This window comes from Mus musculus, chromosome 1 (genome assembly GCF_000001635.26).
Source record: "Mus musculus strain C57BL/6J chromosome 1, GRCm38.p6 C57BL/6J".
Lineage (NCBI taxonomy): Eukaryota > Metazoa > Chordata > Mammalia > Rodentia > Muridae > Mus > Mus musculus.
The window spans coordinates 57,326,233-57,387,180 of record NC_000067.6 but is presented as its reverse complement, the minus strand read 5'-3'; the positions used below and the strand labels follow the sequence as shown (position 1 = coordinate 57,387,180).

At 40.6% G+C, this 60,948-nt stretch overlaps 1 protein-coding gene and 1 long non-coding RNA gene across 4 annotated transcripts, besides 3 other annotated features; one reads left to right on the top strand and one right to left on the bottom strand.

Annotated features, from left to right (window-relative positions):
• Window positions 1-1,752: 1,752 nt before the first annotated feature.
• 1700066M21Rik (RIKEN cDNA 1700066M21 gene) lies at window positions 1,753-9,585 on the bottom strand. 3 transcript variants are annotated; one of them, XR_373264.4, is made up of 3 exons: window positions 9,235-9,585; window positions 7,369-7,474; window positions 1,753-4,438 (listed from the first exon to the last, which is right to left on the bottom strand). XR_373264.4 is itself a non-coding variant. In NM_028546.1 (2 exons), exons 1-2 carry the CDS (start codon window positions 9,508-9,510, stop codon window positions 3,617-3,619), a joined length of 1,098 nt encoding a protein of 365 aa, NP_082822.1. In that variant the 5' UTR covers window positions 9,511-9,561; the 3' UTR covers window positions 1,758-3,616. The 3 variants fall into 3 exon arrangements, 2 of the variants coding, with proteins under 2 accessions (NP_082822.1, XP_030099043.1); NM_028546.1 differs by lacking the exon at window positions 7,369-7,474 and having other exon boundaries at window positions 1,758-4,438; window positions 9,235-9,561; XM_030243183.1 differs by lacking the exon at window positions 1,753-4,438 and having other exon boundaries at window positions 7,146-7,474.
• A 51-nt stretch (window positions 9,586-9,636) lies between these two features.
• Window positions 9,637-27,959, top strand: 4930558J18Rik (RIKEN cDNA 4930558J18 gene). Its single transcript, NR_037999.1, has 4 exons — window positions 9,637-9,776; window positions 11,662-11,933; window positions 24,418-24,615; window positions 26,518-27,959. It is a non-coding gene; the product is annotated as an RIKEN cDNA 4930558J18 gene (long non-coding RNA).
• Window positions 56,451-57,263: an enhancer, noted in NCBI's record as "AS021 construct". NCBI's record gives its function as "enhancer in dorsal telencephalon and cerbral cortex" and the evidence as "EXISTENCE:transgenic organism evidence [ECO:0001131][PMID:18334644, PMID:22174821]".
• Window positions 56,523-56,847: a conserved region, noted in NCBI's record as "conserved region; AS021 Deu-domain and 3' tail". NCBI's record gives the evidence for it as "COORDINATES:sequence alignment evidence [ECO:0000200][PMID:22174821]".
• Window positions 56,617-56,789: a mobile genetic element.

Here is a 60,948-nt window from a genome sequence, read left to right as displayed (position 1 = left end):
CAATTCAGAGTCACATAGAGGGCTGGGAACACAGTGGTAGAGCACTTAACTAGCATGGATAACTGGGTTCAGACCCCAGTACCAAAAGCAAGGGTCATGTAGAGAAGTTAAAATCTGAACCAAATCTTGAAAATATAACTGATACAACACTACAAAATCCACTTCAGGAAAATGTGTGGTGCTAGTTACTCTTAATTCTTCTCAAACTTGTTAACTCCTCTTGTAGTGGATTGAAGCACTGCAGTGAATTTGACAAGTTTAAGACAATCCTCCTGGTCACATTTTCTTACAAAACTTATAATCTTTGTTTAAGACCAAATGAATAAAATACACATTAATGTAACTCCCTGAACTTGATTTTTTAATGAATAACTTTTAGGAATGATCTAATCACCCTGGGTTGCACAGATGGTTCTGGTTAAGCAAGGACATAATTAGGCTCTGCTACAGAAATGGAGATTACAGTGGTAGTGACCATATTAGTCATTATAGCCCATTCTTCCAGCTGATTCAGGGCTTAACAGTTTTCTCCCAGCAAAACAATGTGCCATTTACTATATACAGACATGGATGCAAATCAAAGTAATAGTCAATGGGAAGATGGCAAAATATGATAAAAATATGAAGCTAAGGAGTCAGGCAGTTATGACAGCATAGAATTTATCCAATAACATAAAAACTATGCTGCCATTTATACACTGTATACTCTATGCTTACATAGAATGAGCTCTGCTAGGTACATAGCCCAGTGACAGCAACTGCCCGAGAGGAGGCTGAGTAGTCAGAGGGGAGACAGATCTGTAGCTTTGTACATTGTGTTCAAAACATTAGCTTCCCACGACCCTATTTGCCTCAGCATATGAATACATTATTTACTCATAATTTCAGAATTATGAAATACCAAGAGACAGTCAACAAAGCTAATTTTTCATTCTTTTGTAGCAGCTATATGAACATTTGCAAAAAATCTAATAACAAGGCATATCTCATGCCTATAAAAAGTTAAATCTGTGGAGTTATGGGGTAGGAGAGGCAGTTCAGGTAGGTGAAAGGCAGGTTATGACAGAATTTGGGACTGTCAATGTGACTCCTTCCTCCAGTGCTGGGAAACAGATGGGTCAGGAGGAACTCACAGGCTGGCACTTTGGTGTTAACCTTGCTTGAAAGGTACAAATCAGTGGGTGTCTTAAACCTAGCAGGAGCCACTAAAATGACTTCTGAGTACCAGGTGATGGCTCAGAATGGTTAGGCCCACACAGTTAGCATGGGAATCACAGATGAGAGCACGGACTCCTTACTCCTTAATTTGTGTTTCTCCGAAGGCCTCTGAATGAGCTACAAGATCGTTTCAGACATTCCTTCTTAAGCTCTAGGCTGCTGTATTTCCCCACTAAAATGCTGGGACTTGATGTTAAATCCTTGTGGCTTAAATTCACCTTATACTTATAGGTGCTTGGACACTGTATAAATGAAATGAGAGTATCACACTATATTCCAAAGGTCTTTTATGGACATAAAGGCGTATAGACAGCTAAGATGATCAACAAAAGGGAGAACTTTTTAAGGATTTCCTCTAGGAACCCAACAGAAGAAGTGGGTATAATGCAGTCGGTTATGGAATAATTAAGATGTGTACTCAGTGGAAAGGAAGGTTGTTCACTGAAAAAGGAAAGTAAAGAGACACCCAAAATGGCAAGGTGAAGCATTTCCTTTCAAATAGATGATCTGAGTGAACAGATAAACACATCCAAATAACATTTCTGTGGATTATTATCTTTAATATAATTATACATTCATGCTGTAGTGGTAACAATGCTCACATTTGTAGGACCACTTCTCTCAGTGACTCTTTACAAAGGCACGATCAAGTAGAATGCATGTTTACCATAAAAAATTTAGCATATACAATTTTAAACAGATGAAAGAAAGGACCACTCTGAAGTACTAAACAGAAATACCTGTGTGAGGGTCAACTCGATCATTTCCACTCCTTAGCATCTGTGGTACTTAACACTGTCTGCAGAGGTGATGATGGTTTAGTGTCCATCTGATCAACATCCACTTTAACATGTAACAATTGAACAGTCAGAGGGAGAGGTGAAGAACTCAATGAGTTCTTAAAGGAAAACCCTTCTCTGTCTACTTCAGTTAATCCTGTGAAAACTAAAGCCTTGCCCTTCTGTATGACCATTCAGTAGTGCAGTTTTACATTAAATGACACATTTGAGGATTATTAAACAAATTAAAGATAGCCATCCAATCACAGTGCTTAACGTTAAGGAAGTACATAGTAAGTTAGAAACCAGGTAAGTTGTTTTTACAATGGGAAGTGTTGATCTCAAATAAATGAATCTCAAAAGAATGGATATTCAAAGAAAGTGGGACAATATAAAACTACTTGGGAAAATGTACAGATACTCAACTGTAAGTTGATAGAATCATGCTCATTTTAAAACAACACGTGTGAAGGAATCCTTTACCATGAGTGAGTATTTGGAATATACTTATAGGTTGATTAAGATGTAACTTTGGAAGAAACCAGACTTAACACTTTCATATTGTTTGATAAATAGACTAGCTTGTTGGGCCTGGGAGGTGCCATTCTTTAGTACAGTTCCTTGCCCAAAGCAGCAGGGTTTAGTTCCCTGTTAGTTATTTCATGACCTGCACAGCATTATTTATAAATAAAAAAGTGCCTGACCACTATTTAAAACTACACAGCTATGTTCCAATGTTGTTTGAAATTCGTTAGATCTAGGTTTCTCAAAATGCATTTTGCTAGTAAAGAAAAATGTGCCCAAATTATGTAGCAGTGTTAAGCAAATTCAGTTTCTGGGCCAAAATTTAAATTATTTGTGTCTCCAAACCTTCCTTTGTAACCTTTCTTATCTCATCAATTTAATTTTACATTTGGCCAAAGAAAGCTATTTTCTCTTGGCAGACAAAACCATGCTTCTGAAGAAATGCTGATTTAGGTCTGTGAAATCTGTCTCGTTTTGAGAGCACACTAACAAATAATTAAAAACTGACAATTAAGAATTAACTTACAGTGCTCAGTGTAATGTTTTAAAAACCAACTATACTATTCTATAATCTTGAATACAGGGGGATAAATATATTTTGACTTTAAAAAACAAAACAAAACACTTGGTGGACCACTGAGAATGAGTCTAGGGGTTCAGCAACCCCGGGAGTCTGGATGCAGGGTGTAGTTGTCCCCAGAGTGTGTTGGACAGAGAGAAGTGCAGTGTCTCTAGTCAACAGCTGAATGCCATTATCACCAAAGTTAGATTAAAATAGGTCTCAGCAAAGTCAATTATTTCCAACACCAATTTTGTTACCTTTTAAAAAACTAACATGGTTGCCTTCATTTTAATGGTCATAGAATTAGCACAAACAACCCTTTTAGATTTCAAGCTAATTCTAACCTGATCAGAATTTGAAACTGATCACACTTAACAAGCAAAACAATCCTACTGTATTTGACACTCATATTTTTGGAATGTGCATCTTCTTAGCCCACAAACTGATGAAGCATCATTAATCTTGCATCTCATCATCTGCATTTATAACATTCAAAATTTTATTCTCCCATTAAGCAAGCACATTAATAGTCTCAGAATACTTCGTGAACCCTGAAATGATTCTCTATGGAAGGAGTTTCCTTCGCAAAATGAATTTGGCTGGTCACTTGCATACCCAAATCCCTGAGTATCTGAACAAATTTCTTGTGCTCCTTTCCAATCCAGGATCTCATTGGATCATGTACTTGGTAAGGTGTTACATGAGTGTGAACAGTAATTCCTGTTTGAGCAAATTCTTCCAAGACTTCTGGATATGTGACCCACGTATTGCTTCCTCCAGAATGCCCACCATCTAGCCAGTACATTGTTCTTATGCTTTTGATGAATGCATCTATGTTCTTGTCTTTCTTGGCTTCCTTCAACTCAAACAGCAACTGATTCAAAACAACACAGCCTTTACTGAATCCAATCAAAGTAAACGATGCACCATCCAATGACAGTGGAGGAAAACTCATGGAAGGCTCATCAACATGCTCACAGGTCCTCTCGTTTTCCTTTTGGCCACCATTACTAGTAGAAGGATTAGACTCACAGTTAGATGCTTTACAATCCTTATTCCAAACACTCCTGTTCTTGAACAGCATACCGTTCTGAGTCAGGTTAAAAGCATTAACTAATAACATATACAAGTGCTTAAAGGCTCCAAAGTCCGGAGTATGTTCTGGTGCACCAAACATGTTGCTTTTCACAAAATTGTCATAGCAGCTGAATTTGTGCAAATGCATTCGGGAACACTTTATTACCCAAATATAACTATTGGGAAAACGGCGGGCTAAAATGGTAGCAATGTTTTCTAGACTCCAATTTTCCCATTGATAATTCTCAGGATGACGAGTCATAATCTCATGGTAATTCTGAAAAGAAAGATGAAATAAGCATTAAACGTGTATTTACCTATAAAAATAACTTCTCATTACTGAGGAAGTTTTGATGACCTACAGTTAGTGTATTAGAAATAAAACCTAAAAACCTGCTATCACTTTTTGGTTATCAGATTTTGAATGAACACTTTACTCTCAACCTAAACTTCTTTAGAGTAATAAATATACTAAGTATTAAGAATTTCTGAATAAGTGGGCTGGCGACATGCCTCAGTAGGTAAGAGCACTGACTGCTCTTCTGAAGATCCTGAGTTCAAATCCCAGCAAGCAACCACCCATAATGAGATCTGACGCCCTCTTCTGGGGTGTCTGAAGACAGCTACAGTGTACTTATAAATAATAATAAATAAATCTTTAGGCTGGAGCGAGCAGGGATTGAGGGAGCGGGATTGACCGGAGCAAGCAGAGGTCCTAAAATTCAATTCCCAACAACCACATGAAAGCTCACAACCATCTGTACAGCTACAGTGTACTCACATACTGTTTAGATGCATCCAATATAAAGTAATGATATATTTTTGTTTTGGTTGGGCTATTTAATATAATTTCCTTTTATATTTTTATTAATGGCAATGCTTGTTCTTGTTTGAGACAGGGTCTTATATGGTCCAGGCTGTAGTTTGCCTGTCTCAGCTCCCCGAGTACTAGGAGGCTGGAGGTAGGGAGGTAAGAAGAGACTTTTTTCACTTTTAACCTTTTGTAGTTTGAATATTAAGTGAAATGTACATTTTCCTATTGAAAAAAAAACAGACTACAAAAAATAAATCTACAAAGATATAAGGTCTTAAGGTCACCAATATTAGAAATAATTAAAATTTAGTTGGCTATCAGTTCAGTGTTTACTACACACACACACACACACACACACACACACACACACGTAACTATGTATATAAGAAAATATTCTTTTCTTCTCTATTAAGAAACCATAGCTTAGGTATAATTTTCCCTTAAAAATAGGCTAAAAGGCATGACTCTGTATCAATACAAATTTGCATAAGTGTTTAGACATCAGTAAGATGCAGTACTGACAGTAACAGTAGAGCCGACACTAGAAATGTACATGATGCACTGTTTTCCACGCCACTGTTTAGCTAATGATAATGGTTAATTTAAAAATAAATCCAGGTAGGTTAAGATTATGCAATGCTCTTGATTTTATTTGCCTATTTGATATTAGGTTAAACATTTTTCTGTCTGCTGGCAATGTTCATTTTTTACTTCTGTTAACTATGTTTGTGTCCTCTTATAATTTTCTCACTATAATGTTCAATTCCTTAACAGTTCTGTTTCATTAGTAGTTTGTCATATATGCCTATTAGCAACTTGCTATGTGTGTTTTCAATATATCCCAGGAAGATATTATGTTGACTTTTTATGGATTTTGCCATTACTTTCTGCACATCCAGGTTTATCATACAAAAACTGTCATAATATTTTATCAGGGAAGGAATAATTCTATTATTCCTTTTTGTTACTGTTTTTAAACATTTCCTGTGTGTGCCAGCATGAGTGAAGGACAGAGAACCTGCAGGAGTTGTTCTGTCCTTCTACCACGTGGGTCTTGGGAACTGAACTCAGGGTGGCCAGTGTGACAGCAAGCACTGTTACCCACTAAGCTATCTTGCTAGTTTTTAAAAAATGTGTTTCTTTGAAGCAAGGTCTCATGTAGCCTAGGCTAGCTTTGAACTCATTATGGAGCTGAGAAGAGCACTGAACTGCTTTTAAACCTGCCTTCTACTTCATTCATTTTTGCAAGCTAAGTGTGGAAGTGCCTCTAGTACTTAGAAGCTAAGTGTGGAAGTGCCTCTAGTACTTAGAAGCTAAGTGTGGAAGTGCCTCTAGTACTTAGAAGCTAAGTGTGGAAGTGCCTCTAGTACTTAGAAGCTAAGTGTGGAAGTGCCTCTAGTACTTAGGAGCTAAGTGTGGAAGTGCCTCTAGTACTTAGAAGCTAAGTGTGGAAGTGCCTCTAGTACTTAGGAGCTAAGTGTGGAAGTGCCTCTAGTACTTAGGAGGCTGAATCAAGAGGATCCAGAATTCAAGAGCAGCCTGGGCTATACATAGTGAACAACCTATGAATGAATGAATGAATAGATAAGCACGCAAATAAGCTTATAATTGACAGCCCCAAAGTCCTGAAGCTACACAATTACTTCATTATTTAATGGATGCAAGCGAAACAGATTTTATGACTCAGTTTAGGATGTACATCATAGGTATTATAAATCTAAATATCACTCCCTCCATCAGCCCCAGGTTATTTGATCTAAAGGAAAGAAAATGCGACTACTGAGGAACTCAAATATGAAAACTGGGGTCCTTACTGTTATATCAAAGATCAGACCCAAGAACCATGGATAAATACTTCCACTCCCTGAAATGGGGATCAGATGCCTCCCTAGTCAAACTGATTCTTCACCCCAGACTATTAACTATGACTACCCTACTGAAAGGAGTTTCTTCTTCCTGGGGATAGAATGCACTTACGATGCTTATGGGAGGTAAGGAGTGGAGGCTATGTCTCTACTCATGTCCAGTGAGGCAGGCAACAAGAGACTCTCTTGCAGAGACCAAGGAATGCTTATCCCAGTTAGATGCTCACGGATGCAGAAATTTAGGAGTCCATCCCACACTGTACTGAACTGGAGTCCAAAGAATCTTTTCAGAAAACTTCCTGTTTGCAAGGGTTCAGAAACATTTATAATAAGGATGTGACGTAGAATGGACTGCAAAGAATGAGGAGAGCTACACTGGGTAAGAGCCACACTTCTCTCCAGAATGCACCATGGGAAGGAACATCTTTACAGAGCATAAATTACACAGCCCAACTAAGCTGCAAGGAAGGATCCAGCTAAAGGGAACTGCCTAAGACAGTGTAAGGAGACCCAGAGACATAAACACACCTCGACAGTTACCCTGCAGGAAAGCAAGCTGTGATGGCACCTGGACTCCTAGCACTTGAGAGAACTCCGGCTCTTACTGCTGAGGGTCAGGAAGCCATGGGATGGTCTGGAAGAGGGTGGAATAATGAGACCTTGGCTGTCAACCACAGTTCCATCACTGTACATACAGAGAGGTGGAGACACTGCATGCTGCTGGATTAGACCGGAGATATGAGAGATCTACAGATGACTTTGGATTTCTAAGTCGAATCGTTAAATAGGTATTTTCATTAACCTGGATAAGGAAGGCTGCTTCAATAGATTTTCAGTTTTAGAAGGCTACTAAATATCCAAAGGAAGTAAAGGCATGCAATTGGTGAGTTCATAAACACCCGCTAATGTCTAGACTAAATAAATGCCAGGCTCGTGAGCATGGAGGCAGTATGTAAAGTCACGAGATGGAAAGAGATCACTGAAAGAGTAGAGTAAAAAAATCCCAAGAGTGGAGCATGAGGCTACTTGAAGGTGAGAAGGGGCTGGAACCTAACTAGAGTTATTCCCAAATTTCAGCTTGATTGAGGCCCTCTGACTTTTATATCTGAGGCACTTCAATGGAGAGATTTAACATCTGCATAGACTTCATAGCTAAGAAGTACAGAGTGGAATGGGAAACCTGGGTGACTTGGCATTGAAGCTTTGGGATGCACGGCCTTCCATTTCTTTTCCAGAAGACCTCATGCTCTATAAAACCCCACACTCTGAACATTACCATTCTGTCATTGTCCCAAAGGCTGATGATGGGAAATGAAAGATGATCCTCAAACTATATCTAGAACACTTTAGGCCCTACTTAAGCCAGGTGGATGTTCTGTCTGGAACACTTTTACAGCAGAAAGTACTCAGCCACCATCACCACCACCACCACCACCACCACCACTGGAAGGCATGAAGTAGTTGGTCACAAGTCGCAGGAAGCAGAAGCAACACACTTGTTTTCAATCTGGGAATAAAGGCACCAAAATGAGATTTTCTTGAACCTAAATTTGGGTTTTTGCTAGTTTCCATTAGCAGTCAACTAGTCAAGTCAACTGATTTGAGAGAAAACAGCAAGAGAAAATAGATTTTTTGGTGTATCATTTTAAAGCACCAATTTCAAAACAATAACAGTTTTCTAGTATGAGGAAACCATCTAGCTATATTCTAACTTGAATATCTACCCTAGTGCTAACAACGCTCTGGGATAATTGATTTTCAATGTAAATGCCAACTGTATCTGCGCTGTCCAACGGGGTACAAGCAAGTCACCTGTGGTGACTCAACACTTGGCAATACAACTAGTGAGACAGAGAACGCTGCCTTTTCATTTTAACTTGTTCAGATACTCTCACGCGGCTAATGTATCCACTGCACGATGCAGTTTTACATTAAAACCCAGCTTCCAGGACAGCTTCAGCAAAGACGTATGTCTGCAGCTATAAAAACCAGTAACAGGAAGCACACAGATGAGTTGAATTCAAATGGGCCTCTCAGTATCATTAGCATTCTTGACGATTGCATCCCTTCCACTGCTGTGTTTTAGGGTTACTGGAAAGGTCACTTTAGCAACGGATGTATTTTATTTGGTCAGTCAGCGTTTTCTAAACAGTCCAGTGCCCAGCACACACACAGTCCTCTGAGAGCAGGCTGGAGCTGTGCGTGGCTGTCCCACTCCCTGTCGCGCCTCTCCTTCCACCCAGTGGCACCTGGACTGACAGCCGCTCTCTGGAGACCGTGGCCCTCCAAGGCCCCTTCCCCGGATGGGGCTCTGGCAGGAACGGGGGCGCGCCCCGCACCCCCATCGTATGAGAACCCGTGTGGGCGTGTCGGGGAGGCCTGGCCCCGCGTTACCTGCACGTCCCCAGGGAAGTAGAGGACGTGGTGCCGCTGCTCCGGGGAATCTCCTTCCCGGGATGTCAGCAGGAGCAGTTCGTTGCTGCGCTGCGGGTCGGAGCCCGGCACCGTGGAGCGCTGCAGACGGTGGCTGTCCTCCGGGGAGCCCCGCTCACCGCCGCCCGGGTTCATGGCTCGGGTCTGCAGGCGGGACGCGGAGTCTCCGGAAGCGAGCAGCGGCCGCAGCAGCAGCAGCACCAGCGCGGGGGACCGCAGACGCCGCGACCCCAGCATGGGCTCGAGCCGCCAGGGCCGCTCACCCGGCAGCGAGGGCGGGGCCTCGGCTGCCCAACGGCTTCGGTCGCCGTGACGTCAGCACGCCGCGTGCGTCCGGAGGGAGGGGGAGCGGAGGGCGCGGCTGGAGGAAGGACGTTTGTGGTTGGCGGACTCAGCCCCGGCCGGGAAGTTCGAACGGACGTGGAAGAGCCCGCAGGTTGGGCCCATGCACAGCAGCAGCTGCTCAGGGTCAGAGTTTCCTCGGGTTCTGTATAAAAGCTTTGGTAGGTTCATCCTCACGGTGAAGATGTGTCTTTGTTAATTTAGTCCAAGGTAAAGAAGAATGGTTCTGAAAGTCTTGTACTTGCTCAGAATGAAAAGAATCCCCTATGTCCCGAAGTTACCTAGTTAGGGAATTTCTGGCTCCACACCAAGTCTAGCACATTCCTAGTTGGTAGAGAGAGAGAGCTGGACACTTACCTTAGGGAAGATAGAGAAAAGGCCTACTTGTTCACACATTTACTGTAGGGGTGTTTACAGCTTATCGAATTTCCGATTTAGGGTTTTGAAACCACGTTGAAAAGTATAGGAAAGTCGTGGAAATAGCAACTTCTTACTTAAAGTTGTGTAGAAATAGGACTGGGCCAAATTTATGCTAAAGGTGGGAAAAGTGAATCTTGTTTTAACATTGTGTGTGCACATCGGACACGCACATGCATCTGTTTGCTGCTGTGGGCTTGAAGTGACTTTGGGTGTAAAGGAGATTCCTGGAAAGAAGTTGAAACTTGAAGTTTCTGCAGGAGTGATTAGCTGATTAGAACTTAAATGACTGGGGAGAAATTATGTTGTAAGTTCAAACCCTGATTAAAAATTATCTTGAGCTGTCTTTCGCTCTTTTAATTAATAGCCTTTCCTAGCTAACCTGTGTACCTAAACAGCCAGCATACTAGTGAGTATCAGATGAAACCTTTGAAATGTATTAGCTTAGCTTCCACCAGCCCAGAAGCTAAGACTTATATTAGAGGCCTATAGCAGAAATTTTCTGTCTGTTATCTTATTTTCAAAGTCTTAAATTATATAATATTTTCTATTTTGATACTGTAAAACTTGAGCTAACTGATATGTGGCTCATCTTTAAGGTGAGAGCAGTTTTTTTGTATCACAGTACATTCCTCACACTCCATCTTTTAAAATTTTTTATTGATTAGTTTATTGTTTGACAGCATCTTGCTGAACCTGAAGCTCATGGATTAGGCTAGACTGGGCTAGCCAAGAAGCCCCCAATGGTTTGCCTGTTTCTAACTTCCCAGCTACTGGGTTCTCTGTTTTGTGGATGCTGGGGATCCAATTCAGCCCCCATGCTTTGGGGAAAGAGGCAGGCACCTTACCAACTAGGTCATATCCCAAGCCTTATTCTAATTTTAAATTTCTTGTATTTGTTAACAAAGTATAATTGCTCTGTACATTTTCTTAGTGTCTTTATAGAGGTATGCTTTACCAATTACTTTGACAAAAACTGTTAGATTCTATCTGACATAATAAATGTAACTGAGGTGTTTTGATTGAAAATGGCCCCCACAGACCCATATTTGAATACTTAGTTCCCAGTTCATAGAACTGGTTGAGAAGGGCTCTGATGTATGGAGTTCTTGGAGGAAGTGTTTTTCTGGGGATGGTTTTGGGGATTTGAAAGCCCACACCATTCTAAGTTTGCCCACTACTCCTCCATCCTTGTAGGTCAAGATCTAAGCTCTTGGCTACTACATTAGCACCATGTCCTACACTAGCACCATGTCTGCCTGCTGCCATGCTCCCCACCATGAGGGTCATGGACTCTATCTAACCCTCTGGAACTATGAGCCCACAGTTAAATACTTTCTTTTATAAGTTGCTTCGGTTATGGTGTTTTATCACAGCAATAGAAAAGTAAGATACAAACCAAGAATAAATTATTTAATTCCTACCACAAAGTAGATTGATTGCTTTATTAAAATAGCTAGTTTAGAAGCAGAGGTCAGGATAGAATCACACCAAGGAAGCTGATCTTCACTTTTGTTTTGCAAATCATGTTTTCCCAGGGTCTAGGACTGTTAAGCTGTAGTCTACAAGTCCAAATGTGGGTGTATATTGCTAATGTAGCTTTTGATTCTTGTGGTTTTGTTTTTTCAGGTTGACTGATTAGTGAAATAATCATATGCTGAAGAGAACAGGAAGTACTTGTGTTTAGAAAAAAAAGTAATTGCAGCAAATGCTAAATATCTCAAAGTAGGCTTAGTATCTCTAAGATAATTGAGGCCTTTGAGAAATACAAAAGAAGAACCGAAGAGCAAAGAAACAAGCTGAAGTAAGGAGAGCGCCCCACTCCCCAGTCCAAGATTTCTGCTGCCCTACAGGAGACATGTTCTTGGGAAAGCAGCATCTCTCTCAATTCGTCGTTAAAGGTATGGGTGTTGTTTATATGCTATGTCATAGACTCTGTAGCTACTTCTTATATGTTTCCTTGTTATTACCATAATATTTTCTCTCATCTTCATCTTCTCCCACAAAATCAACCCTGATGATTCTGATCTTTCTACAATCATCCGTACAAGTGGACTCTACTTTCTTGCCTTTTAGTCTTTCTCAGAACCAGACTTCCAACTCAATAAGAGGTGTTACAAGAACAAAGTTACTATACCCAGTTGAGTAAAATGTCCTCTTTTCTAGTTCTTTGTGATCTTCAGTTGGCATTTTATTGTTGGTAGTGTGCAAACCTCTACAGCCCATATCTGGCTTCTTCTCAGTTCTCAGAATGTTTCCTGATGAGTCCTCGGAGCACCATGCTCCTCAATATAATGGAAAAAAGTTGAAACTTTAAGGACTCCCAGAAAGACTAAGTTCATCATAAAGGACAACAGAAAGAGAATGAAGCCATTTTATCGTAATCAGTAGTAAAACTGGCCTATCTCATGTAACAGGAAGTGAAAGCCTGAAAAACTAAGGGATTTGTCACAACTGAAGAAGTAGCTCACTCTTCATTATGAGGCAGCTGTAAGATGAAGGCAATGCTCTGCCCGAATTTCAAGTCTTTATCTGGATAAATCAGATACACAGATGTTTATTGCTTGCTAACCTATAACTGTTGATATGTAATTTGACCAAGCCAGCCCAGTCAGTCAACAGGTTCTCCAGAGCAGGAGTGAGGATTAAAAAGAAAAGAGACAATTGGACAACATTGTATCGTGACCCCAGCCAGTTCTGAGGCTGAGGTGGGTTTATTTTTTCCCAAACTGCTTTTATACCATTTTAATTACATGCAAGTAATAAGGTTAGTTCTAGATTGAGGAACAGCAAGCTAATAAACACAAATAGTCAAGGAACAAGCAAGGCAATAAAGTCCTGTGGTCACTCCTACAATCACTGTTTCTAAGGGCTTAACAGGATGACCAAGATATCTGAGCCTACATCCCTGTCCTAGCCCAAAGTCAGATTCCTGCCTGAAGCCTACTTCTTTGTTCCAACCTGAAATCAGATTCTTGACTGAACTTCCTTCCCAGTCATTGGCCTAACGTAAGATTCCTGCCTGAAGCCCATTCCATTGTCCTTGGCCAATGTCAGATTTCTATCAAGCGGCTCTAAAAGCTCTCCACAGCAATTAAATTAATTTTGTATCAAATGTTTGCACAAGTCAGATTTGGTTCATAGGCTACAAATATTTAACTTTTCTGGTTGAAGATTACAAATGGATATGTAAGACCAGGAGATGAAGAGAAAGAGATAAGATCTTTAAATGTGGCTTCCTCTAAGAGACAGAGAAGGAAAAACTATGGGATTTAATTGAATCCCAGTTGATGTTCTACCAAATACTTAATTTTTTTAAATTAATCTTTGTTTTGAATGATGATTGTGGGGGTGGCTGTGGTAGTTATAGTGGTTGTGGTGGTGGTGGCGGTGGTGGCAGTGGTGTGTGTATAAGAAGCCTCTGTACTGAAACTAGACCTTGAGAAAAACAGACAATAAATGAGATATGTCACTCTAGCATATAAATTTGCCCCAAACATTCTAAATGGAGTGAAGATAGAGAATAAATCCATTTAGGGATTTGAAAGCATATTTTGGTAAGTTTCATTAGCTAAAATGACAAATTTTACACTTTGCTTTCCTGTTGAACACACATTTTATTAAAATATAAATCATGTGTGTAGCGATAAACATGCACTCACCCACCAAAGAGCTATCTGGATTCATGAATGAAAGACATACACACACACACACACACACACACACACACACACACACACACACTAATTAATTTTAAATATGCCTTGATTAGCTCAAAGGCTGGACAGTTCTAATTCTCCTTGCTGCTAACAAACACTCCCCTTCATTACTTCTGAGTTAATATCTTTTAAAATCTATCTTTCATCTCTGCTACCCTAAACACAATTAGGGAAGTAGCCCATGTGGCCACTTTGCCTGATTGTCATGTGATGGCGGGTAGGAGGTAGGTCTGTTCTTTCTTCTTCCTTGCCATGGTGATCTCTCCTTCCTCTCTTCCTGTCCCTAGCCTGTGCAAATCCAAAAGTCCTGCCTCAGTCTGCCTGCACAGCCATTGGCCGTTGGCTCTTTATTGATTAATCAAAAACCAAATGGGGACAAGGACCTTCAGCGGGATTAATCAAAAACCAAATGGGGACAAGGACCTTCAGCGTTCGGACATCCTGATTTTGGGGGTCAGATTATTTCAAAGCATTAGAACCAATTCCCAATACATGTGTATCAATGTTAAACAGATTATCACTCACTGAAACATCCTGCATAATGGTTAACTAATAGTATTTGCATACATTATCTTTACTTGCTGTTAAAGGACAAGAAAAATATAATCAATTAAAAACTTAAGTTGTCAACAAAATACTATCATCAGGAAAAAAATCCAACAATGTGTAAAGAAGAGTTCTGGATCATAATCAAGTGGGATTTAATAGCTAGGTTGTGATGGTGCACACTCTTGCGCGCGCCCGACTCGCCAGCAAGAATGACGCTGCAACAGGATCCTTCTGCACACGTTTATTAGGAGAGCTTGATTGCAGAGGCAAAGAGACCCCAAGCCCAGAACTGGTGCTGCTTATATAGGCCTAGGAGAGGCGTGTCTCACACCCGGATTGGTTATGAATGGGTTATGCTTAACACCTCATTTGCATGTCTCACATCTGATTGGTTAACTTCTCTCTCATCTGATTGGTTAACTTCTCTCTCATCCGATTGGTTAACTTGTCTCTCATCTGATTGGTTAATTTTGATTAATTCTCAAAACCTCATCTTGGCAAAATAACTTTACTGCCTATGTATGCGTGGTGGCCAGCGGAAGCCAGTGCCACCCTGCAACAGCACATGTGGCTTCCTACAGCACAACTATAATCCCAGTGCCCAGGATACTGAGGAAGGAAGACTATGATGAATATAAGGACAACCAAGCTGGATAGTAAGACCCTATCTCAAGAGGACAGCAAGAAAGAGATTGCTTCCTGGATTCCAGAGATATATTTCAGGACTCTAAGATGGTTTGACATCTGAAAATCAATATTCTATACCATATGAATATCATAAAACTAAAAATACCATAGACATCTTAATAGACACACAAAAATATTGGCAAAAACTAGCATACTTTCAAGATGAAAACCATTCTGAAAACTAGTAATAGAAGAGAATTTCCTGAAACTAATAAAAGTCATTAGGAAAAACTTACAACTAATGTAATACTTCATGGTTGAAAGATTGAGTATTTTAACCCTAAGATCAGAACAAGATAAAAATGCCTGCTCTTGCAGCTTCTAATCAGTATCATGCTAGAAGTTTTAGCCAGAGCAATTACAAAAGGAAAAAGGCATCTAGATTGGAGAGGAAAACATAAATCTATGCAGATGGCTTGATACTGTATATGGAAAAATCTTCAGGAGCCTACTGAAAGTGATAAATGAGTTGAGCAATGTTAAAAAATCAATATGTAACAATCAAGTGTTTTTCAGTTCACTGGTAATGGAAAATCCAAAAATAAAGTAATAAAAATTTTATTTACTCTAGTAAAAACACATTTATGAGTACATTTAATGAAAGAAATATAGAACATGCATACTAAAAGCTGCAAAGCTATTTAAAAATTAAAGAAAGCATAGAAATTCAGTGTCAGTGAATCAGATGTTATGTTATTCAAGCTGGTACTTGTTTTCAAAATTGATCTGTTTATTCAGAGCAATCCACATTAAAATATCACCACACTTGTTTTGCTGGTCCTGAGATGCACATTAATCCATCTTGCTAAAAATAATAAAAGTTGGAAGACTCACAATTTTCCATTTCAAAACTGCAGTCCTGTGTTGATCGAAGAGGTGTCTACAGTCATAGTGGCAGAAACACATAACAGCAAAATGTGATTCAAATTCTAGAAACCAACTTTACAGTAGTAGTCGATTGATTTTCAATATAGGTGGCAAGATAATTCAGTGTGAAGGAAAAGTTTTTAATGAATGGTGTTGGGACACCTGAATAGACACATGCAAAATACAGAAGTCCTCTCCATTCTGTACTACATTCAAAATGATGAATATAAAAATTAGATTTGAATGTATTAGTTAAAACAAAAAATCTTGAGAAAATCAGGAATAATCATCATCAATGATAATCATATCCATTAATAAGCCAATGTTTTGTAAACAATAATAAATAAAAAAGAATCAAAAGAAAAAATAGACAAACTTAATTTTAGCTAAATGCAACAGCTTTTTATTTCATATACTACTAGTCAAAAATGAAAAAGACAATCCCCAAAATAAAATAAAATATGGGGAAATTGCAAACCTGGTAAGAAATATATCAAAATGCATTAATAAAAAAATCCCTGGTACTTAATAATGAAGACAAGGCAGGTTTCAAAACAAAGGATCTACACAGACATTTCACAGAAGACAGTCAATGGACAAGAATCATGTTAGCATGTACTCAACATTAGACACTAGGGAAATGCAAATCAAAACCACTGAAGCTTCACTTCCCATTTAGAGTAGGGATGCAGTTAAACACTATGTCGCAAGTGTTGACAATGATACATGAGAGCTGTGAAGCTCATGCGCTACTAGGTGACTCTCACACGGCTGATAAGAGTGATAGAACTGCTTCTGATGCCATTTGATAGGTTTTCAAAATATTGAAGAGATTTTCCATATATAGAAACGACAGGATATCTGACAAAAGAAAACTGAAGAAAGGCTTAATCTGGCTCCCGGTTTTAAGAGAGATACAGTTCTTCTCAGTGAATTAGGCATGGCAGCAGGAGTGTGACCCGGCTGATTACATTGTGTCATCAGTCAAGAAAAAAGTGCATAGAAGAGGTCCAGGATGTAAATTCTCCAGGCCCTCCTGGAATGGCCCAGTTCTTTCACCAAGATTCCACCTTCTGAAGGTTCCACAAGCTTTCAAAACAGCACCACCAGTTGGGATCCCAGTGTTCACACATGGGAGCCAATGCGGATATTTCACATTTAAACCAGAGCATTCTAGCACTGGTCCCTAGTGGTGTACAGTCATCTGATAATATAAGTGCATTCATTATGACTTCAGAAGTCTACAAAGTCTAAAAACCTCAACTCTGTTCAAAAGTCCAAAGTCCCTCTCTAGACTCAGGCAATCTCCATGAGCCCTATTTTAAAAGTCACATATCCCCAATGTGCATTGGCACAGCATCACACTCACTGGAAAAGGGAGCAATAGAGGCATAGCAAAGAAATGCCAGATCAAGGCAAGACTGACATGAAACAGAGCAAATGCCACACTCTGCAGTTCCATTTCTGACATCTGGGGCTTATGGCAGAATCATCTGGGCCCCAGGGGGCCACATGAAGTCCTGCAGCCACCCAGAGCATAAGTAAGCTCTCTTAGTCTACCTCCATACCACGGGAGCAGCGCTCCTCGACAGACGTTCATGTTCTTGGCATTGCAGAGATCCTGGGTCTACGTAGCCGTAACTTATGCTTCTCTTTCCTGGTTTTATGCAATGGGTTTTCAGGGTCTTCTTGCAGGGAATCCATGCCTGTCACACATTGCATGACTTCATTGTCTTTCTGGAACTTTTGTGCAGGCCCCTCTCACCTTCTTACTCTTGGATCTTTCATATCTGCAAAACATGATCAATCGTGCTGTAGGTACAGGTGCACACATGCTATATTTACAGTGTAGAGGTCGGAGGACAGCTTCTAGGAGTTTTTCTAAACACAACGGGTTGAGCTCATGTTGCCAGCCTTGTGCAACAAGTGCTTTTACGAATGGAGCCATCTTTACATCCTTAGGCCATTCCTTCTGAGTTGACCTTCACTGAAGTTCTAGGGACACAGGGAAAATGTGACACCAACAACTTCTAGCCCACTCCCTAATCCACTTGTTGTGCAGATTTTGCCCTTTTAAAAATTTGGGTTATCTCTTCTCTTGTTTCAGTGTGAGTGCTTTTACTTCTTTTTGGATACCAGTCCTGTACTGGAAAGTAAGTACCTTGCAGAGACTTCCTCTCAGTCGCCACTGCTTTAACTATCTTTTGTGAAGCAAACTAAACTGCCAGTTGCTTTTTTCTCTCTTCCATGCTCCATCTTTGGATATTGTACTAAAAAGATATCACTAAGCCAAAGGTTTTGTAGCGTTTTTTCCCCCCAATTATCCTCCAGCAATTTTATAATTTTGCATTTCCGACTTAAGCCTATGATAAATTCTGAGTTAATATGTGTAAAATTTTTATGTCCAGTGTCTACATTTATTCATGTAAATACACAGATGCATGTATGGGAAAAAATGGGTTTGTTCCCTTGTAGTTCAGTTTCTTTATCAAAGATCAGTTACTACGTTGGTAGGGACCTTTATTTCTGTTTTATTCCACTGACCTAGTCAGTAGCCTTTTAACAATTCAGTTATGCTAGTTTGATCTGGATTTTATTCCTTGCAGCTGAAATAAATCACTCGTTTATTTGAACACTAAAAATCTCGTTATATAAATGTAATAAATGAGGAAATGTAGACTTAGCAAGGTTAACTGACACGATCACGATTGCCTCACTAATAACTAACAGGGCCAGTATTTGGCCCGCAGTCTGCTGCATGTCTACACGTCACTGACTGGGAAAGGTGAAAAATCACCTCCTCCCCCTACCTGGACTGGCACTGTTATTGGAATAGTCTTCTCCTAATTACTGCCTTTTACAAAGCTGGAGTTCCTTCTAAATGAAATATCCTCTTAGCCAGCATTTACATCTAGCTTGCGTCAGCTTTTTCCAGTATTCTATTACATGCTCAGTAGGATGACTCTCTAGTCTTACATTACACTCATTGTATACAAGCAATATAGGAGCCTAAACTCCTCCTTCAATTTGGGGGCATCTCTAAGTATTAAAATCCCACTTGTTATTCTTCTTGATTGCTATGCTTTTAATTTTTTTCAGTTGTGTGCCCCCCATTATATCCTAAAACTGGAATTAAGCATTCTTTCCTTAAAACAACAAAAAGTCCTGAAATTCTTCTTTAGGTCGTATCCTGTACCTTCTGTTTTGGTTGTAGGTATTTGATTTACCTAGGCTCTCTCAATGGATATACCACGGAACCTGGCTTTTATCTTAAAAATGTTGATCACATAAATTTACACCAAAAATTTTGATAAGTGTTGGAGTTTCAAAGATAAAAGTCGTAGCCTCTGCCTTAATAATAGCTTACAAACAGGTCAGATGAGACAATTCCTTCCTATAGTTCCTCTTGTACTATAAAACAGAATGCCCAGCAGGGCATACTTAATGCTGTTTGAGTGTTGGAAAGGGAAATGAGTATGGGCTAGCCAGCTCAATTAGCAGTGTGTGCACTACAAAGAAGGCCTAAGCTAATGTTATGGGTTAAACTTGCAAACTTTACATTACTTTGGTGTTGTGGTTTGAAAACATTTAGGGATGCAACTGGAGAGGTGGGATGGAGCTGTGTCTTTAAGAAAGCTTTGCTAGTAGAGGAGTTGCAGATCTTAGGCAAGTCAATGTCGTAATGTCCATAATAATTTCATAATTGCTAGAAATCCTGATGAGGCTACGTTAATCCTGACATTCACCAGAAAAACCAGCTCCACCATTTTGGACCATTTTTGAAGCAAGATTTATTCAATGTTAAATACTGACCAGGGGATGGACTTTGGCCAGGAACATTCCCCGAAGGTTTCCACCTGAGAATGGATTCCATTCCAGCTATATGTTGTAGGAACGTATAAGGACAAATCTATAGGCCACCATGAGGCTTTGTTATTTACCAAGAACTACAATTACCAGCATTCCAAAAAGTTACCTGGTTCCTGGCTAGGTGGACTTTACAGGTCAATTTTGGGAATTACAGCTGAATTATTAATGTAGCAGTGGCTGGCTGGACAAGTGGAATAGCCTCAACCATATTTAGTGTTGTTCAGTTAGTAGCAACAACTATTCTCACTGGCCAGGTGTAGAGAGACCTTTAAGCAGTAAAGTGACCAAGCTTGTTGCCTCACTGTACTTTAGCATCCCAGTGATTCTCTGGGTTTCCCTCTTTCTGTGCATTCAGTCAAAAGAGTTTACACTGTAGATGTTAAGCAAGTAAATTTCTTAATGTCTTGCTTAAATGACCCACAGAAAAGGAGACCAGCTAGCAATGTGTAAATGTTGTCTAGGTAAATGCTATTAGGGTTTGAATAGGCCAGAAAGGAAAAGAAGCATATTTGAAAGATGTTTAGGAAATAAATTGTCTACAACACTGTGTCTTATTCATTGTGAAAAAATGAATCATGAGTGATAAACAGGTTTCCAGTCATCAAAGCCAAATCTTTTAGTAAAGAAACCAATAGGGGAACTATCTAGATTACCAGTCAGTTATTTCTCTTTAGAATTTTGAATAAAATTGTTAGACACAAAAGAAACATAGTGTTTTTGTGAAGGGGTGTTTGTGACATCAATGCTCCATGGTTAGTGGGGGAAGATTTTAGTGTGCATAAGAGGAAGACAGTATCCAGAGAGGAAAGAAAATGAGTCTGGACATGGCCAGGGCTAGGTAAGCTAGATAGTAGGAGAGAGCAGTGGAGATAGAGAAAGATACTAGAGCATCCATGAGAACAAAAGGATAGGAAGAGACAGAGAAGGGAGGGAGGATAGCAGGATAAAGGGAGTAGGGTGGGAAAATCATGCAGATTATAAGGAAGGTGAATATCTTGGGGGAGGAAAGGGACAGGATGCTAGGGTGGACTCTGAAAGTCAGTGTGGGCTTTGATTTGCTGATAGGTGCCACAGGTAGCCATACGTCCCTCTGTCAGAGGTGAGGGGAAAGTCTCCTTTTGGCAGATGGGAACCAGTTTCACAAGCTTCTGTGAGCTTTGATCTAACTATCAGAAAGCCTTAGTCTAGCCAGAGCTCATTTCTAGATATGTGGACTTCCTATGACCTCTAACACGTGCAACGGCTCCTTCCTCCTCCTATTAACCAGGAGGCTCAGAGCCTGTCAGACTTGGCCACATGCACTTGTCCCATCTACTCAGCTTTTTCCTTAGCCACATGTTTTTCAAAACCTGTTTTTAATGATGGTTATTAAACTCTTTAACACCTCCATCCCAGCCCACTACCCACAAGAAGTAGTGAGAAAGAAAGGATATGGGAGAAGTGGGCCTGTTTAGAAACGGGAACAAATCCAATCTGCATTGTCAGGAAATCAATTTACTTCATAGATCAGCATCAGCAGCTCGATTCACTTGCAAACACTTCCCAGATACACAAGCAGTCCAGTTCAGTAGAGTCAGGATAGTAAACACAAATCAGCAGTGGTGGCATGATCTAGCAGCAACAGCCAGGCTTCCGTCGAATAGGCACAAGTCAGCAGGAGGGACCAGGGCTAACAGGAATGTCAGGAAAAGTTCTTGGCTGTGCCTCTGTTATCAAAGCAAACATCAGTGAAGATGTGAGACCAACAAGTGTTGCACAGCTAGCTCTACACACAAGCCTAGACAAGCCTCTCACAGTCCAATGAGTCCTTTTTATACTCCCTCCAAACATCACGTCAACAGGTCTTACCTCAAAACATGTCTTGCCTTAGCATGTGAATCTGACTTAGGAAAAGTCAGTATGAGTCTGTCTCAGTTGACATCACTCTTTCGATAGGCCTGAGTCCTTGAAAGTGACAAGAAGCCACAGCACACCATCAGAAATTTTTTAGTTCATTTCTATGGAGTCCTGATAAATGGAGCTCAACTACACAATGTAAGGTGGACCAATACTTGCTTCATTAGTGAAGAATCCTTCATCAAGTGTCCTTTCACATGCTTGCTTTAGCAGAACATTTTTTTTACGTGTGTCTGCTTCATCAAACTGTTCCTTCACGTATTTGCCTCAGCAAACACCATCCAACACAACTGACTTTCCACCAAACCCTTAAAGTTTCCACTTCACTTTAGGTTCTTTTTTAAAATTTTTAATTTTTTTTTCACTTTTGGAATTGAAAACAAACCCAGACACCACACCTTATACCCTTTATGTACTTCAAAGTCCAGTTCTATTATCACATTTGGTATTTGCCTGCTCCCTTGTAAAGTCATTTAATTTGTTCTATAGTCTTCCACATGCAAAGTGTAAGAGCACTCTATCTATCCCCTTACAATCATATGCCATATTAAAACACAGTGCAGTGAACAGGGGTTGAGTTGACTGGATCACAGGGTGTATGGCAAAGCATCTCTTGGAATATGTCCACCCTGTTGTTTCTGGGTGAAACTGACATGTATTGGTGATGGAAAGAAAGAGATTACTCTTCCCAATTCTCCAGTCTTTTGATATTTCCACACTGCTCCTCTGTGTTCAGACTTGGAGCTAGACTGGAATTTGCACCATTGCCTATCCTGACTTTCAGACTTCCAGGCACAGACTAGGACTGTAGGCTCTTAATCTCACACATGGCCAGATATAGATCTTGAGATTTCTTGGCTTGCTTGATTGTGCAAGCCAATTCCTTATAATATAATCTCCCTTTCTCTCCTCTCCATATTCATGTATATGTGTATCTCTCTAGATACTTTCACACACACACACACACACACACACACACACACACCCTATTAGTTTTTAAAATCCTAATACAAATGACTATTGTTTCTGTTTAGTAAATTAGTTTAGTAAATATGAATATAATATGCTGTTGTTCTGGGAAATGTTCATGAACCCCAAAAAGACCACCAAGGAGCCAATTCCAATGCAATCACATTAGGGTCTCTTTATTCAAGCTTGAGCTTGGGCCACACCACCATCTCTGACACAGGAGAATGGGAAGGAATTCTAAGCCTAGTTTCAGACAAGTATTTACAGAGACAAGTAGGGGGTATAGCCTGGTATATATCTGATGGGGGTGGGGTGGGGGGAGAAGAGAGGAGACATTATGATCTTCAACATAATTGGTTGGTGCTGGGAGCCAACCCATAAACTTAACTTCTGTTTTCCTCCTGACTGGTGATTGGTAGGAAGTGAAGTGTCAGGGCCAGGCTTGTAACCTGGAGGTGCAAATTTGTTGGGGAATAACTTAGAAGCTGGTGCTGGATGCACAGTTGTTAGGGGTAACCTGGAAACTAGTGCTAGGTACTGGACTGCTAGTTACCTTGAGTTCAACCTCAGGTCAGGTTTTCTAAGATGGAATCTGAACCCAAGATCTGGTCTCTCAATGCCATGTTGTTTTCAGATAGCTTCTTATGTAAATGCAATATATCATTGATGTTACACTAACTATACTTTGTATACTTTTCTTACCCACTCAGAAGTTTATATTTGAATAAAAAAAAATCCTAAGAGCTGTTGCATGTAGCTTTGCTACCTGGTCTGAGCTCTGGGAATAGGCCGCACTACCAGTCTCCACTCAGCTTCCCTTGAATCCATGAATAAAAGACACACACACACACAATTGTTCATTTTCAACTTGCCTTTTGACACAGTTGCTGGGCGCTACCTATCCCCACCTGAAAAAGTGTAACCCCATCAATTTTCTCAGCTCTGCACCTCTCCACCCAGCCTAAACTTTAGTTGCTCAGCTAAATTTAGTCCTGCTAAACATCCCCTAGCGCCCGCCTGTAGGAGTGGTCACAGTCTGCCACTCTTCTTGAGATTCCCACATGGCTGCTTGGCTTTTCTCTCTTTGAAGCATGGAGAAAGCTCTTTTCTCTGGGTCCCTCTCTTGCCCCCAGGGACCCAGAAGTCCCTCCTATCCCTTCTGCCCAGCAATTGGCCTACAGCTTCTTTACTGACAGATCAAGAACCAATTGAAGAACAGAACCTTAGCGTCAGAACCACCCCTGCACCTCACCTTTTCTGTCCAATAAAAAAATATAGTAAAACCCTCTTCTCCCAGACATAAATTGAACAAAACCATAACAATTATGTAAATTACATAGTATGATATACAAATGTCATCCTGTCCATCATTTTTGTCAATTAGATAAAGTACTCTACCATCATTCCTAACTTAAAGAATTATGATTCTACCCCTGGATTACGTTTAGATTTTAGCCTGTAACACCATCTGAAAACCATGTCTTCCACTCTATAACCTCTCTCTCAATTTTAAATAACTGGAGTTTGATTATGAGACTAAAGGTAGTCCTCAACCCTGTCAGAAATGTGAGAATGACTTAAACATTACCTGGATTTATAGGAAGCACCAAACATAGCTTCTCAAATGTAAACAAACTGTAGAGATGGCTGACTATCTGGACAGCCCCCTAATTCCTCAAATCATTGGAGCATCAGTCTTCAGCTTTCTGGCCCAGGTTCATCTGACAAACCTTTGCAAAGCAGGATTATGAATGGCTGTTTACCTTGCCTTGGCAGAGCTAACAGTCGACTATTCTACATAATGTGTCCGTTTATGTTTTGTCTGCAGATGAAATAGGCAATTTCTGCCCAGTGACTTCCTTGCTACGATAAACAACCTCGCCTGGAGGTGAAGATGCTCAGTTTCTTCTTTGAACCAAGAAGGCGGTGCTGTCAGGAGCAGACATGTCTCATTGTCAAATGATGAAATAACATTAAATGTAACATTTTGTGGATTTCTGATGCTTTTGAAGACTCTATATATGAGGTAATCTGAACTGTTAAACCTTGACTACTCTTAGTATTTCTAATTGGAATATATTGAAAACACACTTTTATAATTAAATAAGAATCTAACATAACCATGAGTTTGCTATCTGGCCCTTAACTTGTATAGCTTAATCATCTAAAAATAGTTTGTAATAGCAGTTATTAGGAGGACTGGGTCTAAGCTTTGTATTCTTAAATGAGTTGCATAGGTACAATGCCTATCTAAGAGTGACAATATTAATCTCAAATTTTGTATCAATATAAGAAATTCATACCAATGAAAACCTTAAATCTGTATCAAAATAAATTATGTACCAATGTAAGGGAATTATAATTTCAACTTTGCATCAATTATAAAGATTTCTACCAATTAAGATTATGGCTACACAATGCTTTGTTCAAGGATAAAATTCAGTAATCCCACCTATTTCCTCGCTGTTCAAAATTATGACCATTCCTAAATTGTCCCTTAAAATGACAGCTTTTCTATAATTTGTAAAATACCCATTACCAGACACCCCACCCAGGGAATTCGGCTGATGATTCTCCATGGCTTCTTCCTGCTGAATAGCGGGGATGAAAATTTCTTTGAAGGGGTAGAAAGGGGTAGAAAAATCAGAAAATTTAGACTTAAGAAACCTAGCTTTAACATCTGTTATCCAGTCTCTGTATGCTTACAAGGCTCAGGGCTTGACTGAAGTTCTGACTGGATTTGTCTGAAAGTTTTGATGAGGCAAGGCAACCTGGAATCAGTGTCAATCACTAAAGCTGTTTTGGGCAGCAGCCAGAAGCAGGGGGCCAAGCCATCAGTTCAACATCTTTTAGGATGAATCTCAAAAAAGCTGTACATTCTGTAATATATGAATCTTACAACCAAAATTTCAATACCATTAAGATATTTGTATAGATTGTGCAAAATGCACAGATCAATTAAGGCTGAAATTTTGGTCCTTGTTAGAGCAGGTGGAAGACAACTGTCTTTTTTATGCGTTAATCTTATTAATAACCAGTTATAAGAAGTTCATTCATGCCATGTGAAAGATGGCACCATGAATCTTTACCTGTCCTGTTTGATTTTCTTGAACTTTTATGGTTTTTCAGGGGTTCTCCCCCTGTCATATCTGATCCATATCACTCTGGAAGAGGTCCAGAGCCTACTCTCCTTTCCTGTCAACACAAATGCAGAGCCTTTCTCCCAAAATAGCAAATCCTTGGCCCAGTAACCAGAAATCATTAAACGTTTAGCTTGACCTCTCTCCCAGAGGAATTTTAATATGACCACCAAACTCAAAATCACACTCATTTTGATAATTGAAACAATTCAAAGCAAATAAGACAATCTAAAGAAATATTATCTGTGAAGACAGTGCTTCTACTGTCCCCTGCCCCAACCTTCATGAGATTAAGGCCTAAAGTATTTAATATCTCTGTCTACTTACCATATGAGCCTATTTCCAGGCTTTCTATTTATATAATCCTCAGGGCCTAAATTTCTACTGTCTGAGGTAGGCTAGGCACCCTAGTCCCTACCTTCTATCTAATTTTTTAAGATCAAATGCCTCAGTATTTTAATCTCTGTCTGCTTTCTGTCTAAACCCATTCTTAGTCTTCTAATATGTAATGCCTCTGCTCCCCTCCTCCCCTCCTCCCCCTTTTCTTCCAGTGAATAAGACACAAGTTTTTGTGTTTTCTAGGCAAGTTACCTACATCCCTAGCCTACAAACTTGCAAAAAAAATATTGAAGACTTTTTACATGCATTGGTACACCAACAAATGGGGAAGAGTCAAGAAGAAGGGCTATTTTACTGCTCACCTTGATTAGTATTGATATTTCTCCACAAGATTCTAAAGAGTGGATCTATTTAGTTTACTTTATAACTACTTTTACATTTTCTTGCAGATAATACACTTCTTGTTTCATCTCCCAAAGCTGATGTATCCACACCACTCTCCAGTGCACTGTTTGGCATCCCTCTGCCTCTGCATGAGTTACAGATGGGAAAACAGAAATTAGAGTTACCTGCAAAACTAACAAGACAGTGAATGGAAATGGCCTGAATATGAATCTTCATTCTTCGTTTTACCAGCAAAATGGCCAGGGACTAAATAACCTTTCTGAGCCTCAGTTTCCCCATAATGAAAGTCATCATAGTATCTGTTTTGTGTCTAACAAAACCCATAATTTAAAGCAGTAATGTTTAACATGTACTCTTAAGCAAAAGTAATTCTTTGCTGTCATGAACATCTTAACATTTTCTAGGATCCAGTGTTTTAAAAATGTGTTTTTCTTTGTTTAGGGAATTCTAACTATACATAGCACGATGGATAATTTTCAACTTGATAGAACCTAGCATGGTGGGGATGGGAGGAGGCTTCTGGGCGAGAATTGTGTTGACTTTATTGAGGTGGGAAGCCCTTCTTACTGTGGGTAGTTCCTTCCCTGGCATGGCTTCTGGATTGTGTAAGTGGAGAAAGTGAGCTGGGCACAGGCAAACTTGGCTCCATCTTCCCTGACTGTGGAGCAGTTGCTTCAGTCAAGCTTCTGCTGACTTGCCTTCCCACCTTAGTGGACTGCACTTGGAGCTGAGAGCAAAACTAAATGCTTTCATCTGTGAGGCGCTTTTGTCCGTGTGTATTATCATAGTGGCGAGAAGAAAAAGACACAGTACGAGCTGCTTCCTCAAGGAGAGTCCTAAAACTGTTTCCAGATCTTTGGCGTTGGCTTTACCTGCAGGCAGTGATTTGAATGTTATTAGCTTAAGGGAGGGAGACTGCTAAACTCCAGTTTGTGTTAAAGGCCCCTGATAGGGTGGATTCCTAATGCAGCAGTGGCTGGCCGGACAAGGGGAGTAACCTCCACCGTGTTTAGTACTGGCAGATGAGTCATGAGAGCTGTCTTAGGGTTCCATTGCTGGGGAGAGACACCATGACCAAGGCAGTGCCTATAAAGGCAAACATTTGATTGGGGCTGGCTTACAGTTTCAGAGGGTGAGCCTATTATCATTATATTGATAAGCAGGGCAGCATGCAGGCATACATGGTGCTGGAAGAGCCAAGAGTTCTACATTTTGATCTGAAGGCAGCCAGGAGGAGGCTCTGATTGACACACTTCCTACTCCAACAAGGCCATACCTCCTAACAGTGCCACTCCCTATGGCCAAACATTCAAACACAGGAATCTATGGGGCCATATCTCTTCAACCACCACAGACACTCTCACTGGCTAGGTCTAGGAGACCTTTAAGCACTAAAGTGACCAAGCTTGTTGCCTCACTGTTCTCTAACTTCCCAGTGATTCTCTGGGTTTCCCTGTCTTTGAATAAACTTCTTTTCTGTGAATGCAGTCAAAATAGATTCTGTTATGTGTAACAGGCTAAGAAATTACCATTTGAAACAAAAGTATATAGTACAAGAAAACAAAACCCCAGTGGAAGTTATATGTAATATTAAAATGGTTTCCCTAGTTTCTTTTTCTCTAGTACCAGAAGTGGGAGATTTAAACTTTAATGTTCCCCATGAATCCAGAGTCTAAAAATAAAAACTAAAAACATAAAAATCAATCCCTGGATATTGATTCTGCACAAAAGTCCCCAGTGAGTTTATCAATTCAAGTCAAAGCCAAAATAAAAATAAATTAGGCATTATGTTGTGTATTAAATTTCTGGCACTCAGCTCAGCTCCTCAACCTCTCAGAGCCAGCAACAGTGAGGCGGCTCTCACCACAGTGGGGAAAGAACAAAGCAAGAATAAAATTGCCGCTGCGAAATGAAGCACATCACCACATTTCCATCTACTGCATTATAATTCACGAGTCTCCCCGGAGCCAGAAAAACACAGGGCAAGCTTTAAAAGTGGATCCAGATGTCAGCTATCAGCACTGCAGTACTTTAATTATCAGAAAACAAAGGACCAACTCCTTAGGTATGTTCCAGGCAGGTGTTCACTCCCAGAAAACAGAATAGCTGAAGAGACAGCCACAGCATTAAACCTACTTCAGCCTGAATAATAGCCTACTCAGAGGGGCCCAGAAAATCCACAACTATTAAGAGTTTTACAAATACTATTCTATGCTGCAGAATGAGTAGTTAATATTAATTACCCCATTTTGCAGATGGGAAAACTGCGTGCCTTGTGTCATAGTTTCTAACCCAGTGTGGTCAGTTCTTTGACAAATTCACTGTTCCATGAATTCATTTTATAAGATTCTTTAAGCTGTATATATATATAGAATAGATTGTTTTTAAACAACTATAAATTTTAACATAGTCTATTTTCATTGGGAAAATTAAAAAATAAGAAAAATTTTATATTTGCCAAATCTTAACTTTAAAAATTATTTTATTAATTATTTATTTATTTGTGGTTTTTTGAGACAGGGGTTCACTGTATAATATGTGGCTGTCCTACAACTAGCACTGTAGACCAGGCTGGCATTGAACTCACAGAGATCTGCCTGTCTCTGCCTCCCAAGTGCTAAAACTAAAGGTGTATACCACCACTGCCTAGCCCAAATCCTAATTTTTATATTAACATATTTTAATAGGGCCTATTATTAGGCTTTATAAGATCTGTGGGCCTCAGAAACTAGGCTAAACTGACTACAGTTTTCAAAACCACTTACTTACTGGTTAGCACATTCTCAAGGGTCCATTAAACATGCAAGCCATTTGGATTTCACATTTGTAGCTGGAAGATTAACATTTACGATTGCCTTCAAGTCACAGCCCGAGTAGGTATCCTTTGCCCAATGTGCTAAATGGGACCAAACAAGTAAAATAGCCAGAATTTATGTTGACATTTGTACAGTCTTGCTAAATTCCAAAATGTTAGAAAGCATGTTTTTTTCTTAGTTTCCCTTTTGTTTAGGCTTCAGTATGTGTTTCCATGACCCGTGGCAGGCGGTGGTGAAGCCTGGAGATGCTTTTCCATCTCATGTTGGTGGAGATGTAGCCAAACTCATAAAGTATCTACAAGGAGCAGCAAAGTTGGGGCTGTGGTGTTGCAGAGAGAACTGAAAGCCGGATTTACTTGACAGCAAACAGGGAAACAGAGAGGTGAAGAAGCTGTAAAAGTAAGCAAGAGACCCGGAAGTGAAAATGTTGTGAGTACATGAGAGGGAATTAGGGAACCCTCTTCCTTTTAGAGTAGAAGAAAGTAACTAGCAAGACAGGAAGAAAATGGGGCGACACCTTTGAGGTGAAAAATATATAGGTGCATATTGCTTGATGGATTATACTATCCAATAACAGAATTTTCTGGTATGAAGCATTCTGGACAGCTGCATTGTGCACAGGACTAACTTTTGGCCGAAAGGGATGCTTATGAGATGAGACTGCTGGTGGTGGCAGGGAAATAGTCTAAAGTGGCAGTCAGATGGGGCTTCCATACAAATAAGATTAGTTGTTACTCTGCAAATGGAATGGACAATGTAGACTAGGGAGCGGCAGGAGGCCATTGGAGGTGGAGTGGGAAAGCTTGGCATGGCTGGACAATGCCCGGCAAATTGACATGCCCAGGAAATGAGGTCAGGTGAGGATATGCTAATGATAACACTGGCTTTTGCAGATCTAAGGAAGAGAGCCAATGCTGATGAAGTCCCGCAGCAGGGGTGAGAAGAAAGGACAATTAACTAAAATGTTTCAATACTGAAAACCTAAACACTTAACATCATTGCTTTTCCTTGTTGGAGATTGAAGTCAGCTCTGAGCATGTTGGGCAAATACTCTAACACTGAGGGTCTCGCTTGGTCCCAAGACCCACACCTCTTGAAAAAGCCAGTGCGAATGCCTGCCCCAATTCTGCAGTGTCCACAAACCAGCACGGACAGCTTACACTTAGAATCAAGGCCACCCTTCTCTAAGAGACAAGAAATATCACGCCTCACAGGTCCTTTGGCCCTCCTAGTTCACATAAACTTTCAGACATGCAGATTCTCTCCTGTCGTTTCCTCACTTTTCTTTTTTGTTTTGTTTGTTTGTTTTTGGTTCTGGTTTTTTTTTTTTTGGTTTTTCGAGACAGGGTTTCTCTGTATAGCCCTGGCTGTCCTGGAACTCACTTTGTAGACCAGGCTGGCCTTGAACTCAGAAATCCGCGTGCTCTGAGTTTCCTCACTTTTTACTCGATCTCATATTGAAGAATCTGCCTATCTTCTCCCAACTTCAATCTGTTCCATGTCTCCCCAACCCTGCCCCTCGTCACGCTACACACGGCTCACTCTATACCAGCTCACTGCCCTGTGACCTGAACCTATTTCTTGCCTTTGGGCTCTGACATCCTTGCTTTTGATGGCTTTCCCCTATGGACACTGTTAGCTGTTTGCTTTCTCATACCTGGAATGCCTCAGAGGGAAGATGGAGAGCAGAATTCTCCTGCTCTGTTGCTTTCACGGCGTTTCCTTTTCTTCTGTGTCTTCAAAACTCATCCACCTTTTCCCATTGCTAATATTTAATGTCCTTCCTCCCCTCCCATACATGAAGATTAGTTTTGAGTAAAGTTTTTTTCCTACTTCCTCCTCTTCCTCATCCTTAGGATGTAATTACTCACGTAGGGTAACCTACTCTACATCTGCTTTCTCAATTCCTTGTTCTTTTCACCCCATACCCCCTCCCCCACCTTTTCCCTCCATGCTCCTAGAGCCATTTCTCAGGTTTACCCGGACCTGAATTTGCATTACTTCTGAGACATTGGCTGTGCTCTCCCTACTCTTCCTCAGTGTACTGTGGGTGTACCACGCAACCGATCTGCACAGTTTGTCCATTGGGCATCTCAGAACCTTGCCCAGACTCACAGTTACTGTCAGTGTTCCCCTCTTTCCTGATACCTTCTTCTTAGACTTAGATTCTATGGTTATGGTTACAGCGGCTTCTTTGACCACACATAGCCTTGCTTCTGTGTGCCTTTTTCCTGAAGAGATGTGAGTGCTTCTCTTGTGGGGAAAAAAAAAACCCTTAGAATATTGTGGGTATGTTCAACTCAAGTCCTCCTCCATAAAAAACCTGCTTACAGAGAACCCGTGTTTGTTGATAATCCTCTAATAGCCAGCTCTGTGCGGACCTGAGACTGTACTGCGGCGAATGCAGGAGTATGCTAGGTGTAGGGTTCAATGTTAGGAATGTCATTTACCCATGCAGGAGAAGTATATGTGTTAATATACCAACTTGATGAAGCTTGTGGTCTGCCTTTTACCCTATTGCTTTGACTCACATTTCAGTTCTGAATGCTAGTAAAGAAGGAAACATTTGCTTTTCTTAAAGACCTAAAATTTAGATATGTCCTTCCCCTCCCCTCTCTATATGCTATTAGAAACGTGCACAATGCTGAGTTTTCTATACTTTGTTCTGTTTATTCAGTAATTACTTTTAGAATTCTGTTTTTATTATCACAAAAGCTTATTTTCATAGGCACATGGTCTTTCATTATGTACTTATCTCCCCAAATGTATCCACTCCTTTATTGCCAAACATTATTTTCTGTCATTTTATAACAATAAAATTGTAGTTATTACAAATAATAGCTGTCCTCTTAGGGCAGGTAAGTACAACTAAGACGTTTCACATATTTTCTCAGTTACAGACCTTAATTGGGACAACGAACAGTATGTGTAAATACTATTTTATTTAATGTTTTCAACTATAAGTAAATGTAGTTTCCCCCTTTGGTTCAATTATTTCATACGTTCTTTATATCAATTGATGATATTGTCTGATAGTGAGAACAGAATTCTTGGGGCAGGAATGCCCCATCTTACTGTTCACTTGGAAACATGATCTTATGTGCCATTTTCCTTTCTTCCCATCCAGTATAGGGACAGTCTCCATCCCATCTCCTGTTCTGAGTCTATCTGCACACTCTATGCTTTCTGCCCTGCATTTCCATTCTCTCCCAGCACAGCTGTGCATTCTAGTCTCTCTCTCTATGTATTTCTTCAATTTCTCTAACTTAATTCTTACTGCTTGATCGACTCAGTCCAGTCACTTTCAAGGGCACTGTGTTGTCCGCCCACCAGTGTTACCCATGTTGCTAGGTACCACTCATACCTTCTGCCTTCATTTATACCTGGCACCTTATGAGACAGGTAAGAACCCACACATGTGTTGTTTGGGGCTCTTTGAAGATGCTGAGATTGAACCTGAGGCAGGTGCTAAGCACCATCCTTCTCCCTCTTCTTGTCTGCATGCTCTCCCAAGTCTCTTCAGAGCACCACGCTCTCTGAGCTCCTCGGCTTTCTGACTAACCCTTCTTAGCCCTTTTGCTAGTAGGCCTTCTCTGTCCACCTTCCAGCACTGGATTCTGGTTCACCTCTCAGCTCACTCACCCCTACGGGCTTTCCCAAAGTAGCCCCAATCATTACCAGTGCTTCCATTACTGTTTATGGGCTAACAGTTCTCTAGTTTATGGTTTGAGGTGAGAACTTTATATATATATATTTCACTACTTAGAGGAATTATATAAGAACTTACTGCATTGTTGATTTTGAATCCTTTCCCTAAAGGTTCAACTTTAATATATCCACTGAGGCACTTTGCTTTTTCAAATTTGGGCTTTGAGCTTTTTGTTTGTTGTTTTGAGATTGCTCAATCTCAACTCATGCTGGCCAGACTAGACCCTGCCTCCATCTCTCAATCAAGATATCAAAAAGTGACTTTCTTTGTTCACCCTTGGACTCAACCCTATTTTCCCCAACCCTCCTCAGCTACTCTACACTTTCTCCAGATTCTGGCTGCCTGTATCTCTCTCTGTGATGGATAGTTTGAAATTGATGACCTGAAGCATCCTATGGCCTGTAGCTTGCCTGTCCTTCAGAGTCATCCTTCCCACCCCCGCGCCAGCCGCACATCCCTCTGATGTGTTCAGTGTATCCCAGCTCTCACGGCGTCAGGGGTTTGTCTTTCTCTGCCTAATTCACTCTTTCTTCTGCTCTTTCTTTGGCTAGTCCCTCGCTTCCTTTCCGGTGTCAGGAGCACCTTTTTGAAGAATTACTGCTTGGCTTTTCTGCTTACCAGGTGAATGGTATGCAGCCCGAGGAGAGAACAGAGCATTGGCTTTTCTTATGAAGTCAGATTGCCTTTCTCCAGTTATTCATAGCTTGGTTCCTTATGGAGCTTAACATAAATGCATGCATTGATCTAGAGCTAAAACGAGACAACATGTGCTAATGAGGAAGCATGAACACGAGCGCAGGGAACTCTGGGGAACAGGTGGACGGGAAACAGAACGGCTGTGAAGGAAGCTGGGTCAGTGATTGCGACTGAGAGCTGGGCTTGGTAATGTTAACAGTTTAGAAGTTTGTAGTGTTTGCATGGTCTGCAAGTAGACTTTTCACCAAAGGATAGTAGGAAAATTATAAAATATTACTAAGGCTTCAGTTGAGAGCAATGGGAATCTTTGCCCACAGGCTCACATTGGCAAAGAGTAGTACATTTTTTAAAAGCCAATTCAAGTCCCATTTGGAGGTAGCTCTTCCTTCTTCCTAGATGAGACATCCAAGTTTCCTCCCCAGCTGTGCAAAAGCCACTGCATTGTGCACCCCTTGAAGACACCCACATTTAAGCTACTGCTTCATATGCCTACTGCTGAAATAGCCTTTGCTCCTGCCCTTTGCCAGTAACAGCTAGTTACCTGGAGGGTGGAAATCTTGCGCTAGTTGACAGCCCTTGGCCCACAGTTCTGTCTCCTGCATACCCTCTAATGTTTTGCCACAACCTTAGCACAGACATTCTGGGGCCCGGTAACCTCTACACTTTCCCAGTTAGTAATGCAATGCTGTAAATATGAAATTGGAACTGAAGAGCCACGCAGAAAGTGAAACATAATTATTTTCTTCAGGCTAGTTTGAAGATAGCACTTGGAGATCAAAGCAAATTAGCTCAAATAGTTTGCTAGAGATCAGCTTCTACATGGGCGGGAGTGTTTCTTATTTTCCTGAGTTAGGCAACTCAGTTTGAAAAATATTTACAGTAAAAGTTTGGAAAATGTGAAATTTGAATTCTCCTATCAATGTCTGACTTCTTGGGGAACTAAACTGTAGAAGGGCAGTGTGAGCCCACCGCAAAGCAGAAGCCCGCTGTGGGGCACACAGCAAAGCAGAAGGGAATAAAAGATGGTCACACGTCTTTTGAAATCCTCTCATTGAGTGGAGAAGCCTACATCCTCAATCCTGGAGTCTAAATTGGACTTCACTCAGTTTGTCCAGCACCATAGATGAAAGAGTGTTCTGGAATTTTGGAGAAATTCTAGCCTTTCAATCTGGCCTCTAAAATAGCTCCCTTTTGGGATCCTGAGCAGTAGTCACTGAAGGAACTTGAGTGTCTTTATCAGAGGGCAGAAGGTGAGGATTCTGTTCAACCCTGGGCTTCTAAACTGACACGTGAAGAACTAGACCTAGGGCTCTGCTGTTACAGACCAGCCTAGACCAGCCTAGACCAGCTTAGACCAGCCTAGACCAGGACCAGATGCCAGCTGAATATTACACTGCCTTAGTTAAAGCCACAGAGTGGATGAGATTCACCTAGCCCATCTCTGCTTGTTATTCTGATCAACCATAATTAAATAATTGTTTGAAGCTAGTGGGTTTGAGGGAAACTTGTTATGCAGGATTAAATGTAAACAGTACACCTGGATGGTGGTGGCACATGCCTTTAATCCCAACACTCTGGAGGCAGAGGCATGTTGGATCTCTGAGTTTGAGGCCAGAGTGAATTCCAGGACAGCCAGGGCTACTGTCTCAAAAAAACAAAGCAACAACAACAAAACTAACAAGAAAAATCACAGAAATGTTCAGATCATAATTTGATGCATATTTTGTTAGCGTTAATAATCAGGAGTTCTTTTCTCACATATGTTTGTTTAAAGTTTAAACTTGGTATATTCCTGAAGCCAGTCTTTCATCCTGGCATCGGAGTGAGCGAAAAGCCTTAAGTCATCTCCAGTGTCTCTATAATTGAATTCCCTTCAACGAAGTCCTCCTGTGGGCATTCTGCCGTAAAAGAAAAGTCTCCAACTACAAAGTGTTCTTTAGGTTCTGGATTCTGTGTCCTCCCCTCAGAAATTCTACTTTGCTCTTGAGCTCGGCAGATGGTTTTTTGTTTTTTGTTTTTGTTTTTGTTTTTGTTTTTCTGCATAGATTCTAAGGGGATAATTAGGTAAGAGACAAATTCAGAAACCCTCTGAATTTTCTCTCCTGCATCTGACATTCAGTTCTCCTATTCTGTGATCTGTTCTTCTTGTAACCTTTGCTGCTTTTCTTTCTAGCTCTTTCCCTGGCTTGCCTCGCATATTTAGCTTGCCTAGAACTTGTCTTACTTGTGTGGTTTTGAACTTTACTAAATAAACTACCATGATTCCATGTATATTCTACAGTGTAGTACAAGTTACTGACAGCATTCTGTAAATAGAATATCTCCATAAAAGTCTATCTCACCCAAGTTATGTACCTGTTATTGATCTATTCTTTCATTCTTCCTGCAGATCTTTCCTTGTTTGGTTAAATAATCCAATGGAACAATGAGGGAAGACTATCACAGAAGTATGGAATTATAGAGTAATTGTCTTTTATTCAAGACTTTCATGTTTGAAACACATTTACATAGCATCTTCTATAAATCTCTATTTCAATTCATAAAACATTCAAAATCAAGCAGTAAGTGTTATGTTCTGACTATGCCTTGGAAGATAGAAAGGAAATTTGTATTTAGGTATTTCGATTATAAATAAATGTTACAAAGAATAAAAATATGTGTGTTACACATACAATAAAGGTGTCTCAGTGGAAACCTTTTTGCATTTTCTGAAGCCTACCCTCCAAGGGCATTATCAGGTCTTAGCCATGCTTACTGTCTTTGAGAGGCTTTGGAACGCCTTGCAAAGTATTGATGATTGCTAAGCTTATAGATCTGTATAGGTGACTTTTTCTCCAGTGCCCCCCACAACCTCCAATTTTGTATTCAATTTTAATTCACTTCATTATTCCTTAATCCTTATGAATGTGTATTTGACTTTAAAAAATAATTATAATGCCTACCACTTTACACATGGTTTTATCTGATATGGCTTCCTTTTTTTCTATGTATGACAGGCATAATTTTTATATTTTGCTGAAAATGATCTTTTACAGTTTTGAAAATACAATCCAGAGATGTGATGGTTTTTCCACCAACTAGGGCTGGACAAACATGGTCGCCAAGGAAGTGCACAACACTTAAAGCCACAACACATCTTTTCTTGGTCATCAGGGCTAAATCCAAAGGGACGAGGGAGCTCTGGTATTGTCATTTGTACTTTGCTCTAGGTTGACTTTGGTTTTGGTTTATGTGTGGCTAGTTTAGTTATTCCCCAGTGGGAATTTGGATTTTATAGTCAGTGTGGGTGATATCTGTAAATAATATTTGTGGAGAGAGAGGTAATAAAGTATCATTTATAGATTTTTCTCTTGTCTATTTTAAGTTCAAACTGATTGCACTCACCAGAAGAGAAGAAAATAGTATAGACTACTGAGTGTTTTTACTTAATGTTATACCTACCATATGTGCAGTTTTGAAAACTGAAGCTGTAAGTTATATTTGTGTCTGACTCCAAGGTCAGAAGGACTTGTGACCTTTGGTGTGAAGTTGTAATCTTTCTATATCTGAATTATATAAATTAAAACAAATTATATGTAAGAAGCCTAATTCTGCCTTACCTATAAGTACATCTTTATCTTGACTGAATATTCCTAAAATTCCAGAAGATAATAAAGTTGAACTAATATTTAAATATGCTAGATTTCTTTTGGATACACACATGAGGTACTTGTTGTTTCTGACATCCTCTTCAATTAAGCATTTGAACATTAACGTTATTAAGATGTGATGACAGAACAGGACATACTGGGGAAACATCTACCAACAGGGCTTGTACTCAGGAGGCTGACATATGAGTATCATAGTTCAAGTGTTGACAGGATGGATGCAAATCAACATCCCAAATGCGTCTGTGAAAACAGGAAAACCCAAACCAATAACAGCATCCTGCCACCTTCTCGCAGACCGCCTTCCCTGAAAGGCATACCACACACTGCACGTCTTAGATGAGTTAAACTCTGAAAGAATTACCTTTACTCTCCTTCCCCATAAGGTGCAGGAAACATTGCGGAAGAGGGGGTGGAAAGATCATAAGAGCCAGAGTTAGAAATGCTGCAAAATAATGTTGTCTTCTGGACACACCAGCAATGCCACACATGGATTCACGGTTGCCATAGTTACCTGCACAGGCCATACACAAGGTTGAACCAGTCAGAATCCCAGCATAGATGGGGAAAGGGCCTTGCAAGCTTATTCCTAGCTGAGAAGCCTTGCAGTTGATGGCTGCTGGGTTGTAAAGATCTGGCTTATTTTTAGAATAGCTGTTCCTATTAAAATGTCAGACTCCTGAGGACTCCCATAACTGTGCGTGTAAGAACCACATTGATTGGATTCAGTGGTCCATGAAAGGAGGATGTGAATGGTGGAGTGGGAGGCGGTGCAGGAGAAATATGAGACTGATGAGATTGAAAAAAAAAACATTTTATTTATTTATGAAATTACCAAAGATGGAATAAAAGATAATTACAACAAAAAAGATTATGCTTGTCTACTAGTTTTTATATGTTATATATAGATAATTAAGTGGGACCTTGCCATTTTAAAAATACTCTACCTGAGTAAGGTGGTACATATTGGTAATTTTAGTACCTCAGAGATCAAGGCAGAAGAATCAGGAATTCATGGCTATCCTCAGCTACATGAGTTTGAGCTAGCCTTGGGTACATGAGGCTCTATCTGAGAAAATTTTAAAAAGGAAGGAAGGAAGCAAGGAAGGAAGAGAGAGAGAGAGGGAGAGGGTAAGGGAGAGGGTGAAAAGAGTTGTGTGGAGCAAGGCTGGAGCATCGCCTGTGTTTGAGAACTTGAAAAATGCCAAGTGCTGGCTGGTATGCAGCATTCAGGGCTGCTTCCCCCCTCCCTGCCTCCTGGCCTCCCAGCCTCCTGCCACCTCACTCTCTGTGACTTTGGTTGAAAATTATAACTAGCATATGTGAATGAGACTCTAAGAGCAATAGTTTTAGAGAAATACTGCTGTTTTCCATTGTCAAAGAAAGGACTAGTTTTGACCTAAAGACCTCGGGTTTTGGTTCTTTGTAAGCTTAGTTATGTTTATTGTGCTCTCTTTCCATTTTGTTTTGTTTTTCAGATAATAAAAATCCTCCCTGGGGCCAGTGTCTAGGCCTTTCCCCTTTAAATGTTTTGTTTTCATTTTAAAAAGTGGACAAATGTTATCTATTAGGTGCCGACGGTGACTGGATTTCTGTCGTAAATGGTAGAATCTTTTGATTATTAAGTTTTACATTATCACCATGGAATCCAGAATGTAAAGGCATCTAAAATACAGTTTGCTATATATTTCCTTTTGCACCTTAAACTGTCTCTGAGACACTCTAGAATGTTTCTAGGAAAACAAAACAAAACAAAACAAAACCCACAGATTCATTCTTTCACTTTCTAAGGGAAGGTACTAGAAATACCTCTGTTCATTTGCATGCATCTGTCAATAATGTGTGTGAACAGTTATCAAAACATGTGAAGGCTGATGTCCACAATTAATATAAATACCTCATAAGTTTCTTTATTATACGTTCCTAGAGTCCATGTAATGTTTCTGTCAACTACAATCTTACTACTGTTTTCCTGGGAATTATATAGGTTAGGCTGTTGTCAGCCATAGCATGGACTGTCAGTCATAGCATAGGCTGTCAGTCATAGCATAGGCTGTCAGTCACAACATAGGCTGTGAGACATAGCATAAGCTGTCAAGAATAGCATAGGCTGTCAGTCACAGCAAAGGCTGTCAGTCACAGCATAGGCTGTCAGTCACAGTATAGGCTGTCAGTCATAGAATAGACTGCCAGTCACAGTATGAACTGTCAGTCACAGTATAGGTGGTCAGTCAGTGTTTCAGTTATTTTAAAATTTATTTTTTTATTTTTTTAAAGATTTATTTATTTATTCATTATATGTAAGTACACTGTAGTTGTCTTCAGACACTCCAGAAGAGGGAATCAGATCTCAATATGGATGGTTATGAGCCACCATGTGGTTGCTGGGATTTGAACTCCAGACCTTTGGAAGAGCAGTCGGGTGCTCTTACCCACTGAGCCATCTCTCCAGCCCTATTTTAAAATGTATAACTCAGTTCCATCTTTAATCTGAATCAAGAATCTTCTGGGTCAATGTTTTACAAATGTAATCTTGTAAAAGTCTCTCTCTCTCTCTCTCTCTCTCTCTCTCTCTCTCACACACACACACACACACACACACATTCACTTGTACAAAGGCCCATGTAGAGATATAATCTCATTTCACCTATGTGCATGATCAAGCCAAATGTAATGAAACAAATCTAGTTTAGTTTTGTGGCCAAGGATGTTTCTGGCACAAAGGTGAAATCTGTAAAGAAAATGTGTCTCAGTGAAAGACTGTATCCCATATCCTTTTGAATTTCAGATTCTAGTTCTCTTTATAGGCCTTGAGAAACGTTACAACTCTGTTAATTGTTGGTAACTGCTAGATATGTAAATTTCACCTTGCTTGCATTGATTTTCTTCCTCTCCCAGCAAAGCTATTTTGTTTGATTTTTAATTCGTCTCAACATTTCTCTACTCTAAAATTTCTGCTGTCTGAATCAGTAAAAGCGTCTGCCTGAGTCCTTTATATGATAAGTAAAATCAAATCTTTAACATGTGTTCATTTTTTATACCACCATGAAAGTTACAACTTGATCTTTTCCCAAAATTATCATTTTGTAGTAGGAAATGTAAAATAAAGAGCAATGACAAAAGATTTAAAAATTATAAACATGTTAACTGTGTTACAGAACCATGATCACAACTGGCCATAAAAGCTATAGTGCAGAGTTCCTGGTGAGGTCTGCCCCTCCCCTCCTTTACCTGACTGTGAATACAACGTTGTACCTAGAGCAATCTCTCAACTCATGGGATGGAAGTCAATCTCTGCATGTGGAATAAATACCTATGTTTACTGTAATGTCATTTTTTTTTAAAATAAGCCTATCAACTTTTAAAAATGTGCTATATTAGTTTTCTTTGCATTCTACATTCAGCCCTTCTGGAAATCCAGAGACCCACCATTGGCCTCTGCAATCCCCAGGCAGGGTTCCAGTCTGCATTATTTACACAAAGCAATTGAGCGTAAGTCCCCTTTCTAATCCTATACAAAGCCAGAGACCAAATCAATCCTGCTGGGGTTTGATCCCTTAACTCTGTGGTTTCCACCTGAGATTTGGACCACATGACAGTGCTGCAGGTGCGTCCTCAAGGCATCCCCAGCTGCATTTCCAACATAAAACAGGAGCCTTCCATTGTGGGTTGGTTCACTTTACTCTCCGTGGCTTCTCTTTCCATTTACGGACTGTTATCTTGAAAATTTGATGTTTTTTTTAAAAGGCCACATTCGTACTGCAAAATGTGCAATAGAGCAAGTTTGGTGAGGCCAACTTTGGCTAGTCTTCTTGTGTACTGTAGTAATCTCGCACCCTTTTCCTGAGTCTGCACTTTGTTTCTAATTTGTATACTCCATCTCAACAATAGGGCAACTCTAGATGAGCTAGGACTAAAATCCAAACAAGAATATTATCAGACTCAAATGATGGGGAAGGAAAGGAGGGAAGGAGAGAATAATAAAAGGGAGGGTGTCCAGGAGAGGGGCATCACATTCCCTAAGTTCAAATGTGAGTTATTCCCAGGGAGAAGTCCTGTGATAAATTGACATATAGAACTGTTAGAATCTGAATCACCTTCTAAGTGGATCCTTCATAAAGCAGCAGGAGGAAAACAGCCATGGTTATTCCTCTGACTATCCCTGGAGGGACACTTAAACAACACAAGACAATGCAAAGCAGGCACGGGGCTGGAGAGCTGATGGACAGTCAGTATAAAAGATGCAGCGTGCCTCTTGTGGGGATGCTCCTGCCTCAGACACACAGGAGCAGGAAGTGACTAAAGGAAGTCACCAGCCCAGGGAGCTGACTGTTTATGCTCAGTCTCTGCTGTGGGAAGGCACAAGGGCAGGGCATTGCTCCTACTCCTACTCACAGGCAAGTGCTTAGAGACAGCTTCTGTCTCCTGTCAAGGATGCTTTGTTTAGTTTCTAAGCAGGAACTCACCTGTCCCTCCTTTTCTATCTGTGATTTTTATTATGTTGATGGCCGTGTTGGAGGGTTTTAGAACAGCTTTATAATTATCAAGAACAGACCTCGGCTTCTTATTTAAAAATAAAGTTAATGGCATGCTGAAAGTCATGGAGAAATTTGAAAGTGGTGTTTAAAATAGAAATTTAGACTACTGACTTGAAACCCCATGCTCTGACCACTAGACCGCACGCCCGCCCGGGGGACCCTTACAATTTCAGCTGAGTTCTTCTTTGTAATTAGATGCAGTGATTAGAATGTCTTTTGCATTACTCTGCAGTTTTCTTTTAAGTTAGGGTTGTGTAAGCCACATAGGGCACTGTCCTTTACAAAACTAAACAAGAGATTTTTAGTTTTGCAATACAATCTCCTGATATTTGTTTATAGGTTTCACACATCAAAAAACAATGAAATCTGTAATTTTTCAAATTACAATCTTCTCATTCTCTAAGTTATGTGCCTATGAGAATTTGCAAATCTTTTGAAGAGAATGTAATTTTTATGCTTTTCAAAATGTAGGTTTTCATATTTGGGTACAATTACAAATCAAGGCCTTTCCCCCATAATAATCAGTTTCTCAGAGTTGTGGGTTTTCCTCATTTGAAAATAAGTTAATGGGAATTTAAAACATAATTCATCTAGCTATTAAATCTTTGAATCCTTAAAATTAGAAACCATTTTATATTCTCAACTGCCAACAAGCAATGACAGAAAATATTTCGTATTATAGGACATTGTAATTTGAGTTTTTGATTGGGGAAATAAACAGCTCAAACCGTTTGATTTAAAGTACAAAAGAAACATCATGCTTCTTAAAAGCAACATATTGTTTTACATTTTTTTCCATTAATGGTATGTAATGTTTGACTTAAATATTGAGTTTATTTCAACCAAGTATCAAGAAGAGTCAATTTTGAAGCATCTAAAACTTAAATTGCTACAGATGGCTTTCAAAGGAATTTGAATTAGTACTCACTACTGCAAAAACAATGATTATCTTTTTATAGTTCTAAACATCAGTTTTTAATTTGGAGACTGATTTATAGGGAAGCTAATCTCGTACAATCATTTATTTTAAGATAATATATAAAAATATAATACCCGATAGATACTAAGTACATTCAGTAGGTGTACGTAGAGATGTGTATGTTGTTTAGTGTTATCTAATTTAGAAACCACATCCTCAGCCCTGGGAGTGTGGATGGCTGTTTGTCTGGTTTCTATTAATACTTCCTTCAGGGATAAACTTGCGGTCATGTGCATTCTCTCAGACCCACCTGGAGTAATCTGTACCAGGGAGAGTATGACTTAGGGAAGAAGTGGGAGGTATATGAAACTTGTTAGCAAACATATACATGTGGACTGTTAGAAATTCACTATTGCTTTATGTCTTTTTGGCTCAGTGCTATAAACTTTTGGTGAAGATATAGTTTTCCAGAGGGGGTGGGTGGAGCCAAGAACAAAATCTCCATATGAAGAGCTAAGGTGGAGGCTAGGGCTTGGGAGTCTGGGGGGAGCTGGGAGGTGGGGCGCCTGTGAGGGGTGAGGAGGCTGGGAAGGCTTCTCCTCTTAACACTAGACTGCCATTTCTAGAACAACAAAGCATGAACATGTGACACTTTGTAAGCCAAGTCCTCAAGTTAGCATACAGGTCAGTGAATTAGGGTTAGCGGAAATTGTGTAAAGACAGCTGAGAGAATAGAGCCAGGCCTGTGACTGGGGATTCTCCGGGATAAATGGCTGTCCATCAGTGACTATTTGGGTAGTCTAAACTTTTCCAAAAACAGACATAAATCAGGCAAAGATCAGAGATGTTTACTTCACAAAGCTTCTCTGAAATTGACGGGTAGCATATAGCAGTTGAGCATCCCTTTGAGGACAGACTTTGAAGGGCAGAATGGATGGGAGAGGCAAAACACAGATGTATCCAGATGGAATAAAATTGGCCACACACAGTAGTCGTTTCTGAAGATAGGCACCCAGGGCTCATTATACAACCGTTTCTGGTTTTGCACTTGAGATTTTTTTTTTTTCTTAACAGAAAGTCAAAAATACTGTTCCAGGTAAGAACTCAGTACATTGAATTGTCTAATGTATATGATCTGGTTAAGAAACCTTCTTTCTTGTAAGTGATATTTTATTTTTTCTTTAAAAGAGAAAATTGTTTATATGACAAAATATTACTTTTAACATTTTGCAATGACTTCTGATGGAACTTGGCCCAGTATCACTGTTACCAGGTCTTTCTTCCTTCCTTCCTTCCTTCCTTCCTTCCTTCCTTCCTTTCTTTCTTTCTTTCTTTCTTTCTTTCTTTCTTTCATGATTGGGGTCTGTGAATACCCTTTATATATGGAAGCAGCCTTTCCCTCACAGGAGGATCAAGGAAGTCAAAGAAAGTACTGGGAACTGGCCAGATACCTGCTGGCACAGTCGTCACCCCACAGGATTGCCAGTCCTATGAGGTCTATGTGACCGGTTGATTGATTGATCACATTGATCTTGGATTCTGAGGATCTCCTTTAGGGTTTTTTATTTCTCTAGAAGTCTACTTCCTTACTTTGGGACACACCTCTCTCTGTCTTTGCTCTTCAGAGTTTTTTTTTTCCCCAGATCCTCTTCAGCTCAACATTCTGTGACTTCATACATAAACATTAGCCTAACGTATTAAGTAACTAATGTGGATGGAACGAGTTGGAATTCTCAATTGCTTGTAAGAGGCCCCAGTAACTGAAGGGATGCATTCAAATAATGAGAGGAAGGAGCGACTTCCCTACCCAACCCCATATGTTCTCATTCAGGGAACAGCTTCAGACTGATTTAGGAACATTTCCCATGAAAGCCTTTTCATAAAAAGACAATTTTACATGCAGGGAAAATGGCAGGAATTATCTCTCTTCAAATACTTTTCCGCCCAATGGGCTCTGCGACATAATAGACCCCAATACCTTACTTTGCAGTTACAGACACCATTACCCACCTGCACTCCTGGACAGCCTGATGTGAGAATGAAGGAATTTAACTTATAATCCTCTTAGTCTGAAATTTTTGAAAACCACTGTTTTTATTGAATTAAAGTATAAAAAATGTCACCAATACCTAGATGAAAAATAACTTTAAAGATAAGGTCAAAATTAAATTAGCTCCTTACTTAAAATTACACTTTAACCCTAGAACTCATGCAGCATAATTTACAGTTTGCAGCTGACGCCACCAACCTGAATTCTGTCTGCTTACAGAAAGAGGGGGGGGTTCGGATTCAAATGCTGTAGGAAGAGGAAATCTAATTTTGACCTTGAGTCAAATAGATGCCAAAGTGAATTTTCGGTTTTCTTTTGCCATATAAGCTGTAATTGCAAATATAGTTTCCTTCTTTTAAAACAACGATTCCACCCTGAAATTTTCAAACAAAAATAGTTTGCAGAAACGTTGGCAAAGGCTGCTTCAAAAGGAAGCGTGGATTAAAGGAACGGGGACAGAGATTGGGAGGTTTCATAGAGCATTATATATTTTCAATATTTTTTCACAGAAAGTGCTTTTTTAAAAAGTATTTCTTCAGTAAACTTTAAAAGTAGATTAGTAACTTAGTCTTAATTTTTCAATAAGATAAAAATAGCATTGCATGTAAGTTTAAGAGAAAAATCACAATGATATGAGAAACCTTTCCATGACATGCTAAATAGAAACAAAATTGTCATCAGTCAATGACAAAAACTAAAATTTGTACCTCCGATAAAATTAATAAAAATATCCTAGTGGTGGAAAATCAAATTTTCAAAAGTTTCCTGGTTGTTTTTTTTTTAATCAAAGTAGCTGATAGCATAACTTCATGTTTAATTATGATAAATTATGTCATATCTAGCATTTCCAGTGTTTACTCTAGTATGTCCAGAGGTTAAGCTGAACACCTTGGCAAGCTTAGATTTTAACTGACTATTTACCTTTGTCCCAATATTGGCTGATAGTGTGCTTTCACCAAGTCTGTATCCTGTTCCCTACTAGGGAGGCTGAGGCTAATCACAAGGCCAGCTGCAGGCAGAAAGGCCTTTACTGTTCCTCGTGGTACAGAAGGCTTTTCAAGAAATCCTCCCACTCAAAGGCTTCCAAGTCCACTGATTATTGAACATGCTTTTTCCATTGTAAAAACGTAGCATAGCACAAGGGGATCTATTAGCATTCCCTTTGAAAAGTGTTTTTTTTTTTTTTAATCTTCCCTTTGTTGTGCATATCCAATTGGGAAGCTGCAGCTACAATCCTAAGAACAGGGGACGCATGGCTCAGGTAAAGCACCCAGTTACTGAGCTGAGGTGGCTTGATTGTGGGCAAGCGGCCATTCTGCTGTTCAGAGGAAAGTTCTAAGGCTCTTAGTATGTTATTGTATGGTTATATACAATGAAAATAAGGGGCTTGGAAAAAAAAATCCTAAGAAAGCATGGAGTCTTCTCGAGGACGGCTTTTATGTCAGGAGAGGCTAAAACCTAGACTTGAAGCTAATGTTACTTCCTGAAGTCAAAAAGTGGTCCTGCCAACAGGAACCTGTCCACCACGGCCTTCAGAAAATACAAGTAAATCTGGCCTCCAGAATCGTCGAAACGATGCAACCACTGTGGATCCTTACAAAGGTGGTGAATCATACAGTAAGATCCAACGTTGCTGTTTGCATTTGAGGGCATGGAAAGAAATAACTATTCTCTGGGCCCATTTCAGGCAGAGGCTGTGAGATCAAGTTTGAGTGATTACAATGTTTACATTATAAAAGCTTCAGTGCATTAGAGCCTTGATTTGGAAAGAGCAGAACTAGAAGGTGCCCTCATCGATTTTCAAGTGAAATGAACATTTCCTCATGTGATGTATGTGGGAGAAAAAAATAGTATTAGGGCAAGTTAAAAACCTTAACTGATAGGTCTTCCTCCTCTGGTCATTAAGGAGGGGCAGGATTGCCTTGTTAGATCCCGAAACTATGTAAGACGCAGGGCTCAAATCATCTGTTGGCACTGACTATAGAATTCAAATACTGAAATTTAGCTCTGCTCCTCCTACCTGAAAGTACGGTTCATAGAATCTTAACCCATTAAGCCATAAGAGCTTAGAGTCCACCTCACCCCCATATTGTTAACGATAAAGGAACTGAGCTGCAGAAAGGCAGTGCCATTTGTTCCATGGTGCATGCTTGGTGAAAGGCTGGGACAGAGATGGCCCCTTGATGTCCAGTCTGAAGTTCCTTCCATAATACAACTTTGGGCCAACCAGGGACATCCCTAGATAACTCAAAGTCCCAAAGCAAGTTACTCACAGCTGTGACTGTCTTCTTACAGGGACAGTAAGACTTAAACAGAACCAGATCATCCTGTAGCCATTTTCAGTGACTATATCTGCTGTTTCAATGACACAGATGGAAGAAACAGCCAATAGCCTTATAACACAAAATGCCGTGTGGTCAGAGCAATGGGATGTTGGTCTTCGCGGGGAAGCACTGCTGTCAGTCTACATCCCTACTTATGAATTTAACAGTTCAAGGGGGTTGTGTTCTCTTCACATTATGAAGTTTCTCAATCTTCTGTGGGCTTTTCCAATATTTCTAGCACACGAGGAGGAAATTTTAGTTCTCCGTTATATCAGCGTATCCACAACAACTGTTCAAGCATCAAAAAGTACATCAGGGTGGCCTTCCCTGACGGAGCACCCTTGCTTCGTTCATGTACGGAGCAATAACTCACACAGTGTCACGTGATGACAACGACGGAGCTATGTGGTTATTTGACTTTCCTGAGGCCAAAGGAAAGCTGAACTGCAAGCCAAATGCTGAACTTTGACTGAACACCAAACTCCAGGTCAAATTTCTCAGTGTCCCTAATTCGGAGTTTAGAAGGACATTTCCAGGAGCAAAATTTGTGTTTTTTAAAACATACGTTCTCTATTCTCCTCTATTCACTTTCTGGGAAAAAAGAAGGAAAAAAAAAAGTGTTCTTTTAATCAGAAATTAGCAAATTCCTGTAAGATCCACAAGATGGCGCTAGGAAGTGGCATTTAGAAAAGAATTTTAAAAGCTGCTAGGAATAAATTTGGACAGGGTCACATAAGTATCACGTAACAACTGCCTACAGACATGCATGGTTTTAAAGGGCATTGTGAACCAGGTGAGTTTTTATAAACAGGCATATCTTCACTCTCCATGCTACTTTTAAATATCGGATCCATTATACTTTGCTTAATTTTAGTTTTGGCCTCATGTTTTCAGACTATTTTGTGAGAAAATGAAGAACTGAATTTGAATGTTGGCAAGGCTAGATCATAAAGGAAAAACTACTGGACTGAAGCAGACAAGTTTCTCATTCACATTATCTTCCCGAATCTCGGCATCTGGTCATCTTCCTGTCTATTGTAGGAGTTCTCATGCCCCTGGGGATATTGACTGATGTCTGAGGATATTTTTTCATTGTTGCAGGAAGCTGGGAGACTGAAGGAGCTGCAGCTTAGTGAGTAGTAATCGAGAAGCGGCTGATATTAATAAGGAACTATCCCATAGCAGTGTTTTAATAAAACAAAGTTAGAGGCTGGAGAGATGGCTCATTATTTAAGAACACTTGTTCTTGCAGAGGCCCTCGTTCAGGTTCCAGAACCCACAGGGTGGCTCACAACCGACAGAAACTTTCAGCTCCAGGAGCTCCAACACCCTCTTCTGACCCCCCCAGATTCCTGGAACATATACATGTTATAGAGATATACATACAGGCAAATACTCATACACATACATATACATGTTATAGAGATATACATACAGGCAAATACTCATACACACAACAAAGCTTTAAAAAGCAAAGACAAGGCTGAGGGATGTCACACATTCATCTACTGCCTTGTTGGTTCATTTACTCATCCACATATTCTCTTATGCTTACATTATCTTCTCTTTAGTCTACTAATTTATCATTTGCCCATGCAACCAGTTTTCAGTGTCACCATGACTCAAGACACTAAGAATAAGATAAAAATTGCCTCAATTTTACTCAGTCTGACAGGAGGAATGGTCCTTTATGAAATGATTTAGTAACAGGGTGTGATTGGTCCTCATTCCTAAGTGTAAGACATTCTGAGAACAGGAAAGCCATAGAAGAAATCACAGGGAAGAGTGTAGAATTTCAGAAGACTTTAGGCTGGGGCTTAAACATGGGGTAGAAGTGAAGCTATAGACTGAAATTTTGAGCAGACAACAGAAGGGTGCATAGTCATCAAAGGTATTTGGTGAGTATTTGGTGCTGTTAAGATATGAAATCCAAGAGAAGAGTTGGAAAAACCATGGTGTACTCCTAGTCTTGTGTCACCTTGACATGAGATTGAGTCATCTTAGAGCAGTGTTCCTCAACCTGTGGAGCCAACGCCTTGGCGGTGGGGGTGGGGTGTTAAAGACTCTCTCACAGGGGTCACATATTAGCTGCATATGAGATACTCACATTATGATTCATAACCATAGCAAAATTACAATTATGAAGTAGGGACAAAAAGCTCTAATTGTTGAGGGTGACCACAACATGAGGGGCTGTGTTAAAGGGTCCCAGCATTAGGAAAGTTGAAAACAACCGTCTTAAAGGAAAGGACCTCAATTGAGAAAATGCTTCCACATGTCTATAGGGAAACCTGTGGAGCATTTTCTTACTGAGTGATTGATGGGGGAAAGGTCCAGTGCATTGTGGGTGGTGCCATCCTTGGGCTGGTGATCCTGGGTTCTATAAGAAAGCAAGGTGAGCAAGCCACGAGGAACAAGCCAGTAAGCAGCATCCCTCCATGGCCTCTGCATCAGCTCCTGCCTCTGGGTTCTTGCCCTGTTTGAGTTCCTGTCCCGAGTTCCTTTGATGATGAACAGTGAAATGCAAGTGTAACCCAGATAAACCCTTTCCTCCCCAAGTTGCCTTTGGTCAAGGTGTTTATCATAGCAGTAGTCACCCTAACTAGGACACATGGAAACTCTGAAAAGAAAACTGCAGGGCTACTAGGGAAAGGACCTTGGACTTTGTCTCCTAAGTATTTTGACTTTAAAATAAGAAAGTAAATAGATACGACAATTTACTTCTTTAGCTCTGGCTTCTTACATTAAAAATGTTGGAGGAAGACATGTCTAATGTTACTTTCCATTTTAAATTGCTTTGTAGTAAGTTAATCTATCAGGGAAACATAATATATTAGATTTCTATTACAATTAGAAGTTAAAAAAATGTCTATGAAGGAATTCCTTTTGTTATTGAGGCAGGATGTCACTCTATCCACCTGGCTGGGAAGATTAACCATACTGCTCTTGAATTTGTAGTAAGTAATCCTCCTGTCTCTGTCTCAGTAGTGCTGGAGTTACATGTGTACACCATCCATCACACCTGTCAGAAATAGCTTTGCATTTATAAAAATTATATTGTTGAGATATTTACTTTCATTACAATGTTAGGAGCTGGGGAGATGGCTCCACAGTTAACCTACTTACCCTATGATCGCAAGGACTGGAGTTCTGGACCCTCAGAATCCATATAAAAGCCAGGTGGACATGGCGGTGAGCCTGTAGTCCCTGCAATGGGACAACAAGACAAGGAGTCCCCAGAGTGAGATGGCTAGCCAGATTAGCCAGAATGGGAACCTAGGGACAAGCTAGGGACCTGGCCCCAATGTGTGAGTATAGAGTAGCTGAGGAGGACCCTGGCATTAGCTTCAGGCCTCCACAAGCACATGTGCACGGGCATCCTTCCCACGTGGGCCAACAAGCATGCAAACACAAACATACGCACTATACATATCCTTATGCAGAAATAAATAAGTAATATCACACATGCTTTTTCAAGTGATGGTGTTTGTTGTAAGCCTGGACATTCTTGAGAGAGTAAGTTACTCTGTGGAATGCAGTCTTCCAATTGGTTTATTGCTGAATATGTAAATAATTAACTGAGGTCGTCTCCCCCACCCCCATATAAATTCCATTTTTAAACATTTTATTATTTGTTTAATGTGTATGGGTGTTTGGCCTGCAAGTATGTTTGTGTACCATGTGCATGCCTGGTGCCCTCAGAGAGCAAAAAAAGGCCATCGGATCCCTTGGAACTGGAGTTCCAACAGTTGTGAGCTGCTGTGTGGGTACTAAGCATTGAACCTGGGTCCTTTTGGAAGAATAGCCAGTGCTTTTAACCACTGAGCCAATCCCCCCCCCCCTTTTCTTTTTTAAATTTGAGACAGGGTTTCTCTATGTAGTCCTGTCTGTCCTTGAACTCACTATGTAGACCAGGCTGGCCTCGAACTAAGAATCTGCCTGCCTCTGCCTCCCAAGTGCTGGCATCAAAGGCGTGCACCACCACTGCCCGGCCTAACCCAACTCTCTAGCCCTCTGAAAAACATCTTAAAGTATCTTTTATTCAACCTTCTTTACTTCTTATACTTTTAGCAATGTTGTAGACAATCTAAGCTAGATAATTTAAATATGTTCCATAATTTCAATAATTACTTCACAAGTATTCTTATTTTAGAGAAATAAGTCATATCTTCTATTAATAAACAAGACCTGATGAATAATTGTAAATTTTAATAAAATCAGTAGCAATCAGATATTTGATATATTTGTTTTTGACTTACATTGTCATTAGATATTTTTAGTAGGTATGTTTTATGTTTTTTAAATTTAAACTAGGTTTTCAAATGTAGATGGTTGAAACCACTACTGGGGACAGTTCTGTGACATTCAGAGTTTATGATCATAGCTTGAATGCTGGAACTTGTGATAAAAAATGGGCTGAGCACAGAAAACAAACACTGGTCATATCTAAAACCAATACAAAACCCCAAATCACCCATAAGGAGCACTTCCCTCCTATTGCCCAAAATAGAGGAATAAAAATACCAGTGTTGAAAGTGACAGAGGCACTGGGCAGTGCAGTGCAGGGCGGGCGGGGCAGGGCAGGGCAGGGCTGCTACAGTCTTCCCAATAGTTAATGACACGGTAACCACATGGCTCTCCTCCTTGCTGCTGTCTGAGCTGTAATTGTCGGCTCTGTTTGATTGCACACTCTTGACTCCTTCCTCCTCCTCCTTCCCAAACTTTCATCCTTGTGAGTTCTCAACCACTTTTCACGTGTATTAATTAAAATCTTTGATGGATCATTCTAGACTTAAAAGTCTGATTGTATTTATTTTCCGTTCTATCAACTATTAAAAATCTTTCAATAGCTTATAAAGTTCTATTCCACAGTGCTTGCATTCTGAGATTACACCCTGGCTCCTCTTTCGAACTACAGACTAATCTTCAAAAGTAGAATGATGCTGTTATGAAAGGGGTTTCAAGCCTGAGAAAGATGGTTGAATTGATTACTGGTTTTTAAAGACACCTTGGAGCTTAGGAAGGGACCTTGGAAAAGCAGAAATAGGACTGTGTTAACCTGCAATGTCCCCCTTAGGACCCAATTCCCTCTTTAGCGCATCCTTCAAGGTGAGACATTATCTCACAGAGATCTGAGGAAATGCCAGATAAACTCAACAGATCCCTTTTGCCCTGAATGCTAAGGAATTTTCTTTTATAATTTGTTTATTTTTATTTTATGTGCCTTGGTGTTTTGCCTGCATGTGTCTGTGTGAGGATGTCAGAGTCCCTGGAACTAGAGTTACAGACAGTTGTGAGCTGCCATGTAGGTGCCGGGAATTGAATCTCGTTCCTCTGGAAGAGTAGCCAGTAGCTCTTAACCCCTAAGCCATTCCTCCAGTTCCCAAATCTCAGGTCTCTCCTTTCCTTTCCTTTCCTTTCCTTTCCTTTCCTTTCCTTTCCTTTCCTTTCCTTTCCTTTCCTTTCCTTTCCTCTCCTCTCCTCTCCTCTCCTCTCCTCTCCTCTCCTCTCCTCTCCTCTCCTCTCCTCTCCTCTCCTCTCCTCTCCTCTCCTCTCCTCTCCCCTCCCCTCCCCTCCCCTCCCCTCCCCTCCCCTCCCCTCTCCTTTCTTTTCTTTTCCACAAGTTGGGTCCCATGTCCTAGGCCTGTAAGTTAAGCCCTTGAGGAGAGGCTGAGACAGGAGAAAATTGAGTTCAAGGTTAACCTGAGCTACCTAGTCTCAAAGTCTCAAACCATGGAGAAAAAAGTTAGAGCTGTGTAATGACCCTGGCCCAAGGAAAGGATGAAGAAAACTATAAACAGCAGCACGAAAAACTCATCTGATCCACTTCTTAAAACTTACACGTGATGTAAAAGCACATTGAGAAAATGTAAATTCCCTCAGCCACGGAGCTGTTCCGTAAAGGACAAGCCAGCAGGAAAACCATTAAGCTTCCTATCTGAATGTCTTGCAGCCAGAGCTTGGAAATCTGCCCAAGAGCAACTGAGCCAGTGCTCTCCAGAAAGCATTTCTTTCCAAACACAGGACGCCTCTGGCCACTTATTGGGATAAGGAGGCAGAAAACACTAGACCCTCACTTCTGTCTCTGCTCCCCACTCTCATGCCGACAGGCCTTTACCTTCTTGCAGACAATAGAGTTGCCATTCATTTGCATACATTGTATGCAGAGGCATTAAATGATCCTTGAATAAACGTGACTCAGTGGCAGAGGAGCCTGCAAGCACAGAGGTGACCGGCTACCGCTGGGCTGTTCCCAGTCACAGCAGCACTCAGCCCTCACTGCTGAGACTTGAAAGGAAGCTCTCACTGATAAAACCTTGCAAGGAAACAGCCATTTCTGTCACTTAGGGGTCAGCGTGTCTATGCACTTACGTAGTTTTCTGAATATAGTGATACATTCTGGGATTGTAACAGCTTTGGAAATAATCTAGTTCCTAAAGTTAACTTACCAGAAGTTCTGAGTGTTTTCTTCAGTACTCGAACTGACAGCAATGAAAACACAGCTCTGCAGAGAGAGATAGAGGATGCTTTTATTTTATTTCTAGGTTCTGAGACAGGAGGATGAAACACTGGGAAGCAGAACAAGGCAAGGAATGAACGAAGGTAGATCATAGTGGGGCACTTTCAGTGAGTTACGTGTGAGGTGCTGGCCCTTGGTGAATCAGATGCTTAAGTGATTCCAGTTTTAGCCAATCATTACGCCCACATTCTGCGATGCCAGTCCTCATGACAAAAGATCAGCTGACCAAAAATCCCTATTACGTTAAACAAAACAAAACAAAACAAAACAAATAAACCAAAACTACGTGCCTAGAATATCAGGGTGAAAGAAGTAGTTCTTTCTGGACATTTCACAGAGGTTCTCTCTCATTCTGTTACCAGGACTGAAATGATTAAAAACAACTAATCAAGACACTGATTTTATAGGTGATGGACATGTTTCTGTCATCAAGTGTAACATTATTCGGACATTAGTATTTGTTTAATATTTTATTTTATCCTTCATGATTGTGAATGCCTGGGGAGTCTAGAAAGGGGCATTGGAGCCCTTGGAACGGAGATCCAGGCAGTGTGAGCCACCCATTGTTGGTGCTGGGAACTGAGCTCCAGTCCCCTTCAAGAGCAGCAACTAGTCTTAACTACTACATATTTCTCCAGCCCGTTACCCTGTGCTGCCCTCCACTGGCACCACACATGGAGGTGGCATATATACATATATGCAGGCAAACATGCACACTCTAAAACAAAAGTAAACCCTATAAGGAAATGAGGTCAAATTTATTTGCTGTTTAGTTAGTGACTAATAGGATACACACTCCATAGCATTACAGGATGCTAATAGTTTAGAATTCACTTGAGAAACACTTTTGCTCGACATCCTAGAACAGTAAGTAAGAGAAAGAAGGGAAGTCTCCCATTCCATGAAGAGGCAAGAAGTCAGGATGAGCTATGAATTGGTGCCAACAAACAAGGAAGTGAGCGTCCCCAGGGCAGACAACCCTACGACCTAAATTTTCACCTTGCAGAGGGAAATTGTTCACGTCGTTTTCCCCAACTCTACCAATGATAGTCAAGTTAGAAAAGAGATGTGTGAGGGGGGTGGGCAGTGGGAGTCGTCATTGTCTGGATTGAGGCTAGCCTGTGAGAAGATGTGTGAGGGCTTTTCTTGACTAAACTAGTTGATGCTGCAAGACCATCTTAACCGCAGTTGGAACCCCTCCCTCAGCAGGAGATCCTGAACTACATAAACTCCATAAGAAAGCTCAGCCCTGGCAGGCACGCCCCACAGCTCTGCCCCTCGCTGGATGTCCTGTGGTCAGATAACCCCAGCCCTGCAGCTGTGACTTTCCTCCAGGTAGGAGTCAAATAACACCCCTCCCCCTTCTCTTAACACACCTTTGTCAGGGTATTTTATCACAGCAACAGAAAGGAGACTAAGACATACAATCAGTTAAATTGTTCTATAAAATATTTTAAAATTCCTAAGCATAACAGGGAACGCAATAACCCTCTTGCCTAGAGTCAGGCAGATCTGTGAGCCACAGTTAAGGATGTCTCCCCTTTATCCTCTTCAGCTCACATGGGCCAGGAAAGGCTCCTAGGGTCTACGCTCCACCCTTCTGCAAAAGTGGAAAAAGCAGAGAGACACACCCCCCACCTAGCAATATAACAGAAGCAGTGGGAGGAAAGAGCGGGTGATGGAAGGCTCAGGCGTCTCACCTATCCTCTGTCAAAGGACTGGTTTCTTTCTGGACAGGAGTCATAAGCCAGAGCAGCAGTGGCCAGCAGGTAGACTCAGCAATAGAAGCAAAGACTCAAGAAGTATGAAATATCCTCCCAAAGAATGCTACAATGGAAAAAAGAGAGAGAGTCTTGAGACGCGTATAGCTCCTGTAAGTAGGGAAGTGGGCAAGATCACCTGTGGGGAGCCTCATAACATCAATGATGCTCTTCTGTACTCGAGAACACACTAGTGCTCTCAGTCTCACTGCTGACCTCCTCAAGGACCTGTCTCCATGGTGACTGGTGAGTGGGCAAGCAGCTCAGACAGCTCCCCAAAGAACAGGGGCCTGGGCCCACTTCCCCTTCATCTGAGCTTGGAAAGGGTAACTGAAGATTTACTCCCAGAACGGCATTTTGCTTCCTGCTCAGTGGCCCTTCCTGTACAAGAGATCTTTGCCAAGAGGGCTAGAGGATGCAGGAAGCCATCTTCTTCCAGGAAGATGCTGCAGCCTGAGTTGGGACAAGCTTAGGTGTTGCATGCTGACAAGCTTGAGTGTCACAAGCTGTCCTCTGGAGACCTGTGAAAGGACTGCATGGAATCTTAGCGCACTGCCTGCTCTCACCAGTATCAGTCATCCACGGTTTGCTCCTCAACCTGTTGGTCATAAGAACCAGAAAACACATATTTCCGATGGCCTTAGGAGCCCCCAACCATACATTTATTTTTGTTGCTACTTCATAACTGTGATTTTGCAACTAAGTGGTGTCTTGGTTTCTAAGACCATTGGAAATATGTGTTTTCCAGTGGTCACGACCCATAGGTTGAGAACCACTCCAGGGGCCTCAATTCTTTCCTCTACTGTGGAAGAAACTTTTGGGCATTGGCAGCCTTTTGGAAAATGGAAACAAAAGCTACAAGTAACATAAGTTTTCAATAAAAATGACGAGGGAAACAAAGGACAAAATTCAGGTTTAAAAGCAACCAAAAAAATACCTGATAAATGCTGAGGCTAGATGAGTATTGATCCTTAAACATTGAAATGGATATGTATCTATTTGTGCATTTCTGTGTAGATTCACTACACGCGCGCGTGTGCACGCACACACACACACACACACACACACACACACACACCTAAGTATATATTTAATTCCATAAGATCTCAGAACACTTTGGGGATTTAAACTGATAAGCCAACCTCAAAGGGACTGATTCTTGCAACTAAAACACAGACACCTCTGGGGTGAAACGTGGCAACAGTTTGACAGGCATAGCAGTAGGCTAGAAAGGATTCATCCAATTAAAATTACGGGATGAATTTTGGCTGGCAGAACGTAATTACCAGCCTTGGAATGGGTCCAGGATCCTGAGGTTAACACCCTCCTCTTGCCAACAAGCCTCCTACCTGCCAACACTCGGAGATGGAGAAGGCTGGATCTGACATAATCGCACATAATACTGTTGTGACATCTTAGCACAATGATGATGATGTGCGAAGCATCATGAACCTGTTTTTTTTTTTTTTAACACTCATTATGTTACTTATTTTTATGCCACATTAGGCTAGAAACCAAATGTCCACATAAATGTTAATTTCCTCCAAACCGTGTTTAAAAATTATAATTAGAAAATTAAAAATAGATTTAAAAATTAATTTATTCCGTCAAAGTTGTTATTCGGTGATTATTTCACTTCAGAAATGAAACTAGATAAAAATGGTGACATTAAACCCTTGTTACATTAAGAGGAAAGAAAACAACAACAACCAAAATCAGGTCCTGATTTTTTTGTTTTGTTTGTTTTGTTTTGTGGAAATGTGTTGTCAAGGTTGACTGGCCTGGGGGGATGGAGAGGGAAATGTCTAAGCATCTTCCACAATCCTGGGAAACTGACTAAATGAGGGTGTGTAAGTGCGAATGGGTTGGGCGTTCACCTCCGCTGGAAGGAGGGACCAGCATGGCTAGGTGGCCCCAGAGCACCTGATGCTTGTCATGTGAGTTCCCTTCGGACTTGGTAGCTGGAGTCACCAAGAGTTCCTTGGCTGACTGCAGCCTGGGAGCATGGGATCCCTGAGAGGCCTGTGACTCCACCCCACTCCTCAGAGCTATGACCAGCCACCTCCTCCAGGGACAGGTTTTCAGTCTATCACCTGAAGTCATCCAAGGCTGTATGGGTTGGCCATATGGGATCTTTCTGTTCCAAATCACCAAGAAGAATAGGGCTTTGCTTTAGGCTTCCTTCTAAGAGCAAAGGCTGTGTCAGCTTTTCCTGGGAAGGTAGATTTCTCTAACACTATCTTTGTGTGATTTAGCTTGTCTATGGGGAATCAGAATGTGGAACGAGTGGATGAGACTAATCCTTTCTTTTGCACTGCTAGGGGTTGCCATAAACACCATTTGTTAAAAAGCATAATTACATTGGGAAAGTGCCTGATGACACAATTAAGCTACATAAACACACTGAAAACAAATGAAAACCAGGACACACCCACACCCCTTGTGTAAAGTGATTTTTCTGTTTACACAGAAAAGAGAGGTCTGGGCTGCTTTATTTCATCATTATTAATGCCTAGAAAAACCAAGGGATTGCATTTTCCTGAATATCCAATGATTGGACAATGAAAGCCCTGTCTGTAAGCTGGAAAGTAGCTGGGAAAGTGAACGCACAACAGCCAGAATGCACGTGCAGAGAGAAAGCATCCAGCCTTGGCCATTCAGGGAACGATTTTGTTTAAAGTCAGAGTCACTGCAGTACCATCCACGTAGAGAACTTCCCCAGACGCAACGACCTGCTTTAAATGTTTGAAGAATAAATTCGCTAGGGCCTTGCTCCTTTTCGGGTGTGATGTTTGAAAGAGGCACACACTATGATGGCCTGATCCTGAGTTATTTTCTTGTATTTTGAGATATTTTGATTATTTTCGATTATAATGTTTTTTCAGGTATGGTAAATGGATTGCCAAGTGTCTGGTGTTCTAAAAGAAATTAATACAGCCTCCCAGGTGTGTGCGATTAATACATGTGTGACAAAAGAGTAAGTCATATTTTGTCATGATTGGGTAACATATGTGAGAAAATATGTCTCTCCATTCAAGGAAGAGAGTAATGAAAAGATTAATTCTAAGCTGGTTTAGAAACTTTGGAGATCAAAGGACATAAACAGTTTAACAGATCAAACAGCTGCCTTAGGACCCACTTGGGTCAAGGTCTATGGAGATTTCTATCTACCCATTTGTCTATCTGTCTATCTGTCTGTCTATCTATCTATCTATCTATCTATCTATCTATCTATCTATCTATCTATCTATCTATTTATCATCTGCTTATCTACCTACTTATCTGTCTGTCACAGGCCTTTTTTTTAAATTAAAAAAACCTTAACATATTCTAGCCTCTCTCAGCACACTTGTCTGCATTTCTTCCCCAACTTTATTTAACAAAATGATGTCTACTTGTTAAGCAGAAGCCTGGAAAGTAGAATAAGCTAGGCTGAGGAGGGCCATGCATCCTCGGAGTGGAATAACATGCTTCCAAAGGAAGTTCCATTCACTTCCCAGCCAGGCAGAGTCATTTGCCAGGTGTCTCCCAGTATTGTCACCACATCTCTCTGTCCAGTGCACATGGCCACGTATACCCAGAATATGGTCCCCGCCAATCTGATGACTTTTAGAGTCAAGTGTTCAGGTTACGATGCCCTGCTGTCCAGGATGGTAGGATTTGCACGGTTAATGAATGTGAAAATAACACCAAGCTGCAGAGACAGCAGCAAAGAATCATTTTTTTCTTTTGTTCATTCTTTTGCCTCTAGTCTGGGGCTCCTTTTGGCAACCTGCTTATTTAACACTCCAGATGCCAGAAGAGAAGACACTGTTGAGAGCAGAGCAAAGCAGGGCTTGGAAAAAGTGGCGTGAACAACCGGCAGTTGCTGTGACTACTGGTCCACTCACCTCATCCACACTCTCCTGAAGTGCTTCCGGGTCTACAGCCATCACAACTCCCTCCTCAACAGACCTCTGGTACTGAGCTAGATCAGCTCGCTTACTCTGGTGTGCACACTTAATCTTTTCAAATGCCTCAGTTAGCTTAGCTGTGCAATTTTGCATACTGGTGCATGCATGAATTGCTGAGACGAAGATTGCTCAGGAACTGTTAGGTTCCCGAGAAGGATCTGTTTACCCAAGAAATGTATGGTTTCCTTCATGGGCCACTTATTTTGTCATTAATAAAATAAGCATCAGATACAATAGATCATAGTTTTATTCAGAGAGTTAAATGAAAAATAAGCTTTCCAAATGCCAAGTAGTTTGTAATTCACTCTTGCCAGTAGAGCCCACACTATCATTACAATATTATTATTGCTCTTACATTTTCTCTGTGCAAGGACTATTACAATTGGACAATTACATTTAAATGATGTGCACAGGGTCACCTGGCAGTAATTCATTGGAGACTGAGACTCAAGCCTCCTTCCTCCCATGGCCAGCACTACCAAGAGATGCTATTAGGTGTTTGTCACCCTCCACAAAACATCCATTTGGTGACATGTACTCAAACAAACATAAAACATAGGGCATCTGCAGACTTAAAAATCACTTAAATAGAAATGCTTTGTTACTATGTCATCAGTTTTGTGTTCCTAGGTGTACATTAGGGTGGTAGCCATTACCCAAACAGTGTATCTCAATTTCTGATTGTCATTTTTTTACAGCTTTCATGAGAAGAGTTCACCCCAACCCATCTCTAACTAGAAGCACATTTTGGCTGCTGTCTTCCAACTTTCAAATGTTTGTGAAATTCCCAGTAATACTGACTTTTAAAAAGCAAAATAGCCAGCCTGGTCTACAGAGTGAGTTCCAGGACAGCCAAGGCTACACAGAGAATCTAAAAGAAAAGAAAGAAAAGAAACAAAACACCTTTTGGAGTCACCATGCAGCCTGCTCTCACTTGTCCTTTGTGGGAAGAGCCAACAGGCTTGGGCGCTTCAGTGTCTGACGTGTGACATCCACTGTGGTTGGGCTACCTGTCTGGGAGTGAATGAACTTGCAGAGACGTCTGTGGAAGACACACACTGATGGATTCCTGGGTCTCAGCTCACAGTTTTTATCAGCTTATTAGTGGCAACCGCTCAAAAGGAATTATAGCTATTATACCCATTACAAACACCAAACAATTTCCTTCTGCTGAGGTTCGTGGAACGGCATCTCCTGCCAGCATTCATTCTCTTCCCTACACGTGTGCTTAAGAGATTGCAGGAGAGCAAATTTCATTCTTTCAGCATTTGGGTCTATTGAATCCCATGAAACTGTGAATAAAAGCTTTTCAGAAGATTTAGGGGGGAAAATCATCTTCATTTCTCTCTCTCTTTTCCTCCAGGAGCTAGAACGTGTTGAGAAACAACATAAAAGAGGAAATCGCTTTTGCTCCCGTTTCATCTTTTGTAGTTAGTCTGAAAGGTGCGGGGAGGGTTGGTTGCACAAGTTAAGAACGTGAGCCTGCTTTACCAACAACGGAAAGGGATGTATGCTTAAGTGGGTGGAGTAAAATGACATAAAT

What these genes read in the sequence shown, in the direction of transcription:
- 1700066M21Rik (NM_028546.1), bottom strand. Translation starts at nt 9,510, where the DNA reads ATGCTGGGGTCGCGGCGTCTGCGGTCCCCCGCGCTGGTGCTGCTGCTG. An exon ending in ACTTCCCTGGGGACGTGCAG is followed by an intron (nt 4,439 to 9,234) that starts GTAACGCGGGGC and finishes CTTTCTTTTCAG; the next exon opens with AATTACCATGAGATTATGAC.